Raw genomic sequence first — 72,089 nt, forward strand, 5'->3', positions numbered from 1 at the left:
AAGGTTCCCCACCAGAGATGGGTCACTAACCCCCTCTCCAATCTGACACAGAGACCCAAAATAACTGGAGACGCTATGTCTGATAGTGAAGCGGCGGACCTCGCCTCCTCATATGACAATCCTATTACTGTCACCCTCCAATCCAAAGTCCAGGTGATCACCAGACTAGGAAGAGACCAAGCCCCTCCGAAATCACCCAGACCCGGACCACCCGCACTATCATCCCCACGGCCCCCCGAACGAAGAAACCCAAAACAGAGACGACTCCCACAAGTTGCATGCTCATAAACTGCAGATCAGCCACCAAGCATACCACAAAACTAGCAGAATCCCTCCTCACACACAACATAGACACAGCATCCATCACCTAAACCTGGCTTAATGATTCCTCCTTACCACTCCTGGACACTCTTGTCCCCCCAGGCTTTACAACCACCAACAAAGATAGAAAAGACCAAAGAGGAGGAGGCATAGCCATCATCCACAGAGACAATATTTCTGTGATGGAAACAGACTCCTTCAACGACAATACCTTTGAATGCCGAACCGTGAACATCAGCACTAGCGACAACAAAACACTAACCTGCCACCTTATCTACCACCCCCAGGCAACTCCACCACTTTCACTGAACACCTGTCTGACCTGATTGCCCACTGCTCACTACGAGATGTGAATAACCTAATTCTGGGTGACCTCAACCTACACTGGAATGAAGATAAGAACCCGCTAATCCAAAACCTGAATGAGCTGCTACACAACAACAACCTTACCCAACACTCCACAGTGGAAACTCACAACAAAGGAGCAATCCTTGATGCCATTATAGCCAAATGCAACACAGTTACGAAAAACCACACTGTGCCCGTGGATTGGTCAGACCACCACTTAATCCTTTTCCACCTTACTCAACCAATCACTTTACAACCCCCACCCAAGAACAGCCCAAATGGACCAGAAACCTCACTCAGATCACCATGACTGACCTGAAGGAAAAGGTCAACTCCATCCTCACTTCCTCTACGGATGATCTATCCATGACAGGACTCACTGCCTTTTACAACACATAGTACTAGGACACTGACCATACATGTTTTGTTTATGTTTCAGGGCAATGCAATATCAAGGCACTTGCCCACTATGTTTTTTCGACATGAGAATCTTATCTTTTATTTGTATTTACTAATGCAATATACAGAGCTGTAGTAGTTGTATTAGAATTACCATTTATTGAACTCTGGCATCTTAACATTAGGGCACTTGCCCAGTATGTTCTCCAGGTATGAGTATTCTATCCTGTTTTTCAATTTACCAATATTATACACAGAGTTGTATTAGATTGGACGTAAATTGGATGTTCAATGAATGTAATTGAATATGTGTAAAACATTAAAGTATGGCTACAATCATGATATGAATATTAGCCTGTTTTCAGTGTCAAAATTTAGAATGTGTATCCAGTTGGCAGAATATTAGGGCATCAGCAATGCATGCATGTTTTGTTTATGTTTTATGGCATTTCAATATTAGTACAATTTCCCAATTTTCACATTTTAATATATGCCGTAAATTGGATGTTCAATAAACAAAACTGAATATGTGAAACGCATGTAATCATGACATGAGCATTAGCCTGTATTCAGTGTTGACTATGTATTCCCTGAACAAAATTGCAATAAAGTAATTTTATAGTTACAAAATAAAACATTGAAATCATTGAAAGATTTTACCTGCTAACTACCTCACATATGAGCATCAAAAATTACATCATCAATGACATCACTGTTGGCATCACATATTATTGGTATTGTTAGTGCTATTATATCACCTTGCAATTAATATCATTATTGACACAATTATAAATACACAATTAAATGTCTGTGTATATTTTTTGTTTACTCACGTTGTGTTATCATGTCCTGGTATTTATTTTTATGAAAGTACAACCAAGATGATGTAGAACAAATGAAACAACATATAGCCAGAGAGAAAATCTAGATGAAAAAAGAAGGGATGCAATGAGTCTGAAAGAAATTAAATTCCCAAGAAAGAAATTCCTCGAGCAGAATGTTTTATCGAAGAAGAATATTTTATTTCCCAAACAGGTTATCATATTACATTTTTCCAGGTAGTACAAGATTGCTTTGTCAATGACTAGCCTGAAGACAGAGATGGCTTTTCAAAAAGCATCATGGCTGGAGATTCCAATGTAATTCTAGAATGAATGCAGTCCTTGGAACGTTTGAGCTACGCGTTGATCAGGTTATATTATCAGTGAAATTCATCCCATCTGTATGTTTTAACTTAGGTCCTGATTTAGAGTTTTACATAGAGGGTACTGCTAAAGTGACAGACTACCCAGCCACCAAACTGAAGTTCTGACTGCCTGCCTTATTTGGAGTTGGGCGGAACTTAAGTATGTAAGAAATTGGAACTACCCCATCTCTGCAGCTGATATACCCCTCCGACGATCCAACAGAGAAAGGGCCATTAGATGTTTTCCCATTTGTCTGCCCTCCCTATTTTGAGTGGGTGAACAATTGGCCAGATTTTAGTTTCACACAACACCATCCAAAGTGTGGCAGTAAGTGAAAGTATAAACATTTTAATGACCCCCATGCCATGTAATGCTTATACCCTCACCTGGCACAACAATCATAACATGTTCTATGACATGATTTATAACATCACTGCTGACATCTGAAATAACATTATTCATGATAACAATGTGCATGGTGAAGGCATGAGTTAAATTTACTTCACTGTTGTCATCAGTGATGTCATCAGTGATGTCACTGACCATGTCATGAATGATGTAATATGTGACATCATCAGCAGTGCATTGTGGGCGCGCGAGTTATAGTAGCTCAACTAACTAAAACAGGCAAATTTATCCGGTTTTATAAGAGTCAAATGTACAACTAACTATAACGTCCCTGAAACCTATGTTTTTTGTGTGAATTTTAAAGGTTTTTTAAAATGCTAATTCCTAACTATAACATCTCTAAAACCTATGTTTTTTTCTGTGAATTTTAATGTTTTTTTTATTTGTTAATTTCATATTTTAATGTTTATAAAACCTATATTATTACTATTTTAAAAAAAATATTTTGGAACTCTATTATCCTTTTTCTTTTTAACTTTAAAAATTATGTAATGTTTTATATCTTCCCATAAAAATATTTATATATTTTTTTGTGTGGAGAAAACTGTAGTCCCATACCGGTAGTGTACCAAGCTCCATCACCACGTGAATCCTATCCATCATATTGCTAAACTCGTAAATGATGCGCATTTCGTATCCGAGAGCTTCGTGGCACCACGTCCCGCATAACATCATATACGTATGAGGTCGCGCCAGCTGCTACTTTGGTATCCAACGAGAACGCAATACCAAGCCACGTATTACGTCATGTACGTATGGGGTCGCGCCCGCTGCACATTACGTATGCAACAAGTGCACGCTGCCAGGCCCTGTGTCAAGTCACAGATGTATGGTTTCACGCCAGGTACGCCAGTCCCTCATTTTTATTTTATGTCTCAAAACCATATCTAAATAAGTTTAAAGTGTATATGAGAGCAAGTGACAATCTAAAATAGTTTAAACATTTATATGTTTCTAACTGTAATAAACGTATATTATGGTAAATATATATTTTCAAAATCGGGTGCAGCCTCATTGTGCGCTCGGTGCGTGATTAGCCATGTGACCTTAAAAAAAAAGCATTTGATTACTTCAAAACATTTCCCATTGTAAAAGTTGGAGGACCCCACCCATTTTAGTCATTCTCTCTACAGCGTTTGATGAGACACACCCCTTCTGCTTAGAGAGCTTTTTTCAAAAGTTTTTTTGCTGTGTACACATATCTTATACTACGCACAACATGCAACGATCATCGTGATCAATATTCATGGTCTGTACATTAGCCTTCCACGTGTGATGGCCATGCATCCGAAATGTTACATAAAAAAAAATGTGTGTTAGATGATGCCCCAAGTGTGTATGTGTGCACATTATTGTGCTGCCTTTCGGCCTGGGTATTAGTGACTCGAACTGGTATCATCAGCCATGGGCAGAGTGCACATCCTAGATCACAAGTGACAAATAGTAAAGAGTAATGTGTACATTTGTGTTGCTGTAAGCTCTGTTGTCATGCTTTACCAGTATAGTAGTGTGTCATATGTGAGACTTTCAGATTCACGTTTGACATGCGTTGCTTGACTGTAATGAGCGTTATCACTATGTATGACGTAGCCTCACTGCTGATCCTCACTCCATCCAAGCACATTCACATGTGTGCGCTTCGCGATAGCAACACTTTCAATAATGCCGCACACCATTTACATGCGTGTCTGTGCATTTCCACAAGCTTGACAACGACATGTGATGTTGTCCATTCAATGTTTTCTAACAGCATATCATTAGCGATAGTTGCCGCCCTCCCGGTACATGCTACATTAATGTAAATTGCGCATTCTGCGACATCAAAACTGCAACAGAAACACATGTAACTACACTTCCTGGCCAGGCAGGAACTGAACAACGCCCAGGTCCCCAGAACAATTATTCACACCCCTATACTGGCCTGGAGTACACAAGCCCAGCCCACTTTGGGTGTGTATAAATAGGATAACGATGACGCCACATGTCCCAGTTTTTCCACACAGCTTCGGATGATATGGCTGCATCCACCTCGCATATCACAATGCGCAATAAAAAAAGGGATCCATGAGGTGTACACCATCCTCACAAACAACACTGGACATAAATTGTGAACTCTACTGGAGGTCGTGTTTCTAGAGGGATCCATGAGGTGTACACCATCCTGCAATCAATACTGCACATGAATTGTGAACACTGCTGCCCGTTGTGTTTTGACACACAACAATGACAGCAGATGAGCAGTGGGGCCTGGGTGCACAGGGGCTGCAATTGAGCGCGGTGCTGCGGGAGAGGTGGGGTGCATCAGCCTGGGTGCGCAGGTGGGAACAAACGATGTTGCAGTGCGTAATGTTGTGATCTCTGACCTCATTCAGTCACATCTCTGTCTCATTTTAAGGACCTGCTGGGCCGTACTGTAGGCCTGAGCCAGCAGGCAGTGCTGCCCTACAGACACATGGCGTTGGCTTTTGGGGCACTGTAGTGAGCTGATTACTAAGTGTACATGCACACAGGCTTGTGCCACTGCATTACACACGCACATTATGCTTCTAGCATGCGCTCAGTTCCTTTGTATGTGAACGTTGGAATAACATAATATTAGTTAACCTAGTGTATTCTTGTGCACTCCAACTCCTCTTTGAACCACGATTACCACCAACTGTGGGTATATCGTACTTCAAGATGTAAGGATGCACTCAACTGGTATTCTCTATTAATCTTGAAATAAACCTTCATTTACCTCCAGACATTTCTACCATATATTATTTCTTCCTTTTCAGACACTGAATTGGTTACGCCAAAATGGGCAGATCGCCTGCTCACCCCGTGATGATGCGCTGGACATTCTGACGCCTTCCATTGTGGTATCAAGACACCGTCACTGACCGGAGACCTGCTGTGCCACCCTAGAGAGGCACCCCGGACTCGGAGCTTGCACCGGAACGTCGTTGGATACACCGGAGGTGGCAGGTGAGCAGTGAAGCCTCGGTGCGCAGCAGCTGCAATTGAGCACAGTGCGGGGGAAGGGGCTGGGGTGCACAGGTACATGCAAGCGATGTTGCCGTAGATAATAATGTAATCTCTGGTCTCATTCATATCTGTTTCATTTTAAGGACTTGCTGCACCGCACTCTTTCTCGCGGACCCCAGCGTCCTAGACACATGGGTGATGGGAGGTACACAGTGAGGGCTGGGTGCAGTAGGCACGCTCTGTCTCCTCCTCCCTCTGTTCTTTTGACTTTCCCTCCCCTTCTCCCTCCCACCCACTCCCTCTATGTCCCATTCTCACTATCTTCCTTTCATTCTCACTACCTTTCTTTTTCTCTTAGACATGGCACACATACTTATGTTACTTTTTTGTCTTGCAGGTTTTGTACGCTGCATCCGGAGGAGTCCCACCCACTTATTTCATGTTATACTGTTGTTTCTTCTAATAAAAATGCACTTCCATTTATTTGTGTTGTTTTAATAAAGTTTTTTTTTTTTACCAATAAATAAGTGAGTGTATAGTTCTTCTTGTCTGTAGTTTATTGGGAAAATCTGCTGTTTATAGGAGGTTATGAAGGAAAACATTTGTAATTTTGCAGTGCACCTATCAAATATAAAGCAACAGACTATTACATGAATGAAGCCTCCGTAATTCTCCAACTGCAAGGGTTCTATGCGTGTATCACTTTATAACACCATGAGTACTGCCCGTGTGATTACAGAACCAATAAGGTGCTGCCTAGGACAACTGAGGCTTCAAGAACTGGTGAGGCCCACCCTGCATATTTAAGTAAGGCCCCGGAGGGTGGCGATCCCCGGACTTTAGTTGGCCTTGAAGCCCCCCGAACAATTAGTAAACAATACCCGGGGACGTGGCGATCCCCTAGGCTGCAAAACGTCTCTATGCCCTCCCGCGCCTAATTTACATGTGAGATTAAGGTCCCCAGTGCTACAGAGACCCCACAATATAATAATAGGATAGGTCCTGGAACATTAACCACCAGGGAGCTCATTTAAATGAACGGGTGAGACCCTGCTTCATTTTTTTTCTCCATTTTTACCATCCGGATCTGCTCTATTAAAGCGATACAAGGTTTTCCTTCTCTCACTTCAACGAGGCAAACAATGATTTGCTATCACAAGGTGGAAGCCATGCACCCGCCCTGTAATAGCAAACACAAATGTCTCGTGGATGCACACCCTGGGACATTGTATGAGCTGCGCCTGGGAGGCGGTGCTCCCTAGGACCATGATGCATTGGTTACTGCATAACTACAGAATTAGTATAAACACATACTAACACTACTTGCACACGTGTAGTACAGCGACCAGAGTGTACTGAAAAGGCAGAGGAAGCCCAAAATCTAAAAATATAAACCCTGCCAGAGTTCGAATGACGTAGTTCAATGAGCAGACGACCCGGGGATGAGTAGAAACAGCTTCACAAAGAAAACGGCTCTTCAGCACAACATAAGCAAACTCAAAAGATTGGCGAGTGCTGCCTTCTTTTTACCTTCTCCCGCTCGTCGCCAAATTTATGTACTGATGAGGCAGACAGCAGTGGATCCTATAAATAGATGTATTGCAGGAAAACACGACAGCTTAAACAGCCCCCAACAGGAGCAGACAGCAAGGCAACCGTCTTCTCCTGCACCGTCTACAAACTCCCCAAGGTTCCCCTCATAACAGCCCTACATTCTAACATTAGATACATACATTCTACTAGCATTACATACTAACATTCTACTATGACTTACATTAGAATACTACACAGAGCACATGACTTTACAGCAATGAGATCATGGTTTTATTCACGAGTCTTGAGACTGGTAGGGGTGAGTAGTTCACTTCCCACTCCCTGTACTGTATAAAAGCAAATTTACACAACATCCACCAATATGCTGGCAGCGCCCATAGCACATCACTTTACAGCAAGGAGGTCACGATTTTGGCTCACCGTTTAATCCCAGAGTCGTCAGATCAGTAGGGGTGAGTAGTTTGCTTCCCACTCCCTGTATAGTATAAATGCATACTAACACTACTTAACAGTTATACTACTGCTGCCAGTATGCTATAGCACCCAGAGCCCATCACTTTACAGCAATCAGCTCGGTTTGATCCCCTAGTCTTCACAACGGGAAGCCTAAGTACTTCTCTTCTGGTATAGTATATATGCACAGTAGCTGTCAGTAGTTCGCTTCCCACTCCCTGTATGGTATAAACGCCTACTAACACCACTTGCACACGTATGCAACAAAGACTAGAGCACATCACTTTACAGATATGAGCTCACGGTTTAGGCTCTCTGTTTCATACCCGAGTGTAGCAGCATCTCATCACCATTTCACTCTGAGCAACACCGCACTTTCAGACCAGTAGGAGTGACTACTTCGCTTTGCACTCCCTCAAAGAGTTACAAAATGGCGCCCCAGCCAATTAGATGGCAGAGTTCCCAAATATCGATATCTGTAAATTTCGATATTTCTCCAAAACTTCTGAACGGATTTACACCAAATAAACAAAAGCATGCATTTTAGACCAAGACCCTTCTCGCTGCCAAATTTGGGGTAATTCCGTTCACCCGTTCGACCTGTAGCCTTGTCTACAGTTTCCTATGGAAATTGCATGGAGCAAACACATTTGGGACCCCCTTTTTTCCTCGGCCCACCCCTTGATGAATTACCCCCAAACTTTCAACATAGGAGCTGATATGCACAAAGAATTCGTTTGGAAAATTTCATGAAGATTCATCAAACGACGCAAAACAAAACAATGTCTTCCTATGAAAACTTGGTACTAACTATATCTACCTACTGGCGACCGCCAGTGCTGTGGTGCCATGACTTCTGTACATAAGGTGGGAACCAGAAGATTCAAAGTAATATATATATATATAACCAACTTTGGGACCAACTTTTCCCATAGATGAAGCAATTTTTGTTTTGCTAATAACTTTTGCCCAAACCACTGAACAGATTCTCACCAAATTTGACAGAAAGCTGAATCTCATCTAAACTGATCTTCTCATAATGGTGTGAATTAATTGACAAATATCTTTCTAGACTCATGGCTGGTAAAACCTTTGTACCATGAAAGATTTGCTAACTTAAGGAAGGAAGCTGTAACATCTGGGAAAGACAGGCCACCGGAGGTGGGGTCTCACTATACGGGTTAAAAAAATTCTAGCCTGTAGAGTCAAGGAAATCAAGTTGAGCTCCCCCGATATTTTGTGCATCAGTCTGTCTTTTCAGCACAATATAGTCCACATAATGCATATAATGTGTACTGTAGACTAGTGGGAAATAAAACGGAATCCTTGTTAATAGAGCTCCTGTCTTGGCATCTAGCAGCCTTACCTTTCAGGGTTGTAAAAATCATGGGGGGCTATTTTAATTGCCAATATGAACTCCTTTATGGCAACACTGAGACCCACACAAATGAGGAAGACAATCTATGATCCGTACCGGGACTATTGAGTCCACCAATAAAGAAATGGTCCCCATCGGAAGTCCAACTCAATGCACTTACTCTGAACTAGGGCTTTCAAGTCTGTAATGGCAGAAAAACTTTGAATACAGAGGGCAACCATACGTTCAACTATCCAGAGAGTACCAGTTTTATTGACTATATATTGCTGGATGTAAGGCTCTGGCCCAATTTAATTGATATGGTTGTAATATCCCACAAAGACAGCAACCATAATGCCCTAGTTCTTGTCCTCATGATTTTAGCCCGTACTTGCACCACTAATTGTGTTGAGCCCTTTGATGGAAGATTGAGAATGACCAAGAATGACCATTGAGAATTGACGTAGAGTCAAATGGAGTGTAATGTCTCAGTCATAGGAGTCAGTCAGGGAGGTTTATAAATTAGTAGCCAACGGCATGGGGAGGGCTGGTATTGTTAGACTTCTCTCTGGAAGAATGGGATATCTTGGGAAATATTAGTACTTTGTATATCCAAATGTTCTTAAAATTAACACATCATTTTTTGTGCAGACTAAGCAGGCAATAGGGAGGCAAAGGCCCCTCACTTGGCATAACAAGCAGTGTAGAGGAGCTAAGGCAGCACTTGTTGGCTCCATAAAACAGCAAAACAGACTGCTGATCCAAGCGACTAGGCAGCTGTATAAAAATACAGTTATGGAAGCAAAAAGAGAGTGGGAGATGAGGTTGCAGCTAGAAGAGAAGATCATTGTTCCTTCTGGAATATTGTGTCCACAGGAAGTGGTGATATCTTTTGTCCAATTGAAAATCATATCCTGGAGTCAGACTGGGTCTCCCACTTCTCTGGTTTGTACTCTACTCTAGAGAAAACTGAAGATCCCTTAATTGCCCCCAAGCGACCCACATACATTATGCCAGCCCTCCAATGTTAGACCTGTAGGGATTGAATCTTGCATAAGTACACTTGCAGTGTCAAGTGAACATCTAGAGGCTACCTGCATTACATCTCAGGAAATAAGTAAAACCATCAAGAAAATTGTCCCTAATAAAGTACAAGGGTTAGATAAGGTTTCAGGGGATCTCTTTTTATATGCAATAAATATCTGTAACTCCTATTGTCAGTAATTTGCTAGTGCTATCTAAAAGGGGCCCTCATTCCCCCACCTGGGCTGGGCAAAAACTATACCCATTTTCAAAAAGGGATGTCAAACCCTCCCATCAAATTACAGGCCTAAAAGCCGTATAGCTAGCCCCTAAAAGCTGTATGCTACAATATTGGACAGACTACAACAATGTTTGACCATGAAAGAGATTTTAAATCCCCTGCAAGCTAGTTTCAGAGAACACACTAGAACAATAGATCAAGTGTTCTTACTACAGCTTTCGTATTGGAATTTTTTTTCCTAAGGAGTGGATGTCTCTTCGTGGTATTCGTAGACTTAAGAGCTGAATTTGACCTTGGACCTAGATCTTCTCTTTAGCAGGTACGTCCCAGCAAGAGGTTCAGTATCTCCTGGACATGATTATGAGACAACATGATATTAATTATGCACAAGTAAGATGCAGCCAATTGGGTGATTTGAATAGCCTATTCCTAGTCAATAGAAGGATTAGACAGGAGTGTGTCCTCACCTCTATTTTATTTACATTGCTCATCAATCATTTGGTAGCCTACCTGGAACAATGTGAGACTGACGCACCAAATTTGGCAAATATCATGGTTCCTGCTTCAATGTTTGCAGATGGCATGCTACTGCTTTAAAAAACACCAATGAGACAGTAAAAATTATTGTTCAATTTGAAGGCTTTTGCAGAGAAAGGGGTCTGGAGATCAATGTAGGAAAAACTAAATACATGGTTCTTAACCCATGCCATTCAATCCAATCTAATGCTACATTATGAGGCTTCCCCTGGGGTGTGTACATAGCTTTGATTATTTTGGTGTTACTTTAACAGAGCAAATTGAATGGCAAACCCACATTACACAGCGCAGGCTCAAATTAGAACAAACAACAAGGGGGATAGTAACAACGCACGAGGCATTCAATTTTTCCCAATCTCTCCGGCACTCCAAACTTATAATCATCTGGACCTAGATGCAACACTTTATGGTGCAGAGCTGTGGGGCCATAGGGATGTGACTGCCTTGGTTGCAGTCAAAAGTCAATTCAATGCCACAATTGTAGGTATCCCTATTAGTACTCCATTGCGCCCTTAAGGTAGATCTGAGGCTTATATTAATCTCGGACAGAATAGCAGTAAGGCCATTATGTATTAGAGCATGGGTACTCATAAACTTTCTCTTGGGGGCCAAATTTACAGTGTGGTTTGTGTCCGAGGGCCGCAACAGTGGGGGCAGGGTTAATGGGGTAGGGGGTGGGGCTTGAGAAACAAAAACAACTGACCATGAAGTTGATCACTGGTCCCTGCAGCGGACGCCTTCGTCCACTGAGCCACCAGACCCAGCATAAACACATCTCTCTCTCTCCCTCCCTCTGTCTCCCTCACTCTATCTCCCTCACTCTGTCTCCCTCTCCCTCCCTCACTCTGTCTCCCTTTCCCTTCCTTTCCCTCCCTCACTCTGTCTCCCTTTCCCTCCCTCACTCTCCCTCTGTCTCCCTCTCCCGCCGTTTCCCTCCCTCACTCTGCCTCCCTTTCCCTCCCTCCCTCTCTCTGCCTCACTTTCCCTCCCTCACTCCCCCTCACTCTGTCTCTTTCCCTCCCTCACTCTCTCTCACTCTGTCTCCCTTTCCCTCCCTCACTATCCCTCTGTCTCCCTTTCCCTCCCTCACACTGCTTACCTTTCCCTCCCTCCCTCTCTCTACCTCCCTTTCCCTCCCTCACTCTCCCTCTGTCTCCCTCCATTTTCCTCGCTCCCTCCCCGTCATCTCACCCTGCCTGTGTGTGCCCGAGCTGAGACAGCTTCCCGGGCATACACAGAGCCACACCCGAGCACTTCACACGTATTTAAAAGACATTCGCGTGTTAATGAGGCTGTGTTGTATTTCACCCTTCAGCGCCGCAGCTCCACTCTGACTATGGCTGGCCCCCACAGAGCAGCAGAGTCTCCGAGTCACACTGGTAGAACTCTGAAAGGTCCGCGGGCCGCCAGGGAAGGCTTGCCGGGCTGCTGGCGGCCCGCGGGCCGTACTATGAGTAACCGTGTATTAGAGGAAGCTCTGGCCTACACCAGAGCTACCATCCTGCCAACAAGGCTTTGAAAAAGGGCAACTTATCCCAGGTTCAGACAACATACCCTGGATTAGGCATTTAAAAACAAACTTTTTAAAGATTGGACATGAGAAACTATGGGCCGCACCTAGGGAGGCCTGTATGATTTCCAAACAATCTATTATGAGTGACTACTGGCAACACAAATAGTTAAACTGCCCTTGCATAATGCAGTCTAACTTGGACTCCCTGACTTCCTCCTTCTTTGTGTTGAAGGATGGGTTTGTGGAAGAACGGCTCCTGGATGAATTATAACCTGTAGTGACCAGGAAGCTCTATCTGTAATTTTGGAATGGGTACTTGCTCCTCAATTCTTTTACAGCTCAATGGGTGCAAGATCCTAGGGCAATTGACAGGCAGTGCCCTACGTGCAGTGATTCCAAAGTAACAATTGAACGCACCCTGTTTTTGTGCAGCCTATCAGAGCAATAGGAAGAAGTGGATTTTAACACATTGTCACTAAGTGGGGGTTAGGGAATTCAAACAAGCACTGAGAATTCTGAAAACAGATACAAGACAATGTATAGTTTTCATAGTCTCCCAGCTTTTGATGCTGATGTGGAGGACAAGACAGAGTAGCTCAATAGCATCATCGGGTAGTAATGTCTATTTAGTACTGTACTATATGTCCTGTATTACGATTGAATAAATCACTTTATCGAGTGACATCACTCCTTGGACTTCCACATCTCTATTAAGACTTATGCTCATTTTAAAAATTGTATACATTAATGAAATATAATTGTTTTTGGCTGTTTTTATGGGTTTTATATAGCCATTATATCTATCATATTTTATTACTGATTTTGTCTTATGTTGTGTTGTGGTGTTTATATGCACTTTTATGACAATGCCGATTAAAGTTTCCCAGGATCGATCTTCGCCAAGAAAGAGTGTTTTTTGTAATTTGGACTAATGTGTTCAGTAATTTGGGAGATATTGGGAGACATTAAAACCATGGCAGAGTGGAATGAAATGTAAATGTAAATGCCTGCATTTGTAAAGCACACCGCTACCTCCAGAGAGGTGTCCCGGCGCTGGGGGCCGTCAGGAAGATATTAAGCAAGCTATTGCCCAGAGTCACATGGTGCTGAGCTAACCTGCAGCCAGAGCCGGAGATCGGACCGTGATCCCTGTGGTCTGGGGTCAGGCACCCTGGCCGCTGCACCAAGCCTCTTCTAAGGGGGGCTCTCGTGCCTCATGCCATATTGATGCACACAGAGGGGCACAGCATGTGCCCCCATGTTTGCATGCAGCCCGGTTCCTGGGCGGCATTGACTTAACAGTCCATCCATGTAGGAACTGTTTTTGGTGTTCCCATTGCAGTGCCCCTTTTTTAGAAGCACCGCCTTGGGAACACCCAACAAAAGCCTGCCAGACAGGAAGAAACTCCTAATCTGGTTGGCGGCCTGACCATGGTTTTGGTGTAGCTGGAGTGTTGCGGTGGCATACCGCGTGCTCCCACTGCATCAAAAGTCGTATTCGGGCCTTATATAACCAAGATCCTGTAGTGTAGTTCCTACATCGCTGATAGGCTCTGCGCATTGGAATAATACACACTATAGATTTGACAAAGGACTGAGGTCAGTATGTCTCTATCATGTACATTAAACTTAAATACTTGTGTGTGTCAGCTAACTCAGAGGTCACCACAAACGGATGAACAAGAAGAGATTAGTTTCTGACAACCGCATAAACATGGCAACTTTGTTTCCATTAGAGTCAAAACAATCTCAGAATCGTGGAAACAATAGATAACAGTTTCACTCAGTCAATCGTGCATGCTTTGTTTCTACAGAGTTGCACAGAAATAGATTGACGGGCGTTTCATTAAAATGGGTTTATTGAACAGTCTTATTTCTCATGCAAGAGACATGAACTTCTACAATCGTAAGACAGAATGTGAAGTATAATACGTACAGCGTTAGCAGTAGGATTTTTTTTTGTCCTCATTTCTCCTTAAACATCTGCAATTTTCGCATAAAGACCCCCTTCCAAGCTGGGCGCCCTGGGTCCATGCTCTTGCAATCGCTTTTAGGCTGACCAGGCCAGCTTCTTTTGTGCGAGGCTTGGTGTAATCATTGGACCGCAAGAACTTAAACCAACCTCATTTCTGTACCCCAGGTAATTAATGGGGCCCAGATATTCCCCTCCCTTTGGTCCAGTCTCGCCATACTCAATCCTGCTCTCAGCCAGATCTCATAGTGCGGTGGCTCAGGGTCTTTCCACAACCTGCAGATCTCTCTATGGGCCGCTAATATCAGGCAAAGGAGTAGACCAATCGATTTATTAGATAGTTGATTTGTAAGATTATTTTCAATACCTAAAACAACTAAAGACAAATTAAGGTAAATTTTAACTTTAAAAATTCCCTCCAATGCCCTCCCAACATTCTCCCAAAAGACCCTTAGATGTACACATTAAAAAAACATATGTAAATCATCAGCCTCCACTAAACCACACCTCGGGCACTTCGGGGCTGAGTTTAAAGCAAACTTAGCAATCTTTTTTTAAAGTGTAGTATAGTCTATTCACCACAAAAAAATGATTCCTCTTTAAAGAGGCTGACTTGACATACTTATATCAATTATGAAGGGGGAAAAAAAACAAATCAATGAAGGCATCTTCCAGGGTTGGTGAATTCCATACTATGTAGGGAGGAGGAAGATCTGTATCCTCTGCATCAATTAAAGCCCTGTACCATAGCCCTACCTCCTTTTTTTTAGAGTTACATTTTGGAGTATGTTTTCAATCTCCCAGTTTCCACCAATAAGGTCACTCTCGGCAGCAAACCAAGAACATATTCGCAAATATTTGAAGCGGGAGAAGGAATCGCGTATTTTTGCCCTTAATACATCCCATGGATGATCTCCATCCGAAGATATTAAATCGGACCAGATAACAATTCCTGCCCTCCTAATCGGAATAGCCAAGATATCATTTAGGCAAGTAGGAATCCCTGGTTAGTCCCAAATAGGGGCAAAGTCAGAATAATATCTTATTCCTCACTTCATTTTCAAATGCCATACCCTGGGAGCTGACCTTAATACTTATAGTCGTACCTTTTTGAAAAATCTGGGAGCACCAAATTTATATAAAAACCCAATACTACCTCCCTCGAAGTAAACCATAGCGTTCAAGATCTTCCACCAATTGGAACCAGGAGGGCTAGAGAGTAGGCAGCAAATATTTTTTAACAAAAAGGTAAGGGAGTACAAAAAGACATCGGGGAGAGCAAGTCCACCCTTAACTAGCCTCCGTTTTAACTTCTTCCAAGATAGCCTGGAATTTTTGTTGGCCCATATAAAGCTCCCTTTCTTACTTTGGATTTTGCCCAAAAGTTTCCCAGGAAAGTCAAGTGGAACAGCCTCAAACAGATAGATCAACTTCATTTGAACCAGGTTTACCCTGCCGAAAATAGTAGGGGAAAGATTCTGCCATTTCAAGAAGAGATGATCGATTTCTTTAGACACTTTCTTCAAGTTCGTCGTGGGGATGTCCTCTATATCATGGGTTATAGTAATCCCCAAATACCTGAACTCCCCACAGTGCCTCCCGGTATAGCCCTCAACTCCCCAGCACATAACCTCAGTTTTGGAGGAATTGACCGAGTATCCAGAGTGCAGGCCAAACTCAACAAAGGTGTCCTCCACCCTGGGAAGCACCTCTGCTGGATTGTTGGTATACACCAGCAGGTCATCCGCATAGAGGGCCAACTTACACTTATAATCTGACACTTGAAATGGAGTGATCTTCTCGTCAAGTCTCAAGGCTTGGGCCAGGGGCTCAATATAGAGATCAAACAACAGGGGTGAAATGGGACACCCCTGTCATGTTCCACTTTGAATACTAAAACTCGGTGTCTATAATCAATTGAGAAGAATAACGGCGGGGCCCCCTCATAACACCTAGTTAGTGTATCGATAAAACGATGGACCAAAACCCATTACTTTTAGGGTCTCCCAAAGATACAACCAACTGACACGATCAAACGCCTTGGCGGCGTCGTAAGTGGCTACCGCCAAGGGTTCCGACTGCGCCACCGCCAGGTCAATACATCCAATTAGTTGTAAAATTTGCTCCTGAATGTACCTTCCCGGCAGGAAGTCATTTTGGTCCTCATTAATCTATTGGGGAGCGACCCTCACCAACCTCCCTGCCAGAATGCTAGTAAAGATCTTATATTCTGCATTCAGCAGGGAGATTTGTCTATACGAGTCAGCTCTAAGCGGATCTTTATCGGGCTTCAGGATCAGTACTATTATTGCCTCCTTCCATGACGGGGGATCCTGCCTTCAGGGCTATAGATAAAATTAAACAGCTCTCCGGGTCTAGGCACTATAAAATCTACCAAGATTTTACACACCTCCCCTGGAAGTGCATCTGTCCCTGCTGCCTTATTATTTTTAATCTTTTTAGACAATTCTTTATTTCTTCATCAGAGATTTAGCCTTCGAGCAGGTCCCGGCCCTCCCTTGACAGACTAGGTAAAGCTTTACTTTTAAGCTCATCATGGATTGATGCGGTAGAGGGAGCACTTTCTTCTTTATAGAGCTTTGAGAATAAAGACAGAATACACCTCTGCATATCCTCCCGATGACAGGATGTCAAACCACTCTCATCCACTATTAACTTATTGATGTTGTTCCTCACTCTATCAGCTTTGATCTTCCGTGCAGGGGTGGCTCCTGCCTTTTCACTGTATTAATAATTTTCCATTTTATGAACTGCTCATTGCGCTCTAAGTTTTTGATCTAATTTATCCCTATAGGCCAAACGATGGCGCTCCAAGTCCTTAAGGACTTGTGGCAAGTGATCTGATGTGCAACTGGATCTGGCCTTTTCCAGCCTGGATATCTCCTTCTCCACCTTTTTATATTCTGACACCTCTTCCCTATTTTTGGAGCATATCCAACTGTGAAGCACTCCGCGAATATGGGCCTTAAATGCGTCCCAAACGTACTCCAGGGATGTTGAACCCACATTATTGGTGAAGTACTCCACAGTCGATGTTTTGATGATACTTATTAACTCCTCATTTGACAACAATGTCCACCTAGTAGCAGATGTCGGTTTCCCACTTCGATATAGAAAAGTTATTGGGGCATGATCGGATAAAATAGATGGCAGAATAGAAATATCCACTAATTGCTCTAGACATGACTTATCTATAAGAATATAATCTAATCTAGAAGAGTGGCCATACTTTTTACTAAAAAAAGTAAAACCTGGTTCACCCTCCTTCTTCGAGCTCCATAGATCTACTAACCCGAGCTCGTGCATTATGTTAATCATCATCCGGCGCGTGCGCTGAGCTGCCACATAGTGGCTAAGGTTAGACCTGTCTTTGGAGGGGTTGAGGAGGACATTAAAGTCCCCACCAATTATTATTGGAGTGGTGACTTCTGCAAGTTTGGCCTGCACTCTAAGGAGACAGGTCGGGTCGTCGACGTTCGGGCCATAGTAAGACACTATGGCGAGGTCCACCCCCTATCACTACCTGCACCAAGATCCACCTCCCAGATTGGTCAGTTAACGTAACCTTAATGGAGCTGCCTAAATTAGATCTAAACAAAACCGCTACTCCCTTACTATGATTTGTTTGCTCAGAGCAACAAAAGCTTTCCTCCCATTTATTTATTTACTGAAAATAACTCTTGATTCCTGATAACACAAGTGGGTTTCTTGTAAGAGGATAACCTGTGCAGAGGATTGCTCCAGATATTTTATAATTAACCTCTGTCTACGTGGGCATCGCAGTCCATTGACGTTCCATGACAGGATCTTTATTTTATTAGATATCATTCTATACCAGGTTTCCCTCTAATGTTAGACAGGCTAGAAAGGTGCTTACACTTACATCTACAGTTAAAAAGAGGACATTTTTTTATAAATTTTCTCCCACTGCAACCACACCTGTGCTCCCCCTCAACCCTCTACACCCATGGGGAACCCTCCCTTTTTCTCTGGGCATATGCCCTTGGACAAACCCCCCTCCCCAGATGTGTGGCTGTAAACAAATACTACTTGATTTAGTAGACTGACTTCTCAACTGCACAGCTTAATCATACTTCAATTTCAACAGAGCGTCTTGCCCTGATTTTAATTTTGCCTACATTTTTTTCGATATTCTTTGTCATGCAACCCTTTTACTAGTTATGCTCACTAATTACGCCTTACTAACGCGTCCGCTTCCATCACAGCTTCCACCCCCGCATTTCTCTCTGAATTTCTCTATTAGGGAATCAACTTCATCAAGATGGCGCATGTTATATATGTGATTATTCCACATAATACACAATGACGCGGGGAATCTCAATTGGGTCTGAGCTCCCAGTGCATTCAATATCGTCATTCTTTTCCCCAGTTCTCACTGCTTTGTGGCAGTGATATGGGAAACATCTGAACGGATAAAAAAAGAAAAGACAGTAGAAAAGGAACAGCACTTTAGCTGACCAGCTTTCAGAGCGAGAGACAAGATCCTCTCCTTAACGGTGTATGTAAGGAAGTTCACCAAGATTTTCCTAGGGCGCTCCCTCTCTTCCTTGAACCCTCCTGAATGGATTGCGGTGCACCCTCTGAATATCCATACTCAAGTCCATGCCTACATCCTCAGAGTCTTTGAGAATAGTATCCTTCAGGAGGGAAACAACAAATTTCTTGATATCGTTCCCTTCCAGATCTTCCGGGACATTAGGGATTTTCAGGTTATTCTTCCTGGAATGGTTTTCCAACCGCTCCATGTCATCTTTCAAATCCTGATTCTGCTTAACCATTTTACTCATTTAAGCAGAAGACGCACTCAGAGCTTCCTTTATTTTTGGTAACTCTACCTCGAGAGCGTCTGTTCTTTGTGAAACCTCCTCTACTTTCTGAGCAAGAGCCTTGCAGGAGGCCTGAATAGCTGCCTGATTGGCCTCTGTGGTGGTAAACCTCCTACTGATGTCATCTCTCAAACTTAACAGAATATCGGCCAACATCCCAGGGGACCCAGATATACCTGCAAGACCGAGTGCAGGCTGGGCAGATGATGAGGATGGCAAAGAAAACTGGTGAAGTGGCTCAGGGGTTCAATGCATCTGAAGTTCAGATTGAGACCCCCCCTTTCACTAAGATTGTAAGGGCATCTTCCTGATCAGTGGACGGAATCTCCAAAGCAGAAAAACTGTTTGACAGTTCCACTGATGGGTGAATAGGTACTATGCGGTCCTGCATGGACAGAGTATTCACAGTAGCAGAAGGATCAATGGAGGACTGGGGGCTCAATTCACTAACCACTAGGCTTGCTGTAGTAATGGTGGCTAAAGTTGTTGTGGCTGAAGCCACAATATCAGCGGGGGTACAAACGGTCACCATATTTAAAGCCACCACCTTATCCTTATCCTTTGTGCTATTATTCTGCCCACACACCACAGAACTAGTGAAAAAACCTTATAAAAAGATTTCAAAGAAGGCGTAATTTTAACTTTTGTGCCTCCCCTGGTTTTTTTCCGGCCTTTCCCCTTACCTGGGGCGTTCCCTCTGTTGCAGGGGCGCCTGTCACCTGCCTAGTGGTAGCCTTTACGGCCACTATTAGGGGTGAGACAACCTGTGATTTAGGGATTACAGCAAGGCTACTCGGGGGCCTATTATGCAGCGTATAGCGACAAACCGTGGGCTCATGGGGGGGATATTTCTTCAACCAAACACAAGTTGCTATCAGGTTTGCTAGCCACACTCTCCTCTATACGATGAATAAATTGATGTGCAAGATTTTTTGACGTGTGCAATGCAATATCCTCCTTACGAGCCCCCGATACTGGGTGAAATCATGTGTTACTTGAGGTCACCTTACCTGACTTACTCATGCACCCTACAGTCTTGCTCCAAACTCCTACCTCATTTTGCGCTGATTTGAAGTCCTGTGAATCCTGTGAGTTCACTACAGCTTGCCGAAATGGAAGCAAAAAAGAAGTCGGCACCGTGCCCAAGGGCAGCCGGGGTTATATCAAAAGAGCTCACCGCCTCCACACTCCAGCTGCACTGAGGACATGGCTACTCGGAAGCTCTGGAGCCACACCACCCCCTAGCCCTGCACCATCCACACACACCACACCTGAATTGCCTCGGGGGTGTAGCAAGCACAAGTTCAGTCCCAGAGGTGTTGTGAAACTAGGGACAAAGAACAGAAGGAGTTGTCAATCCGCGCACACTGTCCCTGGATAGCAGCAGGTGCAGGGGGCAAGCGGGCAAATTTGGCACGAGTGAGCCAAACACAGAGAGCAGGAGAGCTGCCCTCCACACACACCCCACCCGAACTACAGCAGACGCAGGAAACAAGTGCAGAAAACAAACAGGTGTCCGAGCAGGCGCGAGCACGCCCAAACCCAGATCCAAAGGCGCCGCAAAACCAAGGCCGAAGAGCAGAGAGAGCCACCCGCCACACACACCGCACCCGAGCTGCAGCAAGTGCAGGGAGCAGCAGGTAACCGGGCGAGCAGCAGGAGCAGTCAGGGGGCGGGGATGTGAGCCGGCGAGCCGGCGTAGGTTCAATACAGGTGAGCCAGGAAAAAGATGATACTAAACCGAAGGAGGTGTTTTCCCAAAAAGGGTTACACTGGAGTTATGCCGAAGGCCTCATAAAAGCAGCATCTCAGGGCAGAGTCAACAGAAACCGGCCGCCGCAGTAATCAGTCAGCCTCCTCACGCCGCACATCTCAGGAGCTCTCTGTCACGGCCGTTAGCTTCCGGCCACCATGTTCCCCCCTGCATTAGGAGTAGGATTAAATAATACTGCAATAGCATGGTCTGTAGCTATGGCATATATTCATAAAAATACATACATAAATAACACAGGCTAAAATACTCATCTGGTGCTTCTAAAATAATCCTACCCCAGTGTACCTAACCTAAGTGCAGTACGAGGGAAGAAGTAGGTGCTGTTTAGCTATACTCTAGTTTAGCTATAGTTGCCAAGAGTCCCTCTAGGTTCTAGTCTGCTCCATACCTTAGAATAAGAGACGTTGGAATCTCTTTCCTGGTTATCGATCTCTTAACACCCCGTAAGGGGAGTCAGAAACACTGGAGCTGGATTCTCGGCGAGAAGGATTGGAGCGTCTAGTCAGTGTTTCTGTTGGGGATTTGACTTCCTTCTCAACTTGCAGTGGCGAGCCTCGTCGTGCAAGTAGGCAGTCGAATCGTGGACCAATCTAGAACACTATATGTAAACCCTCATACATTCTAGTCATATTAAATGCCAGGGCTTAAGTATTAGAATAAACATGTGGATGGAAAAATGGCATGCAAACACTATCTCAGATCCAGGCGTATTAACTTACTTCAAAACACACATTTTAGTACAAATGATTTACCTTTGTTTAAAGGAGAGCATTTTCCTTTTTGACAAACTAATGACAAAGGACTGCCAGGGGCACCTAATTCGCTACCACCTACACCAATGTGAGGATGAGCTGGTGGGATGAGCAGATGCTTTGAGAACCAGAAATGGAAGAACACACAACAAGATTGTTTTTCTCTTGAGGTACTTTGAAGAAATCTTCTGTATTCGGAAAGGTATTGAGGATGAATGCATTTTCCATGCTGTCAATCAAAATAACATAAATTTTAACTTTACACATAATTACAGCAAAGACACTATTGAATTCCTTGACCTCAAGCTAACAATGTCAGACTCCTGCATTTTTTAGGGCAAAACTCAACAATAGCACAGTTGAAGGATAAATCCAAACATGCAATAGGATGGAAAGGAGGTTTAGACAGCAAGGATACACCACTAAAATGCTCAAACATGCCTCTGACCTAGCAGACAAGGCTAATAGGGAAACACTATTGTATAGAGAAACAAGAAAATATGTTAAAAAGACAGAAAACAGTGGCCTAGCCTGCTTCATCACCGCTTACAGTACCCAGTTCAATAAACCTAGGGGGATTCTCCAAAAACATTGGGTCATCATTAGCAATGACAAAGTGTTGAAAGACAAAGTTGGCCCTAGACAAGTTATCACCTGCAAAAGATGCCCTTAAATTTGAGACAAACTGGAGTGCAGTTATCTCTGTCCCTTAAAACCAACATGGCTCAATCTGTTCAAAGGCTTCTTTCCTTGTGGTAGCTGCAAGGCTTGCAAATATAGCACTTGCAATAAAGAATGTGTTCCACCATTAATTAGAAAGAGCTATTACATCATGAAACATATCAACTGGAAAAATACATTCACAGTATATGTGATAATATGCTCCTGCTCAAACTGGTACATTGGCAGAACTGTCTTTCCTGTAAAGAAACATATCCTAAAACATATGAGGGTGATAAGCAACAAAGACACAACATACAGCACTGCAAAACATTTTGCTGAATCACACAAAAGTAATTGGAAATCTATACTATCCAAATAAAATCCTAGGGTAGGAGACAGAATCAGTGCATTACCAAACTGGGAGTCGAAGTACATAACCAAAGCAGGTTGCACCACACCTGTCGGTATGAATACCAGTGAGGAACTCCAAATATATCTTTATAAAATAATGGATGCTGTCCTGTCTGGACCCTGTTAGTCTAAAGTCATTTGATATTTTTAAGGATTTGTATTTTTCATTAGCACTTTACTTGCATTATAAATATGTAATTATTTTCCTTTCTTTTCGTTACAGGACCTTAGAGTGGAGTACATTTTGGACTCAACATATGACTTTAGTTTTCTGGCTACTTGTTGAGTAATTGATGTAGAGTGTCATAGAAAAGCAGAAAAGCATGGCAACTCCAACCACCCAGAATAGGGCCACTAGTGTTTTCACGTTTTCAGATATAATGTGGAAAAGTAAATTTTGCCATGTTGTATGTGCCTACGTGTTCCCCATCTTATGTTATATGTGCATGATCGATATGCATGTATTCCCCTCTGATCGATTAAAGACGCAATTACAGTTGTGTCCATCTCTAGTATGCCAGTTTCCAGTCCTCGTGAAAACAACGAATATTAGGCGTATGTAAACCTACGTTGCCACATTTCACAGTGTGCACGTTAATTCATTGAATTGTCCCCGTTTCTAGGCCTCAAAAAGGCCCGGACTCAGATTCAGCTCCTGTCTCCTGAACCCTCTCCGAGGAGCGATACAGCCCCCACCTGTATCCCTGACCCTTCGCTTACTTCATGCCTCGCAGTGCCCGGCCCGGCCTGGCTCTGCCTCCCAGTCTGCCAAGAGTATGTTATGTTTCTAGTTATCAGTCCAGCCCTCCTTCTCTGCATTCCTAAGCTACTGCATCGCATCAATAGTTTCCGTCATGGTCTAGCCTTTATGTCTCCATGTAAGAGAAATACTGTATTAATATTCATAGAATATTCCTCGCACACGCAATACATGTAGAATTATGCACGCAACAGTCTTAGTGTCTAGTAGCCTTTGCCCTGATAACTTTTGGATTCTATCAATATGTACTCCAAACACCAGATACCAGATATGCCTTGGGTACATGTCGCTCTGACACTCCAGACTTTAGTCTCCTCTTCTAGCGCAGAAGTCATAGCCCCCAGTTCTCCCTGGTAACACGTCATTGCCCGTTTGCGCGCACCACTAGGTTAGAGGTCCCAGCTGCTCAGGTAGCCCCCTCCATGTTTCCGCCCCGTTTATGACATTTCTGTTACGTTTACATCACATGTCTATGTATACGCCCTGTACACGCCTTCTTGTTACATCATTTTGGCCTTATCTTTCGCGACTGCTACGAGTCACGCCTACTGCTACGCCTACTGTATTGAATGTAATGCAATTGTTTTGATATATATACTGTGAACTGTTACAAAAAGTCCCCCCCCCCTTATGCTCCCATTACTCCCAGATCCTGCCCCCGGCAGCTGCCTTCATTCTATTCCCGTACAGGCTGTCCTGTTCCTGTCCTTTATGCCTGATTAAAGCCTGTAGACTCAAGATACCTCGAATCCTGACTCTTATTTATTGAGCTATCTGTTTTTTTGATTGTATTAAAAAATAGTACCGGTAATTAATTATTTATTTACCACATAATGGCGCCCGAATAGGGACTTGCCCTTTCCCCACGCGCCGGAGAAGCCACGCAGGCCCCCTGATCCTCTGCAGCCGTGACGGAACCATACCGTGCACGTGCAGATATTTCTGCTTCAAGTATCCCTCAGGCCCACGGAGGAGACGGAGGTTGCGGTCCAGCATCCAGACGAGGCGGTGAGGAACGCGGCGAGTCCCGACCAGAGCCCAAGCCGAGAGTCCAAGGTCCGAGGTATCCGGAGGCCCACCTGTAACTGAAGTCCGAAGTTCGTAGTCCGTCGTCGTAGCAGTCCAGTCCAGTCCGAGGCCTTCCGTTCTTGCTGCCCGGTGAGTACCGTTGCTGGGGTAGTATCTAGACAGGGTCAATTTAATTTGTCTCTGGTCCGTGGGTTTGGGTACGCAGATCCAACACGAAGTGTTCACCTAGGTGGACGCGGGTCCTGACGTGTCTCTTTATGGGACCGGTAAGTTTCGTGCTGTTTTAGCAGTGCATCTAGTCATTCTAGTAAAGTTCTGTTCTCGAAAAGTTCATGTGTTCTGTTCTCAGTATTCCAGGTAGTATTTTGTCCGAACTGTTATTTTAAATGTTATTCCATGTGTTTTCAATGTCGTGGTATGAGTGATTTGTTTTTCCAGTTATTATTGTGTTTATCGTGTATTGTATTGTGTCCAGATTCCAGCCTAGACAATGCCTCTATTCTCGAAGTTACGTCAGTTAAAAACCAGAAAAGGATTGCTCGAGGAAGCAGTTCCTGTCCCGCCTAGGGACAGTCCAGGTCATTTTATGTATCATAAGCATGGCTTAAGTGCCATATTATATCTAGACTTATGGGTGGATTACACCAAGGAATTAGAAGAGAAATATAGATGGCCCGTATCAGGTACGTGGGATGCCGAGTGCATCATGCGAGTAGAAGAAGCATTATGGAAAAAGAAATCCAGACAGTCCCAGAAAGATGCCATCGAGTTATGGCGCAAAGAATCTCATAGAAGAACCGAAAAAGAAATCAGAAAAACAGAATTAAGTAGGGAATCCTCAGAAAGAGCCCAAGAAAGGGAATTAATCGAAGTAGGTGAACGAGTTAAAGCAGAACAGTCAGACAGACAGAGAAATGCCCTTATTAAGGGTATGTATCCTCTTCTTGCCGAGGGCTTGCCAAAAGCAACCCCGGAAGCACCATGTAATTTTCCGCCGCCATTAGTTCCGATTAAGCTACGTCACAAACCGACCGCAGCTGATATTTTTCTCTCGTCCTATTTGGACGACACAGTCCCAGCATATGCAAATCCTGTTCCGCCAGCTTCCGTAAATAATGTAATACCTGTTCCTCCAGCCACCGGGGCACCCGTTACAGCACCTGTTACGGTACCCCCGGTCCAGCCTACAGTACATGTACCCGCTACATCAGTCACTCTCCCAGCACGTACAATACCCGTCGACGATTCTAGTCTAGGGGCCACGGGGGGAAGTCCTCCTGGAACCCCGCCTCAACCCAGACGTATAACGCTACTCGAGCTACATGAACGAGCGTTACAGCGTTCGCCCAAACTTCAGTCAGTTGCAGATATCAAGCGAGCCCTTACCGAATGCCGTTATGATCCAGTCCCAGGCGATGATGATATGGTCCTGTATTCATTGCGTGTAAGGCGGGTGACAGAATATTTGGACACCCTGCCGAATATGAAAGGATATCTAGACAGAATATATCGTTTCATCCGTACAGGAGTAGATCCAGAAAGTATTGGCGACGCCATGGTACAAAGAAAAGTCGAGATTCAGCTCATGCTTTTAAAGTTTCTAATTAATTGTTTAATAAGAGAACAAGATTATCCGGATAAAGATCCGGAAGAAATGAAAGTCCTGACCAGGTGGAGTGTCCATATAGCCGAGGGAAGACACAAGACACAGAACTGTATAGAGAGTATGTACAAGAAAATCCGTAGGGAAATAATAAAGTTACACGAGAAACGAGAAGCAGCACAAGTAACCGAGAAAGAAGACGTCTCTGATACTGAAGAGGTAGACGACGAGAATCCCTCCAGAATAGCGTATGTAGGTAGAACTAGACTTCCCGACCGACATTCACGCCTAGATCATAAGAAAGTTTTCCCTTCTCCAGCACCAGAACAAGGTTCTCTTGAGCAAGTATTTCAAGGTACAGATCACATTCTGAAATCACGAATCGGTTATAGTGAACTTAGTACCATGCATGAACAAGAACTAGCCCGATCAGCAGTCCGATGGACTACTGATTCTACCACTTTTCCAGACGAAATAGTGGCACAAATGTTTCTGAAACTGCCCCCAGCCGAGCAGCGACTGGTGGGTATGTATATGATCCAGCACCTCATTACACTTTATGAGGGACAGCATTCTGATCCAGGTCCGTTACATGATGTTCTGAACGAGTTACTCCAGTATAGATGGAGAGGTCTAGGTACTGATTTAATTAGTATCATTCTAGAACAGCGCCACAAATATCGAACGTTTCTGAATCCGCATTTTGTTCGTGTCCCGCCTCCAGAAAGTAAATCATTCTACATAGATAGACAGCATCCGTTACGAGAAGTACACCCCGTTAGGACAGCGGGTGGTGAGCTAGAACGAGTATTTGTTTACACCCCTATCACAAAGATGGAACTCTTAGAGATGAAAAAGTTAATTCCCTGTCACGACAAAGATCCAGCAGGGTTCCATCGAGAATTAAAAGACATGCTCCGTATGGGAGAATACACGTATCCTGATATCATTAAAATGTTAAAGGTCCTGTTGCCCGCAGGGGTATATGAAAAACTCAAGGAAAAAGAATGGGAGGTGGGAGAGAAAAAGATAGATCGGACAGCTCTAGAAGCTGAAGATAATTCACGAGTACCAGGTACCGGTCTTGGGGGTAAAATTAAAGAATTGCCCGAGTTATTGATACAGGTTTTGCCAAGATTACTAGCCACGAAAAAGGAAGATTGGGATGCAATCTCAGCTTGTAAACAGAAACAGGATGAAGACACTAGTGATTTTTATTCTAGATTTGAAAAATGTTTTATTATTAACAGTGGTCTGAAAACAAGTAGTGAATCGTACCCTCATCTTTTTGTTACCAAACTAGTCGAGAATTCAAGTCCACAAGTTAAAAATCGAGTATTGAAAGTCGAAAGTAGTTGGCAAGCTAATACTCCGTCACAGATGTTACAAATGCTCCAGTATCACCAGAACAGAATCAGGGAAGAGCAAGAACACGAAAGGAGACGTATGAAAGACACGAAAATGAAAGTATTAGTTGCACAATCTGTTCCACAAGACAGTCAGAAGAGGGGTCTGAATCAAGCCAGTCATCCTGCAGCTCCCGTTAAAGGGACTTGCAATTACTGTAAACAGCCAGGTAATTTTATAAACGAGTGTGCAGTTCTGAAACACAACATAGCTACTGGTAAGACTAAAGAGAGACCACGTCCGCCTAGACAAGAACAAGTTTCACAGACTTCTCAGCCACCACAGAATGCACAACAGACAGTTCCAGCACCGCAGCCTATTGCTGCAACACAGCATGTTACACAGCAAATGTACCAGTATGCCCAGACAGAGTATCCAGAGTATCAACAGTATTCATGAAACAGCCTAGAGAGGGAGGTAGGCTTGCCTCTCATCGAGATACCTGTAGATCAAGAGGGTCCCTATGTACACAGTCAAGTATTAGGGAAAGACAGAAAGTTTTTGATTGATACAGGGGCAAGTAGGACTACTATCAGTCATGACGAGGTTCCAGGGGCTCCGCTCTCAGGCTCTAAAAATATTTCCCTTGGATTTTCAGGAAAGCCGATTGTTAATGAAATTTCGAAACCAGTTACTCTAGAAGTTGGTCCATTGTCCCGAACTACTGATTTGTTACTCACGAAATCATGTCCAGAAAATTTGTTAGGCATTAAGACATTAAAAGAATTAGGTGCAGTAATTTGCTGCTCCCCAGAAGGGGTCCGATTGTTTCTGAGAGACTTTAAAGGTCACTATGTATGACGTGATTTTGATCCGAGATTATTGAATGTACCACAGCATTTATGGGCGCAAGGTCCAACTGATGTAGGTTGTATGCATATCACACCCCATCGTGTGACTCTCAAGCAATGTATAGTTTTGCCACGAATCAGACAGTACAGATTGCCACCTGAGGCTGTAGCAGCCTTATCCAAAATTATTGACGAACTTATTGCTCAAGGAGTGGTTGTAGAAACTGACTCCAATGTATGTAATTCTCCTATCATTCCAGTCCTGAAACGTACTGATCCAAATGCACCTCCAGTATATCGATTAGTGATTGACCTTCGAGAGCTTAATAAATGTATCATACCCCAGTATCCAGTAGTCCCAGATATTTCTTCCCTATTGACAGCCATTGATTCCGAAGCTACGTTCTTCACTGTTATTGATCTCAAGAACGCATTTTTCAGTGTCCCCATTCATCCAGACAGCCAGTACCTTTTCGGTTTTTGTTTAAATGGAAGGAGCTATAAATTCACACGAGCTCCTCAAGGTTTCACAGAAAGTCCTAGTATTTACAGTCAAGCACTTAAGAGACAACTAGACAATATTCACATGCCAACTGACACTTCCCTGCTCCAGTATGTCGATGATCTACTGATCACAACTGAACTTGACTGGGAGCGTGCGTCACTCACGGTTCTGTATTTTCTGGCCGAGCAGGGGCACAAGGTGTCCCCTTCCAAATTACAATTCTGTGTCCAGCAAGTGGTCTACTTAGGACACTTACTGTCCAAGTGGGGTAGGCAGTTGACACCTGACCGTATCCAGTTAATAGCGAGTCTTCCACAGCCCAAGACACAGAAGGAGGTACGAGCTTTTATTGGCCTCACTTCTTATTGCAGACAATGGATTCCTCAGTATGCATTTCTAGCCAAGCCACTGATACAGTTAACGACACAGGAGGCAGCCGTATCGACTGTCCTCCCTTGGACCCAGGAACATACACTTGTTTTCAATGAATTAAAGAAAGCCTTATGTCAAGCACCTGTTCTAGCAACACCGAACTACAGTAAGCCTTTTACACTTTTTGTCACAGAACTTGATGGTACTGCATTATCTGTTCTCACACAAGATCAAGCAGGACAATACAAGCCCTGTGCTTATTTTTCGAGCACATTAGATCCAGTAGCCCAGGCTCTGCCTGCGTGCCTCAAGTCAGTTGCAGCCACAGCTCTAGCTATCAGACAAAGTGATTCCATAGTGTTAGGACACTCCCTGACAGTATAAGTTCCACACTCCGTGGAAGTTCTTTTAAATCGAACACAGACTCAACACTTGACAATTGCACGTTTAACAGGTTATGAACTGACACTGTTTCAGCCACACATAGAAATCAGACGCTGCAACATTCTAAATCCTGCTACACTGTTACCGTCAGTTACTTCGAATTCTGCCACACATGACTGTGTGGAAGTTGTTAACACTATGACAAAGCCAAGACATGACCTGACAGATATTGCATTACCTAATCCCGACCTGACACTTTATGTGGATGGTTCATGTATGAGAACAAATACAGGAGAACTAGTAGCCGCGTATGCAGTGACTACTGAAACTGAAGTTATAGAAACACATCGTATTGACACCCTGTCTGCTCAAGCAGCAGAGCTAGTTGCTCTGACCCAAGCCTGCATACGTGCCAAGAACCTGAAAGTAAACATATATACAGATTCACGTTACGCATTCGGAGTCGTACACGACTTTGGAGTGCTCTGGCAGGAGAGAGGTTTCATGACTTCTCATGGAACCAAGATTCAGCATGGTCTCCTCATTCAAGCTCTGTTAGATGCAATACATTTACCGACAGCTATCGCTATCATGAAGTGCAAGGCACATACGAAAGTTACTGACATCATTTCCCAAGGTAACGATCTAGCAGATCGAACAGCCAAGCTTACAGCTCAGACCCCAGACATTCCAGTTAACACGACACAGACACTCACTCCAGATCCGACTACTTGTATGACAGTCAAGGACCCTACACAAGATGTCATAGACATACAGTTACACGCTACTCCCGAAGAAATCAAGAAATGGTCCGAACAAGGAGGGGTCCAGACAGATCAGGGATGGTTGACGAAGGGAAAAGCCACATGGTTTCTCCCCGACTCTATGGTTCAAGTCATTATTAATACCGCACATAGTCCAGCACATCTAGGAGAAAAAGCTATTTTAGACAGTATTCAGAACCTTTGGTTCAACAAGCACTTACGAGCTGCAGCCAAGCAGAAAATCCGTACCTGTATGATATGTTGTCAGTTCAATCCAGGTAAAAGTGTCCCGGTGTAACAAGGTGGATTCCAACCTCCTGACCACCCTTTTGAAGTCCTCCAGATGGATTATATTCAGATGGAGCGATGTCGAGGTTTCAAGTATGTCCTCGTAGTTGTATGCGCTTTGTCCAGGTGGACCGAAGCATATCCAGTTCCAGATTACACAGCCGCGACCACTGCCAGGCAGTTGGTTCGTGAGTTCTTTCCCCGCTATGGACTCCCTAGGGTCGTGTATTCAGATAACGGCCAGCCATTCTCATCTGAGCTCATGAAACATGTTTCCCTTCTGTTAGGGTACCAGTGGAAGTTCCATTGTGTGCGCCATCCTGAAGCAGCCGGTCTCGTAGAGAGACATAATCAGACTTTGAAAATCCGCATTGCAAAAGTATGTAGAGAAAAAGGTGTAGACTGGCTAGTTGCCCTGCCAGTTGCTTTATTTTATATGAGGATGGTTGCACATTCCAGATCAGGTCTGTCCCCGTATGAGGTCGTATTCGGCCGCCCCCCAAACATGTGGGGTACACCTAGACCCCGCAGTATTACAGATGTTTCCAGTAATATGCTGACAGATTACCTAGCTTCCTTGATGTCTGCCCTACACTCTTGTCGTTCACAGGTTGCCGCCGCATTCCCAGACAACACCGAGGTGAAACCGCATGAAGTCGTTCCCGGTGAACACGTATTGGTCCGAAATTTTGATCGTTCAAGTCCGCTGGAGCCCCGTTGGAAGAAGCCTCGCATGGTGTTGCTAACAACAAGGACCGCCGTCAAACTTGAAGGCAGGAAAGGGTGGGTCCACCTGAGCCATATCAAAAAATTCCATGGATTACGAGAAAAGACTTTTGCTACGGACTGCCTTATTCCTAAAGACTGCCTAAAAACAGACTCTGAACTCAAAGTTCCCCTGTTAGAGAAAACTCCGCAACAGGAGTATAAAGAGAAACTCCGGTCTAGTAAAATAAGTCAGCCAGTTTAATTGTCTAAGTCCCTCTCGGGTGAAACGGTTAGACAGGTTCCTGACATGTATGAGATAGACCCCCATAGTGAGAGAGTTAGTCAAAACTCTAAAAGATGTATTATTGTTCTATTTTTCTTGTTATTTTTGAGTCTTATGGTTACCTGCACAAGTTATGCTTTACATTTATGTTTTCCAATTTCACATGTACATATGTTTTCTAATGCTACAGTAGAGCACACATTTAGTGATCTGCCTCCTCACGAGCTATCCTATCGTCTTGCCATGCGAAATAATACATTCATCAGAATGTTGCACTATTCACACCAGACTAGCAATGCCACTAATTGTTGGGTGTGTGGTCGACTCCCCCCTTTCCAGACACCGAAGGGAGTTCTGCCACTTTTTCCTTATCCGTTTTCACATAATGGTTCGTGTGGAGCATGGTCCACTTTAACGTCATCCTCCAATGATATGTCCCTTCTGAATAGAACATGTTTTCCAGACAAGCAAGGTCTCTCCCATAGAACAGGGTTGGATCTAGAAAATGAAGTATATGATTTAGGTAATTATTCTTCGAATTTCATGGTCCTGAATGTTCAGTCTGATACTACTCCAGATTTACCTGCTATTTCAGTACTACCAGTCAAAGGCGAATTATGTGTCGGAAAGAATGGTTCCGCACATGTAGGACATAGTGATTGTACTACTACTGTCGAGTATAGTGACAGTGGGAAATCTATTTTCAAAGCCTCACGTCATTCTTATTTTGTTTGTGGTCAGACCGCATATGTTCGTCTGCCCCTCGATTGGGATGGAACATGTTACATTGCCTTCCTACTGCCACCAGTTTTTCTAGCCCCATCTGATTATCACAGAAACACACATCTAGTACACGTCAGACATAGAAGGGAGATCGAGTCCCCAATTGTCGATCAAACTGAAACTACTCTAGAACAGTATCAAGACTTCAATAAAGGTTTCTTCTTCTTTATAGGACCTGTCCAGAATAGTAAGTTAAACTACTTCTGCTCTAGGTAACTTAACTGAAGAGCAATCTGCTATGAGATTTGTCGTGCTCCAAAATCGTCTCGTTCTTGACGTCATACTGGCCGATAGAGGAGGAGCATGTAGAGTCATCGGATCTAGTTGCTGCATTTTCATTCCTAATAACGCGCCGTCTGTTTATTCAGCTATAACCAGACTTCATAAAATTGCCCATCAGTTACACCAGAATCCAGGCACCTGGACATGGTCCGGTTGGCTCTGGAGTATTATATCTGCCTGGGGATGGAAAGTATTGTCATTCCGTGGTATAGCAGTAATGATTATATTCAGTTGCTGCCTCTGTATACAATGTGGCCCTGCGATTTGCGGCATGTGCGCTACCTCTTGTATTCCTAGTCCTAAATCCCGTTCCAAGACAATTCGAGACGAGCAGATGATGCTATATGAAATGATAGATGGTATCACGAATATAGATGTTTCCTGATGGAAACGTAGGGCACAAGGAGGGAATGTGGAAAAGTAAATTTTGCCATGTTGTATGTGCCTACGTGTTCCCCATCTTATGTTATATGTGCATGATCGATATGCATGTATTCCCCTCTGATCGATTAAAGACGCAATTACAGTTGTGTCCATCTCTAGAATGCCAGTTTCCAGTCCTCGTGAAAACAACGAATATTAGGCTTATGTAAACCTACGTTGCCACATTTCACAGTGTGCACGTTAATTCATTGAATTGTCCCCGTTTCTAGGCCTCAAAAAGGCCCGGACTCAGATTCAGCTCCTGTCTCCTGAACCCTCTCCGAGGAGCGATACAGCCCCCACCTGTATCCCTGACCCTTCGCTTATTTCATGCCTCGCAGTGCCCGGCCCGGCCTGGCTCTGCCTCCCAGTCTGCCAAGAGTATGTTATGTTTCTAGTTATCAGTCCAGCCCTCCTTCTCTGCATTCCTAAGCTACTGCATCGCATCAATAGTTTCCGTCATGGTCTAGCCTTTATGTCTCCATGTAAGAGAAATACTGTATTAATATTCATAGAATATTCCTCGCACACGCAATACATGTAGAATTATGCACGCATCAGTCTTAGTGTCTAGTAGCCTTTGCCCTGATAACTTTTGGATTCTATCAATATGTACTCCAAACACCAGATACCAGATATGCCTTGGGTACATGTCGCTCTGACACTCCAGACTTTAGTCTCCTCTTCTAGCGCAGAAGTCATGGCCCCCAGTTCTCCCTGGTAACACGTCATTGCCCGTTTGCGCGCACCACTAGGTTAGAGGTCCCAGCTGCTCAGGTAGCCCCCTCCATGTTTCCGCCCAGTTTATGACATTTCTGTTACGTTTACATCACATGTCTATGTATACGCCCTGTACACGCCTTCTTGTTACATCATTTTGGCCTTATCTTTCGCGACTGCTACGAGTCACGCCTACTGCTACGCCTACTGTATTGAATGTAATGCAATTGTTTTGATATATATACTGTGAACTGTTACAAAAAGTCCCCCCCCCCTTATGCTCCCATTATTCCCAGATCCTGCCCCCGGCAGCTGCCTTCATTCTATTCCCGTACAGGCTGTCCTGTTCCTGTCCTTTATGCCTGATTAAAGCCTGTAGACTCAAGATACCTCGAATCCTGACTCTTATTTATTGAGCTATCTGTTTTTTTGATTGTATTAAAAAATAGTACCGGTAATTAATTATTTATTTACCACAATACAGTTAGACTATATTTCCTGGTGTGGAGTTGCTTGCCATATGAGTACAGTGTATTTATGGTTACAATATAAGTTGTTTTAACCTATCTTTACCATGATATGAATCTGTGTGAACACCCATAAGGACAAAATGTCCGACACATAGACACAGACACATAGAATTTGAAAGAACTGAATTGTTAAATTGTATTGAGGAAATTCAGAGAGATCAAGCACGTTAGTCTTATTTCCATCTTCATGATTGGCACGATGCAAGGTTCATGTGGCCAATTACAGTTATTTAAAAGCAGTGCTTCTGTATGTTGTAAAAAGTTATCATGGGAATTTTTTTCTAAATTGTAATACATTGATGAGAAGTGAATGAATGTGTTTTACTATGTGGTCAGCACAGGTATTGGGGAACTATGTACGCACTTTTTTGAGAAACATACATTATCTGAACAAGACCCTTGAGTGTTGAAACACATCATCTCTTTTTGCCTACAACAAACAGTTTTGGAAACAGACTGCTCTAGTGTGGCCCGCTCCTTCCAGGTTCAAGAGGAAGGAATTTCGATTATTGCGGTCACGAATAGCCTGTGAGTGGACCCCTGGTATGTAGGCAGGGAGTCTTATTGGCCTCAGAGTGTATGTATATATATATATATATATATATATATATATATATATATATATATCTCTTCGTTCTCGACTCAAACTGCTGGAATTTTCTCCAAAGAGACGAGGCACACCCAGCTTCGTGCTGAATATTTTTATTTAATTTTCTTGCCGAGCACCGCCGCCATGGCGCGTTTCTGTCCCCCTTGGACCTTGATCACATGACATATTACATGGGGCAGGCCATACATTTAAAGTGACAGTGCAACTGATTGTGAATAAACATGGACAAAAGACTTTTGAACCTGCCATGTGCAAAGTAAATGCAAAATACTTTTTCAACATTATGCAAAAAAGTAGCTGTAAAATACATTTTCAATTAGGTGCAAAATAGTGCAAGTCCTCTGTGCAAATCATCAATAAATATTTAAATATATAAATATATAATAAAATATTCATGATAAAAGCAATTTGATCAATTTGGCCCACAGAAACAGAAATCATTTTCATCAAACATGATTAATTAAAATCTATGTAATTTGTTTCAAAAGGCAATATTAGGATCACATCTCAAACTGAATACATTTGAGGAAAGCAGTTTTGGATACAGAGGATAACCGCCACTACCAATGTGCTCATGGCAAAATGCTTGATTATACAGCCCAAGTGGGCATTATTAGTTGTTTGTCCAAGATAAAGTGCAATGTGTATCTTAAAATATGTGCATACCCTAAAAACCAAATAAGTGTAAAACAGTCATTAAAATGCTGTAATTCTTGATAGGCGGTCAGCGAGGACAGTTCATTGATATATATACAATACAGTAACTTTTCAAATGGATAAAAAGAAGACCTTCAATCATGTTTATAAATGAGTATAAAAATCTTCACTGGCATTCATTCCATTCGGTGTAATTGTATCTAATTCGAGTATATATTTTGTTTCCAACATTCTCAGTTTACTGTTACAGTCACCACCACGTCTCAATGGGAGTACACAGTCCACTACAAAATATTTGAGCTCATCAGGGTTTTTGGCATGCATGACCTCAAAATGATGGGCTACAGGGTAAGATTCATCCCCATTTTTAATCGCCCGCATGTGCTGGAGTATCCTCTTGTGGCATTCAAGTTTGGTACTCCCCACATACCGTAGGCCACAAGGGCACTCCAGCACATACACTGCAAACTCCGTCATACAGGTTATTTTCTTGTTATTTTGATAAGTCTATTCCTGAAGGGACTATGATATTCTGTCTTGTTGATACCTTGTTTGCACGCCTTACAAGTGGCACACTTGATAAAGCCCGTGCTCCCTGTAATCCCTATAGGATTAACCCTTGCCACAGGACTACTGGAGACCAACTTATTTCTCATGGCATTGGCCTTCCTAAAGGTTAGGTTGGGAGAGCGTGTGAGTTTTTCACCCAGTGTGGGGTCATTTTTAATGAGGGGCCAATTCTTATTGATGATTTTCCTTATACCAGGATGTTGGTTACTATATGGTAGAATTAGCCTCAATTGTTGTTCCTCACTAGGGATTTCATTAGTCTCGTTTTTAGTTATTAGTGCCTGAGTTCTACCCTGTGCATTGGCTCTGTTCATAGCTTTATCAATTATTTTTGGACTGTATCCTCTCTTGATGAATCTGGCGTGACACTCCAACTGAGCTTTAAAACAGTCAGTGTCAAGGCTGCATATTCTTCTGATCCGCAGCATCTCCCCATAGGGGATGCTGCGGATCAGGTGCGCCGGGTGACTACTCTCAGCATGTAATACTGAGTTCCCGGACGTATTTTTTCTATGCAGCCTGGTATTCAAAACACTTTCTGAGACAAAGATCTCCACATCCAGAAAGTACACAGAGGTTTTGCTAATGTAGCTCGTAAATTTCGAATTCATGTTGTTAACATTCAGTGAATCCACAAATGTCTGTGCCTCAATTTCTGTACCCTTCCATATGAATAGCAAATCATCGATATACCTATAAATATGTGCTATTTGATTGTTAACAAATCCATTGTCCTCCGACAATAGGACCTGCTCCTCCCACAGCCCCATATGTAGACAGGTGTAGCTGGGGGAGAAGCAGGCCCCCATTGCCACGCCCCTGATTTGCTGGTACACTTGTTTGGCAAACATGAAATAGTTGTTCTCTAGGCACACAGTTATTATTGCCGTCAACATTTTGTTATGCTCCAGATATCATATTGGACGTTTCCTCAAAAAATGATTTATTGCTTTCAATCCATCCCTGTGATGGATACTTGTATATAATGAGGAAACGTCCATTGATATGAGCACATAGTCATTGTTCCAAACCACATCTTTTAATTTACATAGCAAGTCTCCTGTGTCCAGAATAAAAGATGGCAGTGATCGCACATGTTCCTGAAGGAAAAAATCAACATATTTGCTTGCTTTTTCCAACAAACGGCCACAAGCCGATATAATGGGCCTACCAGGTGGATTTTCTTTACTTTTATGGATTTTGGGTATAAAGTATACCACTGGCATCACAGGGAAATCGTTCTTGAGAAAGCGAAACTCTTCAGATGACAGAAGCCCGGTGCTTTTCCATGCTACTAGGCTAGAATAAAATGTCTGCCAGGATGCCTTTACACTTCCCATATCGCAGCGCCTGTAGCAATCTTTATCGCCAAGTTGTTTGATTGCTTCAGCCATGTACATGTCACGCGGCCAAAGGACTATTATGTTGATATTAGATTTTAATTTAGTCATCAACTTGAAATACGCTTCATCCTTGGCTGTATATCTTTTTTTGGATTCATTCTGTCTTTTCTACAAGAGTTTCAGTTCCTGTGTCACCTTCTCATGAAAGATATCAATGTTATCCCGTATCATCACCGGGCAGAATTTTGATTTTACCTTTAAAGCAGTTAGTGATCCTTGAACTTGTTCTGTGGACATTTGGCTGAGAGGCTCAGACGTGATGTTACCTTCGTCTCGCAACTCATACAAATCTTGCATTAGTCCAGCATCCATTGTTGTTATATCAGTTGATGTTGTAATTGCACTACTCAACGCCAGTACTTTTTTTTGTTTTCCTGTTCCTTGTAGGAGATGGAATTTTTTTAATTGAATTTTGCGCACAAACTTGTAAATGTCAATTCTGCAATCCGCGTATTTAAAATCACTTTTAGGGCAGAATGATCAACCCAAAGATAAAGTAGAGATCTCGCTTGCAGTTAATTGAACATTTGTTAGATTTATTACTGTTTGTGTGTCTTCTGTGTGCGCTAGTGCATCATCCATTAATTCCATTGCTTTTTCGCCTTCCTGGTGTATTGTCTTTTCGGTTTTGTGCCGCTGTTTTTGGCATTGCCTCCGCTCCCATCTTTTGCGGTTCCTTGTATGTTTTGCTGAACATTGACCGCAGTGTCTGACGTCGATCTTGTCGTAGGCAGTCTAGCTCTTGATGTCACTGACCATGTGATGAGTGATGTAATATGTGACGTCATCAGCAGTGCATTGCGGACGCGCAAGTTATAGTTAGCTGAACTAACTATAACGGGGGAATTTCAATGATTTTGTATAAGAGAAATATCCAGCTAACTATAACATGGGTGAAACCTATGTTTTTTTCAGTGAATTTCTAAGGTTTTTTAAATGTTAATTCCTAACTATAACTGTGCCTGAAACCTATGGTTTTTTCAGTGAATATATATATGCACTGGAAAACTAAACACTCACTTCCTTTACAAAGAAATGGAAAGTTTGCATCTCTGCAACCTCTCTAATTTTTCACCTTAGTCATCTTCCACTCAATGAACACAACAACCACACAAATACACACATCTACTTGCTACCATTCTTGCCTAAGCTTATCAATTCTTCTTCTTTAATTGAAATTCGAAGTGCAGGCCCTTTATTCAGCCTTCTTGGTAACTACTACCTGTGAATAGCAGCAGGTAATTTGCAGACTTCTGTCTTTCTTGCGTCTTTTCTACCACACACTGCGACAGGTTTATAAGCCCCTTGCGCCACTTTTGCATAATTTTTTCCACAACCTAGTAAATCTGCCCAACTGTGTGTACTTTATGCACTAGCTTTCTTCCTTAGTTGTTGTACTAGTTTCTCTTGCTCCCACTGCGGAATCCAACACCCTATCTGTGTAATGACCTGGAAATCCAAAGATCCACTTCACTGACAATGCAGTGGGTAGTTTGCGTCTCTTCAACCTTTCTTATTTTTCACGTTTTTCATCTTCCACGCAATCTACACATCATCCACACATACACACATCTAATTGCTGCATTCCTTAGCTGTGATTATCAACTATTGTTCTATTTTATATCCATATTAAAAGTGCAAGCCCTTTATCGATCCTTTTTGCTGTAACTACTATTCCAGGAATTCTGCTCATACACAGAACTGTGCATAAAGACTTAGAACCTCTGTGAATTACGGTGTTCCAAAACCCACCGTACTACACACACTCCCTACCAAACTAGCAATCAGTGACTCATTGGTTCTTCGCCCTAGAGCAAAAACACCAATGACTAGTCAACCCAGAACATGCCACTTAGATTACATGAAGTGAAGTGGATAACAAAAACACTCTTTCAATATAGTCTTACACCAGTCCAAAACAAGATGTAAATAAAGACACGTGCAACTTTGAAAAGTTTATTTCTAACGCCATAATCTCATGCACAGTACCTTAGAAAATACAACCAAATATATTATCAGAAACAAGGTTGTCAGCATTGTTACTATTCTATGAAATACAAACGGAAAAAGCTTCCTATAATGCTAAAGGTAAACAAATTTAAAATATACCTACATTTCACCCGCCCTACCTAGCAGATTAGTTTATAACTACAGAAAGTCTCATAGGATTACATGGTCAGACCCATACCTCTGCTACTCAGCAGTAATAGATCACATTCAGTACTCCACAAAGTATCAAGTTATGAATGTTCTCCAACTGTGTGTCTCATAGGATTACATGGGCAGACCCATACCTCTGGTACTCAGCAGTAGTGGATCACATTCAGTGCTCACAAACTGTCAAGATACAAATGTTCTCCAACTCTGTGTAAGTTTGCCTCAACAATGGATTATGAAATGCGCAAGTATCAGAGGTGGCCACAGCTCCATATGTATTATGGTTCGAACGTGCAAGGATCATTCTGAATAACAGACACAGTATTCAAGATAACCTTGATGTTCCATGCTCTCACTATACACACAAAACTAGCGAGGCAGTTTACAAATCTAGCATACCAAATTATTCTCATATAAAGCAAAATAGTCAGCCTTCTCTAAACAATATCACAAGTACGTGTCGTGTGCAAAGCAGAGCAGGAAAGCAAAAATAGCGAATAAGCTTCTAATAAACCCATGCTAACTTAACAGGGTGTGAGTGCAACGCTCAGGCCCACGGCACCCTTTCTTGATCAAAGCACGTGATATAAACGTGGGCGAATTAGAAACGCAGAGTCCAAGCCTAAAAAGCAGAGTCAAGTTCACATTTCCCAAAAAAAGTTATTCGCTCTTTGAAAGAAAGCAGTACATAAATAATAAAGAATACGTAGAAAAATCAAAGAGTCTTAATCCAACAGCGTGTAAGCACAGTATCTAGCAACAGCCTCCAACAGGAAGTCATTGTTCTCATCTGAAAACATTTCAGCCATCCAATTCAATAATGGGAATGAACATACATGTTCCTCAATGACCGGAGCCTCTATCACCATCGGAGGAAAACTCGGGTAATCTTCAATGTAACTGTGTGCCAAGAACTCAAGCGCCGCTGCAAAAACATTCCAACGTCCCATTATTCCATGTGTCGCTGCTAAGGCCATAATCCCGCCGCCAGAACAGAGCACGTCATGAACCAGTAAGGGGCTCATCAGCTGGTCATAATCCACGTTGGGAGACACCGTACTGCAGAGACACAAATCCAGGGCCCAGTCGAAATCACAGCTCAGAAGGAAGATAGGTTGAACGCATGTGAAAAAGGCGAATCGAAACGATAATCCATAAGTTGCACTCAACGTTGCAAGGGGCAGCGCTCCATAGTAACTAATCATTCGGTTGCGAAGCAGCAACAGCCAAGACATTTTATCGTCTGCTGCAGGATGTGCATCCATATTTATGTAAACAAATTAATAAAAGCACACCGGCAACTAATGCGAGTATTAAGCGCAAACCACCAAAGATGCTGGAAAAAATCGAATGACAAAATCCCAAAATCCCAAAAAGACACCAAATATACTTTCTACAAGAGTCACAAGGCCACTGCTTCTAACTTTTAAAAAGTAAGGTAACCCCGTAGTCAAGGACACATTAAAGATACTCTAAATTAACTCCCCAAAATTCAAGAGCACGTCTGTATTTAATAAATCATGCACTTCTGTGCGGGTGTTTGGTACATGAAGGACAAATGTTTCTGTACCAGATATAAGAGCGACCTCTTTTTGAGACAATAGCGCTCTTATACGACTCGTTTGGTTGACTCTGCTTTCAAGGTCGAAATCGACAGCCGGATGGAAACATCCAGCTTCCCATGCAGAGGAGTTAACACAACTTTTTTTAATCAAACCACAAGCTCAGTTTCCGTAATCATGTAAACGATGCCTGCTAACATTGCACAACAATCGCCATTATTTCAAAGTAAATAACTCCCGTTTCCAGTAAACTGAACGTTGTTATGATAGCAGGTGTCGGACTACCTTTCAAAACTCAGTCCAACTTAGGCACATCTTGTCTACAAGAGCCATGCAATTGTATGTGTCTACAAATTAAGTAGTGATCTGGTACTATTTTGCAATCCTCGCCATTCACATAGACTTCTTTTCCCTCCCTCAGGCACCTATATGTAAATGGTAATAACCAAGCTTCATGCAGATAAGCGCTCCCTAAACATCCATATCTGGCTATAGCATAGTATTTCATGCAAACCTCAAACTTAACCAGGTTAAAAAATAACATTATGATACTGTGGATAAGCCACACACCTGAATTGGATCTCCAATGAGTCAGCACTTCTAACCATTCTACAGGTCGCATCAAAGCTTCTGTGTGACGTCATGTACGGCGCCCTGTACAAAAAAGACACAAATGTTTTTAATTGTTTAAAAACATATATTCATGTATTTAATGAACATACTAACAAAAGACTCAATCTAGGATAATTATGGAATAATTTTTTTTAAGTTTTAAAAATCCTATATTACTTCTATATTGTATGAGTCCAGCGGCGTGCCCCTCCGCCTGGTACCCTAGACTCCACCACGCCCAGACCCGGTTCATAAGCACGCGTGATCGTCCCCACAAAACCATTTGCACGCATATCACTTTTCCACACATGCCTTTACAACTAGTATGCATTTACCACACATGATAAATGCATAATCTTAATAATGTTTTTTTGTTGACCAACACATGTTGTAATGTCTGTTATGTTATGTTATGTTAGGGTTTTTTTGTAAAGCGCACGTACGCCCGTGGGCTTCATGGCGCTGTTGAAGTAGGAACCTAACACAACAACTTACTGAAAATAAGCCTGTCTGAACAGCCAAGTTTTATAAGAACGTCTAAAAGTTAGAAAGTCTGGGCTGAGCCGAAGGGAAAGTGGTAGGGAGTTCCATAGGACAGCAGCTAAGTAATGGAAACAGCTGCCGCCCTGACGCTTTCTCCTGTAAGAGGGAACAACCAGCAAGTCTTTATTGATGGATCTAAGATTGCGAGTGGGCTTGTATTTGGAGACCAACTGATTGATGAACTGAGGCCCTATGTTTTGTAGACTCTTGTATATGATACAGCCGGACTTAAACATGATTCTTTGCGATACAGGCAGCCAGTGTAATTGTTCTAGGCCAGGCCTGATGGAACACCGCCTAGGTTGTTTAAGAACAAGTCTGGCTGCCTGGTTCTGCACTAGTTGGAGTCTTTTTAAAAGGCCAGATGGAAGGCCCAGGTACAGACTATTAGAAAAGTCCAGCCTGGAGAGTACTAGTGCGATGGTGACCTGGATAAGGGCTGAGTATGTCAGAAATTGTGCAATCTTTTTTATTTTCCTAATCTGGTAAAAACTAGCAGAAACAACTGCTCCGACTTGAGCTTTTAATGAAAGATCCGATGCAAGTGTAACACCCAAGCTCTTCACTGAAGAAGCAGGGACTGGGGCAGGACCAAGGCTCAAAGGCCAATAATGAGGGCCCCAGCTGATACTGCTGTCCCCAGGAAGAATTAACTCGGTTTTACCCGGGTTGAGCTTGAGGTGGTTTAAGCTCATCCAGCGTTGTATCATAAGCATAGTTTGGTGAAAGTGGGCGACTGAATCAGGAGTATTCAGAGGGACAATTAGCTGTAAATCGTCAGCATAATTCAAGATTGTGACATTGAATTGTTTTAGGAGGTGAAGGAGGGGGCGCAGATACAAATTGAAAAGCAAAGGGGAAAGTGAGGATCCCTGTGGGACCCCACAAGTGGAGGTGGTTCTTGAAGCAGTGAAAGGCCCTAAGCGAACCGCTTGAGTGCGGTTCGAGATAAAGGAAGTGATCCACTCAAGGGCAGCGCCCCTGAGGCCGGCCTGCTCGACACGGCTAATTAGAATAGAAAAATCAACCGTGTCGAACGCGGCCGACAAATCAAGGAGAACCAGTGCCTGGTGGATGCCTTTATCCGCATTTGATCTTAATGTGTTTTGAACGGCCAAAATGACAGATTCCGTCGAGTGACAGGAACGGAAACCTGCTTGGTTAGTTTCAAGATAGTCACTATCCTCTATAAATTTGGAAAAGGATGTGGAGATGTGCGCTTCCAATATCTTCGACAAATATGGAAGTAAAGAGATTGGTCTATAGTTGACCAAGGCTTGAGGATCAGCCCCAGGTTTTTTTAATAAAGGAATAAGGAGGGCCTGTTTGAATCGGGGGGGGGACCAGGCCACTCACCAGTGAGGAATTCAGTACAGATAGAATAGTTTGAGGCAAGGTTTGTCCTATTTCTCTATATATATGTGGAGGACAAACATCCTCAGGGGAGCCTGATTTAACTCGGGTAAGCAGTTGGGACAGCAATTTGTTGTCAATTGATGGGAAAAATTCAAGTGTGTGAGGATTGAAAAAAGCGTCCTCCAATGAAGGAGGGACCGGGGAGTTGATAATGCCTTGTTTTATATCCAGAATTTTATTGATGAAGAATGTGTTTAAAGAATTGCACATATCTTGAGTGGGGACAACAGGAGGAACAGTTCTATCGCTGTCACACAACTCGTTGACCATCTTAAAGATATCTTTGCTTTTGTTTTGCGAATTTGCGATAAGCTCAGAGAAATAAGTGGTTTTCTGTGACGAGATGGATTTTTGATACTCTTTGCGAGCAGCGCGGTAATTCTCCCTATCCTGCTTAGAATAGTGCCTTATGTCCTTCAAATTAGTTTCTAGCTTTACGTGTGACCAAGTCTGATAAGATCGGAGACCAAGGACAAACACCGTGGTATCTGTGGCACGAAATCTCATCGATCACAGAGAAAATATGCGCAGGGTAATATGAAAGTAACAGGTATAATAAAAATAACGGAGAAAAACTACTAAAATGGCGGTTGGACGGAGTATGTAATCAACGTTTGGTACCTCGACACTACATTTCAAATAAATATACATACAATATGTTTATTAATATATTACAAAAGTATAGCACCGGATGACACACATGACCCGGGAAAAGAAAACAGCAAATTTAATACCTAAAATCAGGAGAGGTTTGATTGCCGAACTTCAAGAAAAAGAAAAAAAGGTGCACTTGCAAACAAGGCTGCTCATGCGTAGAGAGTACAATTGATGCAGGAAAAAAACCCGGAAAGTTTTACATACTGTCATAGTTGATCATTCCATCTTACTCTCCCGTGTCAGGGCGGCCGGGATTGGAGGGTCAGCCTTGGTCTGGCTATCCTCCTTCCTCAAGGACCGCACCCAAGCAGTGCGCCTGGGTAACTTCTCGGCGGATCCACGGATGGTACAATGTGGTGTCCCTCAGGGCTCCTCCCTTTCCCCACTCCTTTTTAATCTGTACATTGCCCCCCTTATTTTTGCCCTTCAGCAAATGGAGGTCTCCGTTTATAATTATGCGGACGACCTCCAGCCTTTTTTTTCACTGTCATCATCCCCTAAGTCCATGGCCAACTTCCAATCTATTACGATCTTCATCCGGGACTGGATGAACCACAACCACCTGAAATTAAACCCTGACAAAACCGAGCTGGTTTTGACAGGTGGTTGCTCCAGTCCCTGGACCCCCCTTTTTTGGCCCCCCTCCCTAGGTCCCCCTCCTTCTTCATCTTCCTCTGTGAAAACCCTTAGGATTAAGCTTAATGATCAACTCACCCTGCACTCCCAGGTAAGCTCAGTGGTGTCCTCTTCTTTTCTCTCACTTCGCACAATCCGCAGGGTCTCCCGCTTATTTTCTTTCTCTGCCCTCAAACTTATTGTCCTGGCAATGGTTATTTCTCGCCTAGACTATGGCAATGCCCTCTACTGTGGCCTCCCCGCATACAGTATGTGGTGACTTCAGCTGGTCCAAAACCAGGCTGCCCGCCTAGTCTATAACCTGGCCAAATTCCATCACGTCACTCCGCTCCTCAAGTCCTTGCACTGGCTCCTCTTCCGTGAACGATCCCAGTTTAAGATGGGATGTATCACTTTTCAGGCTCGGGTCGGATCCGCCCCTGCCTTCATCTCCTCGGAAATACAAAACTATGTCCCCGCCAGGGAACTGCGCTCATCCTCCCAACATCTACTGACAGTTCCCCGTTTCAGACGCAAAAAATGGGGAGGCTCTAAATTCTCCACACTCGCCCCTACCTTCTGGAACTCTCTACCGACCCACCTCAGATCTTCCACCCCTTACTCCCACTTCCGCAAGGCGCTTAAAACCTTTCTTTTTCTTCAAGCTTTTCCACAATAAACCACTCCTTTCCTCCGACCTCCCTGTCCTCTGAGGTTCAGCACACCATAGCGCCATGAAACCGCCAGGTGAACGTGCGCTTTATAAATATTTTAAACTCAAACGCAACTCAACTCAAACTCAAGTATAGCTCTAAAAATAGCCCCCGTAATTTGCCCCCCTGGGACCTAAGAAACAAAACGGACTTCTAGTTTTTTTCACCGTTTCCACCGCATACAAGTACTGCACTAGTACCCCGCCATTTTTTATTTTCTTTAAAATAGAAATTGAGCCTAAAGATCCAGGTACCATCCCCCTGACCAACACTATAGGGTCAGAATGTGTCTACCCTGCCCCCTTTCCTTATTTCTCAATTTTTTTTTACTGTTTTCTTGTGACTCGGCTCTCGCGACAAACAAGATGGCTGCCAACATTTCCTGTTTTGGAGTATTGACAACCAATCAGCATGCAGCTCTTGCTCATAATTGTACGTATTTCCATACACGTACGCCACGATTTTCCTTTAAAAAAATAAAAATAAAAAATAGAGCCTAAACATCCATGTACGACCCCTTGAGCAAGCCTAGAGGGTCAGAATGTTTGTAGCCTACCCCCTTCCCTTATTTCTCAACTTTGCTTTACTGTTTTCTTGTGACTCCGTTCTAGCGAGGCACAAGATGGCTGCCAACACTTCCTGGTTTCGAGTGTTGACAGACAGTTCACAGCCAATCAGCATGCAGCTCGCGCTCGTAATTGAACAGATTTCCGTGTGCGTGCTGAACTCCGTCTCTAGATATCGCTATGAATTTACTTGCAATTTCCTCGGAAACTACTGAACGTATTTACACCATTTAACAAGAAGCACAATCTGCGAACAGAACTCTACCTCTCTGTCAAATTTCGTGTAATTCCATTCAGCCGTTCGGGTGAGTGATGTCACTGACCATGTCATGAGTGATGTAATATGTGACGTCATCAGCAATGCATTGCGGGCGTGCGACTTATAGTTAGCTGAACAAACTATAACGGGGGAATTTCAATGGTTTTGTATGAGTGAAATGTCCAGCTAACTATAACATGTGTGAAACCTATAGTTTTTGCAGTGAATTTCTAAGGTTTTTTAAAATGCTAATTCCTAAGTATAACGTGGCTGAATCCTATGGTTTTTTCAGTAAATTTCTAAGGTTTTTTAAATCCTAATTCCTAACTATAACGTGGCTGAAACCTATGGTTTTTTTCAGTGAATTTCAAAGGTTTTGTAAATAATCATTTTTAAATGTATTATTTGTTATATTTTTTATACTGATTTACTACATTGTTTTAAAGTATTTATTTTTAGATGTTTTATTTTTTTAATTAGATTACATATTTTTTATGTAAATTGAAAAAACAATGTTTTCAAAAATATTGAAATTGTAATATTATTAATTTATATATATTTTACATAGCAGGCAATGATATCCTGAGCAAGGAAATTCAAGTTACTGGTAAGTACGGTTAAAATTACTATTCAGGATCAGTAGTGGGCTGAAAGATGGAGCACTGAGGTCTCTCCCGATAACAGGTGGGTACATCGGAATTCATAGTTCAGCTGATTTTGAGGAATTTTTTAAACTTCCAAAACTCCACACACAGAAAAAATGTACAAGTGAAACCAGTCAATGTTAGCCTATTGAAGGAAATTCAAGTTACTGTGACTACAATTAGAATTACTTTTCAGGATCAGTAGTGGGCTGAAAGATGCAGCACTGAGGTCTCTCCTGATAACAGGTGAGTAAATTGGAATTCGAAGTTTGGCAGATTTTAAAGGAATTTTTTAATGTTCCAAAACTCCACACTTAGAAAAATTTCCAAGTGAAACCAGTCAATGTTAGCCTATGGAAGGAAATTCAAGTTACTGTAAGTATGGTTAGAATTACTTTTCAGGATCAGTAGTGGCCTGAAAGATGGAGCACTGAGGTCTCTACTGATAACAGGTGAGTAAATGGGAATTCGTAGTTCAGCTGATTTTTGAGGAATTTTTAAAACTTCCAAAACTCCACACTTAGAAACATTTCCAAGTGAAACCAGTCTATGTTAGCATATAGAAGGAAATTCAAATTACTGAAAGTATGGTTAGAATTACTTTTCAGGATCAATAGTGGGCTGAAAGATGGAGCACTGAGTTCTCTCCAGATTACAGGTGAGTAAATCGGAATTCGTAGTTCGGCTCATTTTAGAGGAATTTTTTAATGTTCCAAAACTTCACACTTAGAAAACATTTCCAAGTGAAACCAGTCAATTTTAGCCTATGGAAGGAAATTCAAGTTACTGTAACTACGATTAGAATAACTTTTCAGGATAAGCAGTGGGCTGAAAGATGCAGCACTGAGGTCTCTCCTGATAACAAGTGAGTAAATCGGAATTCATAGTTCGGCTAATTTTAAAGGAATTTTTTAAAGTTCCAAAACTCCACACACAGAAGAATTTCCAAGTGAAACCAGTCAATGTTAGCATATGGAAGGAAATTCACGTTACTGTAACTACGATTAGAATTACTTTTCAGGATCAGTAGTGGGCTGAAAGATGCAGCACTGAGGTCTTTCCTGATAACAAGTGAGTAAATCGGAATTGATAGTTCGGCTGATTTTAAAATAATTTTTTTAAGTTCCAAAACTCCACACAGAAAAATTTCCAAGTGAAACAAGTCAATGTTAGCCTATGGAAGGACATTCAAGTTACTGTAAGTATGGTTAGAATTACTTTTCAGGATCAGTAGTGGGCTGAAAGATGGAGCACTGAGGTCTCTCTGATTACAGGTGAGTAAATTGGAATTTGTAGTTCGGCTGATTTTAGAGGAATTTTTAAAACTTCCAAAACTCCACACTTGGAAACGTTTCCAAGTGAAACCAGTCAATGTTAGCATATAGAAGGAAATTCAAATTACTGAAAGTATGGCTAGAATTACTTTTCAGGATCCATAGTGGGCTGAAAGATTGAGCACTGAGTTCTCTCCAGATTACAGGTGAGTAAATCGGAATTCGTAGTTCGGCTGATTTTAGAGGAATTTTTTAATGTTGTAAAACTCCACACTTAGAAAACATTTCAAAGTGAAACCAGTCAATGTTAGCCTATGGAAGGAAATTCAAGTTACTGTAACTACGATTAGAATTACTTTTCAGGATCAGTAGTGGGCTGAAAGATGCAGCACTGGGCCTGTTCAAATACAAGGAGATCATATAAACTACTCTCTTTACCCAAGTAAAGAGGAGGTTGGGCTCTGCCAGATTTAAAATTATACTACTAGGCAGCTGTCCTATAGTATAGCCCGTTTATTCTGCAACAATTCACTGATTAAGCACCCACCGGACTTCCATCTCCATATATAGTCTATTGGGGGAAAGCACTAAGGGGTGTCTATGGCGGCAGCTCGAATTCGGATACTATAAACGAGTCCGGTTTAAGACCCTAATAAACGCATATCGGGTTTTTTCGAATATCCGAAGAACTTTTGGTCTGGGCAGATTAAATCACTATACCCCTATTAAAAATAACTCAAATCTGCCATTAATATTTGGAAACTTATACTTACAGAAATGGTACACAGCAGGAATAATTAAATTGGGGGATCTGATTAATGCAGATAGGATACGACCTTTTGACGAGCTTAAGAGACAGTTTGACCTAAGGGAGAATCAGACCTTCTTATATCAGGCTGTCAAAAACATTTTAGAAGACAAAACAGGTGGCCCAGGAGGCTTTGATAGACTAGAATTCATAGATAGAATGCAGGAAGGTAAAACAACCCGGATTGGAGGAATATACGCTGTATTAAATTCCAAATTGCCAGATGATCGGGAGAGAATTAACGCAAAGTGGCAATTGAAGCTGATTACCTGTCAAGATACCTTTCATATAGCCCTGAATTTAGCTCACAAATATCTGTTGTCAACTAAACTACAGGCCCAATTTTATAAATCAGGATTTTTCCTCTATATTGCACCTAGCGAAATAGCAAAATGGGGAACTGGAAGGGGAACCTTATGCCCCAGATGCACTGAATTTTCTGCCGATCAGATCCATATGTTCGCTACTTGTCCAAATCTAAAACCATTACTTGAACACATTCAGCAATTTTTAGTAGTAGTATTGGGTCAAGACATACAACTAACCCCTTCAGTTATTATGCTTGGCCTAGATGAAACTAGTCTGAACAGAGCAGGTGGCGCTGTGATATTTGTTGCCATGACTATATACAGGATTTGTTTGGCCGCTTATTGGAAAGATCCGAACCCCCCTTCATTCGCTCATTGACAGGCCAGGTTACTGACCACGTGCAAGCTAGAGAGTGCTATATACGCTAAAAAGGGTAGACATGCACGAAAAAGAGGGTTGGAAATCTGGGACCTGTTAGTGAAGTGGATAGATGGGGTTAAAGCTTAACTGGTTGTTTGATCGCCCAGCTCTAGTTAGACTGCTTAATTATTTAAGAACATCTTTATGCTTTCCTAAGACTTCTTTCTCTTCTTCCCTAATTGTTTCTTCTTTTTTTTCTTCTCTTTCTCTTTCTTTTTTCTCTTTGCCTTTTTTCTTCTTGGTAATAATTGCTTATCTGCAGTGGTTAATTTAATGCTTAATGAAATTGTAACCGGAATCTATTGAGCGGTGTCAGGGTGGGGGGAGGGAGGGAGGGCGCCGTAAGGAATTGCTGGATGCTATGTATTGTATTTTTCTTTATGGTGAAGAAAAAAAAAAGAAACTCATTGAAAAAACCCATAGGTTTCAGGACTGTTATAGTTAGCTGGATATTTCACTCATACAAAACCATTGAAATTCCTCCGTTATAGTTAGTTCTGCTAACTATAACTCACGCGTCCTCAATGCACTGCTGATGATGTCACATAATACATCATTCATGACATGGTCAGTGACATCACTGATGACATCTCAAATGACATCACTGATGACATCACTCACTGTAAAATACAAAGTACCATTTTTGAAACTATTGACACACCAATACCAGTTTCCAAAAATCCAGTCACTGATTCCTAGGTCTACACACACATCTACTCACTCACCTATAGAATCACTCATACATGTTGTCACTGATCAATAGAATACTATCAAATGCACTTAGACACCTATATCGACATTGACACACCAGTAGACATTCTAGTCAATTATGCAGTCATCCTACTCACTTATGCAAACAATCAATCACACTTACATTTACTCAGCTACACACTTATACAAACACCACCTCATGTATTCATACAAATAGTAACTCATACTTAGTGTCTTATAAAATCATTATTACAAGTATACACTCACCCATACAGTCACTCACACAATCACTGTTGCTTATGTATAGTTATTTATATACAACTGTCAATACACTGCCTTTTATTTTTCTACTTCGTTAGAGATATACCACTGAGAGATATATTTGTTCATCAACACACCCATAAACACTCTCACTCCCCCAAACAACTGTATCCACATGCACTCTTAACCTCATAACCTAGTGAATAAACTGCTCAAACATCTTTGCACAGTCACACCCCCCACCCAACTACACACACATTCAGTCTCCTATACAAATACTCAGCCAACTAATAAATAACTAAGATAGACTTTCATGTGGCTAGTGACCAACTGATGCATCAACTTACACAACAAGCATTGCGGGCACGCGAGTTATAGTTAGCAGAACTAACTATAACAAGGGAATTTCTATGGTTTTGTACGAGTGAAATGTCCAACTAAATATAACACCGCTGAAACCTATGTTTTTTTCAGTGAATTTCTAAGGTTTTTTAAATTCTAATTCCTAACTATATTGTGCCTGAAACCTATGTTTTTTTCAGTAAATATATATATTATATATATATATATATATATATATATATATATGCTTTCACAAAGTGTCCAAAAAAGAAACCGCCATTCCGTTTGTTTCAGCAGAGCCTGTGAACAAGAGCCAGGAGGCTCGAAATGCATTAGGCGAATTGAACTCAGAACAAGTTTGCACAGTATCCTCCTGCAATTGATAAAGCTGTGCCTTAACCTTCTGTGGAGTGGCGCTTTCTTTTTTGGACACTTTGTGAAAGCATAACTAACGGCTGTCCCGCCGTGAGAGCGCACCGCCTTGAAAAAAATGTGCAAGGTGCTGCTGGGGCAATGAACTGTTCGAGCCTCGGCGTGGCCACAGGAGGTTTCTTAATAGACTGTGCAGCGTGTTTTGAGGCCCACTGGAGGGTTGCAATATCAAAGATTGAATCCTGGCAAATGGAACAACCTACTGGAAGGTTTTTAGAATGAAAGCACTCCAATACCCAAAGTGCACGGCGTAAAAGGAAGTCACCTGTTAAAATGCCGAGAATTCACTGTTTCCGTTTGTTTCAGAAGAGCCTGTGAACAAGAGCCAGGAGGCTCGAAATGCATTAGGCGAATTGAACTCAGAACAAGTTTGCACAGTATCCTCCTGCAATTGATAAAGCTGTGCCTTAACCTTCTGTGGAGTGGCGCTTTCTTTTTCGGACACTTTGTGAAAGCATAACTAACGGCTGTCCCGACGTGAGAGCGCACCGCCTTGAAAAAAATGTGCAAGGTGCTGCTGGGGCGATGAACTGTTCGAGCCTCTGCGTGGCCACAGGAGGTTTCTTAATAGACTGTGCAGCGTGTTTTGAGGCCCACTGGAGGGTTGCAATATCAAAGATTGAATCCTGGCAAACGGAACGACCTACTGGAAGGTTTTTAGAATGAAAGCACTCCAATAACCAGAGTGCACGGCGTAAAAGGAAGTCACCTGTTAAAATGCCGAGAATTCACTGTTTCCGTTTGTTTCAGCAGAGCCTGTGAACAAGAGCCAGGAGGCTCGAAATGCATTAGGCGAATTGAACTCAGAACAAGTTTGCACCGTATCCTCCTGCAATTGATAAAGCTGTGCCTTAACCTTCTGTGGAGTGGCGCTTTCTTTTTTGGACACTTTGTGAAAGCATAACTAACGGCTGTCCCGCCGTGAGAGCGCACCGCCTTGAAAAAAATGTGCAAGGTGCTGCTGGGGCGATGAACTGTTCGAGCCACGGCGTGGCCACAGGAGGTTTCTTAATAGACTGTGCAGCGTGTTTTGAGGCCCACTGGAGGGTTGCAATATCAAAGATTGAATCCTGGCAAACGGAACGACCTACTGGAAGGTTTTTAGAATGAAAGCACTCCAATAACCAGAGTGCACGGCGTAAAAGGAAGTCACCTGTTAAAATGCCGAGAATTCACTGTTTCCGTTTGTTTCAGCAGAGCCTGTGAACAAGAGCCAGGAGGCTCGAAATGCATTAGGCGAATTGAACTCAGAAGAAGTTTGCACAGTATACTCCTGCAACTGATAAAGCTGTGCCTTAACCTTCTGTGGAGTGGCGCTTTCTTTTTTGGACACTTTGTGAAAGCATAACTAACGGCTGTCCCGCCGTGAGAGCCCACCGCCTTGAAAAAAATGTGCAAGGTGCTGCTGGGGCGATGAACTGTTCGAGCCTCGGCGTGGCCACAGGAGGTTTCTTAATAGACTGTGCAGCGTGTTTTGAGGCCCACTGGAGGGTTGCAATATCAAAGATTGAATCCTGGCAAACGGAACGACCTACTGGAAGGTTTTTAGAATGAAAGCACTCCAATAACCAGAGTGCACAGCGTAAAAGGAAGTCACCTGTTAAAATGCCGAGAATTCACTGTTTCCGTTTGTTTCAGCAGAGCCTGTGAACAAGAGCCAGGAGGCTTGAAATGAATTTCTAAGGTTTTTTAAATTCTAATTCCTAACTATATTGTGCCTGAAACCTATGTTTTTTTCAGTAAATATATATTATATATATATATATATATATATATATATATATATATATATATATTACCTACTGGCGATAGCCAGTAGGTATATATAGTTAGGATTTTTTTCCTATGGGATTTTTGAAAATTCTATGTCGAATAACTTTGGCGTTTGAGGACAGAATTGGCTGAAATTTTCAGGAAAATGGAACATTTTGTTTCTGAGCAGCCCCTGACAATTTGGGGGGGTTTCGTCAAGGGGGGGCCGAGAAAAAAGGGGGGTCCCAAAACGTGCTTTTCCCATGTAATTTTCCATAGGGTGGTTGGCCTCACTTTTAGCCCGAACGGCTGAATGGATTTACACCAAACTTGGCAAAATTGTAGGGACTGGTAGCCCGATGTGCCTTTGCTATGTCTCAAGATATATGCTCCAGTGGTTTTTACGAAAATTAACTTTGAAAAATATATATTGGGCTACATTGGGCTATATATATGTTGGAGCCCAAATGTAGCCCAATGTAGCCCAATGTAGCCCAATGTAGCCCAAAGATGGCCACCAGAGACAAAAAAAAACAAATGTAGCCCAAATATCAGCCAGATGTAGCCCAACTATAGCCCAATGACAGAATGTCCCAGACTGTTCTAAAGAACAACTAGAGTGCTAACAGTCCTACTTATTACAAAGGTATGGCACACCTGAAGCCATCTTGATTGGAATAAAGTGGTAACACTTAAAACATTTAATTTAAAAAGGAGCAAAATGAGGGGGTTCATTTTGCCATAGAAAGTATGATTAGCGAATATATGACGAAATCCCGCATACCATCAGTCCGCATACCATCAGTCCGCAAAAAAAATCCTGCATGTACTATTAGGCCGCAAATTAAAATAACGAAAACTTTTAGAACGAATATGCCTTTAGCATACACTAAACAACTAAACTACCCTAAACCCTAAAACACTACCCCCAGCATGACCCTACACTACACAAACACTACAACACTACCCTAAACCCTAAAACACTACCCCCAGCATGACCCTACACTACGCAAACACTACAACACTACCCTAAACCCTAAAACACTACCCTCAGCATGACCCTACACTACGCAAACACTACAACACTACCCAAAACCCTAAAACACTACACCCCAGCATGACCCTACACTACGCAAACACTACAACACTACCCTAAACCCTAAAACACTACACCCAGCATGACCCTACACTACGCAAACACTACAACACAACCCTAAACCCTAAAACACTACCCCCAGCATGACCCTACACTACGCAAACACTACAACACTACCCTAAACCCTAAAACACTACCCCCAGCATGACCCTACACTACGCAAACACTACAACACTACCCTAAACCCTAAAACACTACACCCCAGCATGACCCTACACTACGCAAACACTACAACACTACCCTAAACCCTAAAACACTACCCCCAGCATGACCCTACACTACGTAAACACTACAACACTACCCTAAACCATAAAACACTACACCCCAGCATGACCCTACACTACGCAAACACTACAACACTACCCAAAACCCTAAAACACTACACCCCAGCATGATCCTACACTACGCAAACACTACAACACTACCCTAAACCCTAAAACACTACCCCCAGCATGACCCTACACTACGCAAACACTACAACACAACCCTAAACCCTAAAACACTACCCCCAGCATGACCCTACACTGCGCAAACACTACAACACTACCCTAAACCCTAAAACACTACCCCCAGCATGACCCTACACTGCGCAAACACTACAACACTACCCAAAACCCTAAAACACTACACCCCAGCATGACCCTACACTGCGCAAACACTACAACACTACCCTAAACCCTAAAACACTACCACCAGCATGACCCTACACTACGCAAACAGTACAACACTACCCTAAACCCTAAAACACTACCCCCAGCATGACCCTACACTACGCAAACACTACAACACAACCCTAAACCCTAAAACCCTACACCCCAGCATGACCCTACACTACGCAAACACTACAACACTACCCTTAACCCTAAAACACTACCCCCAGCATGACCCTACACTACGCAAACACTGCAACACAACCCAAAACCCTAAAACACTAGCCCCAGCATGACCCTACACTACGCAAACACTACAACACAACCCTAAACCCTAAAACACTAACCCCAGCATGACCCTACACTACGCAAACACTACAACACAACCCTAAACCCTAAACACTACCCCCAGCATGACCCTACACTAAACAACCACCACAACTCTACACTACACTAACACAACACTACACTACACAACACTACACTACACAATAACTAACCCACGAAAAAATTAACACAAACCCACTTACCTCTCTCGTCATCGTGGTTTTCACAACGCAAATGCATTTACCATACATGCCTTTAAAACGTAATTCTTTGTAAAGGCATGCGTGATAAATGCACATGCGTTTTGAAAAAATGCGGGATAATGGTATGCGAGGTCAATGACCTTGCGGGATAATGGTATGCGGACTGAAAGTCCCCGGGATAAAAAATGCGGGAAAATGGCTGCAAACCATGATTAGCAGCAGACTTCCCTGGTGAGCACTAGCTTTACTACAGTGATCTAATGAGCAACTAGAGTGCTAACATTCAGAATTTATGGCAAATGTGTGACACATCTGAATGCCTTCTTGATAGAACCAAAGTAAACAAGCATTGAAAATGCAATAGATCTCGCCCTCGTTTAAGTTAAAGCCATTCTGTTTGTAATGAGGTGGCTTTTTAGCTTTGCTTTTATTAGTGTTTTTTAAAACTTTCAAGTAAATAACATGCATATGTATGCATATATGTATATGTATGCATGCATTTATATTTATAGATATGCAGATTATATATGTTTATATATGTATATTACCCACTGGCGATAGCCAGTGGGTATATATAGTTAGGATTTTTTCTCTATGGGATTTCTGAAAATTCTATGTCTAATAACTTTGGCGTTTGTGGACGGAATTGGCTGAAATTTTCAGGAAAATGGCACAATTTGTTTATGAGCAGCCCCTGAAAATTTGGGGGGTTTCGTCAAGGGGGGGCCAAGAAAAAAGGGGGGTCCTAAAACGCGTTTTTCCCATTCATTTTTCCATAGGGCGGTTGGACTCACTTTTAGCTCGAATGGCTGAATGGATTTACATGAAACTTGGCAAAATTGTAGATATGGTTTGCCCTACGTGCCTTTGCTATGTCTCAATATATGTGCTCCAGTGGATTTTGAGAAATTAACCTTTAAAAAAATATATATATCTGTGACAGCGCTCCGGTTAGCGCCCCGGTTCGCGTACCTGACGCGTAACGGAACTTCGCGAAGCGAAGCTGATTGGCTCTCCGGTGTCTGTCAACATTCTAAACAGTCCGGAGCGGCCGCCATCTTGTCTCTTGGTAGGATCGAGAGACAAGATGTGGTGAAAAACGAAGGGGGAAATGAAGGAAAGGGGGCAAGGTAGACCCCTCCTGACCCCCTAGGATTGATGAGGGGGATATTAAAGTGCCCCGCGGGGCAAAAAAAGAATATATATATTTTTTTGCGATTTTACGCCGTAGAGGCGCGTCCCGGTACGCGAACCGGGCAGCTAACCGGGCAGCTAACCGGCAGCGTAGCTGTCCACATTGTAAACAGTCCGGAGCGGCCGCCATCTTGTCTCTCGGTAGGTTCGAGAGACAAGATGTGGTGAAAAAAGAAGGGGGAAATGAAGGAAAGGGGGCAAGGTAAGCCCCTCCTGACCCCCTAGGATTGATGAGGGGGATATTAAAGTGCCCCGCGGGGCAAAAAAAAAAATATTTTTTTTTTTGCGATTTTACGCCGTAGAGGCGCGTCCCGGTACGCGAACCAGGCAGCTAACCGGGCAGCTAACCGGCAGCGTAGCTGTCCACATTGTAAACAGTCCGGAGCGGCTGCCATCTTGTCTCTCGGTAGGTTCGAGAGACAAGATGTGGTGAAAAAAGAAGGGGGAAATGAAGGAAAGGGGGCAAGGTAAGCCCCTCCTGACCCCCTAGGATTGATGAGGGGGATATTAAAGTTCCCTGCGGGGCAAAAAAAATAAAAAAATTGTTGCGATTTTTCGCGGTAGAGGCGCTTCCCGGTACGCGAACCGGGCAGCTAACCGGCAGCGTAACGGGAGTCCGCCATCTTGTGTTTTTGGAGCGTCCGGTTCGCGTACCGGGTAGCGTCCCGGTAAGCGTAACAAGGGGAAAACCAAGAGAAACAGTAAAAAAAAAATTAAGGGAAGAGATTTCCAGCAAACTTGGCAAAATTGTAGGGACTGTTTGTTTGATGTGCCTTTGCAAGGCCTCAAGATATGTGCACGTGTGGATTTTGTCTAATTAAGGTTAAAAAAAATATATATATCTGTAAGCGTGCTCCGGCACGCTTACGTTACGGGTTTTGTTTGCGCTGCAGAGCCGATACGTCGCGGTTATGCAACGCGTCATGAGGCGTATCACGTGGCTACGTGATACGTCACGTAATAAAGAATATATTTTACAGCTATAGATATTAGCTTTTAAAAAACCAATGAAATTCACTGAAAAAACCATAGGTTATAGACCATATATAGTTAGGAATTTGCATTTACAAAACCTTGAAAATTCACTGAAAAAACCATAGGTTAGAGACCATATATAGTTAGCTGGACATTTTATTGACATAAAACCAATGAAATTCCATATATAGTTAGTTGCACTAACTATATATCGCGCACCCGCAATCCACTGCTGATGATGTCACATATTACATCATTCATGACATGGTCAGTGACATCACTGATGACATCACTGATGGCATCTCAAATGACATCACTGATGACATCACTGATGACATCTCAAATGACATCACTGATCACATCATGACACACCAATACCAGTTACTACATACTCACTGATTCCTACGTCTACACACACATTCACTCATTCACCCATACAATCACTCAGACATACAGTCACTCATTATTACAACACTATCATATGCACTCATACACCTATGCAGACACTCACACACTGCCACTCATCCATGGAGTTACTCACACACCTAGTCAGTCCTGTAAAGAATCAATCACACTTCCATTTCCTCATCTATACAGTTAAACACAGAACACCATACTTCAGTGACATCACTGATGACATCACTGATGACATCTCAAATGACATCACTGATGACATCTCAAATGACATCACTGATGACATCATGACACACCAATACCAGTTACTACATACGCACTCACCGATTCCTACGTCTACACACACATTCACTCATTCACCCATACAATCACTCATACATACAGTCACTCATTATTACAACACTATCATATGCACTCATACACCTAGTCAGTCCTGTGAAGAATCAATCACACTTCGATTTCCTCTCTTATACAATCACTGATACAAGTACACATTGATATGCACAGAGTCACACACCTCCCAGCCAGCCACACACACACTCAGTCTTCCATACATCCACTCATTCTTCAATATGTAAAACATATTTAAACTTTACAAAAACACACAGACACTAGATGATGTCATCAGTGATGTCATCAGTGATGTCATTTGAGATGTCATCAGTGATGTCATCAGTGATGTCATTTGAGATGTCATCAGTGATGTCACTGACCATGTCATGAATGATGTAATATGTGACATCATCAGCAGTGGATTGCGGGTGCGCGATATATAGTTAGTGCAACTAACTATATATGGAATTTCATTGGTTTTATGTCAATAAAATGTCCAGCTAACTATATATGGTCTCTAACCTATGGTTTTTTCAGTGAATTTTCAAGGTTTTGTAAATGCAAATTCCTAACTATATATGGTCTATAACCTATGGTTTTTTCAGTGAATATATATATATATATATATATATATATATCAAACACACACGTTCACGTTTTCAAAGAACGAAGTCCAGGCCAGCATAAGTGTTCAAAACCGGATTTATTCCAGAGCCTTCACTCGACGCGTTTCGGGAATAGCCTTCCCTTTCTCACGAGTACAAGAGTTTGTTTGCATCCGTTTTTTAAATAAATCACGTGACTGTGTTGGAACAAAATTATAATAGACATAGTTAACAGACTACCCGATCATCTTATGTCTGGAGCTATGTTGTACATAATTCTTCACAAAATGTGCGGCAGTGCTAATATAAGAAGCATAAAATTATACTTTATACATTTGTTATTTTCTCATGCATATTTTGCGTCATAGCGGGCATTTAGAAGCATTTGCTATTCATTGCGCTAAATTGCTACATATGCATGCCCCGTTATTTCACTACGGCCAACTTAGACAACACTCATTGTTTAGGACTCTTGGCTGCTCGTATTTACATTGTTCAATGTTTTGCTGTGGTCAATAACGTTTCAGCATGCACATTCAAGGCTACTTGTAAAATGGCTTGTCAGCTTAACGTTGTTCGTCACAATGCGGCAGGCAATAAAGTTTTAAATGATGATACCACTTTAACAGTATAACAAAAATGGAAATGGAAAAAATATATAAATAAACCCATACATCGTTCACGGTATTTTTCGGGGCTCGAACTCACCACCTCGGTGTTCGCGTCTTAGATCAAACTGTTAGATCCATCCCGCAACCTGAACTTAAGCCGCATAATTTCTGCTTAGTGGCCTTGTTGGGCCAGATTCACCCATTCTCTTGGTGCCATCACTTTCGCTCCATCACGCCCCAGTGGGCAAATTACTATATTTGCCAAGTCTCCGCATTGCTGGATATATCAATCATTTCAATTTGGATATTGCCCATTCATCAGATATCGCCCCAGTGGGCTACATGAATCGTATCAGTGTCATTGACCATGCCATGCCATGCAAGTCATGCTAGTGAACACAGTCTCATGTGCCAATTCTCTCGTGTTTGACTGCCCGTTGATACATACTGCCATGCACGTTCTGATAGTGTTGTACTTTCATACTCTCCCACATTCACTGGTACCTGTAATAAATGATAAAAACAGTGATTTAGTGACCTTAAATTATTGTGCCTACATTTCATTCGTGCACTATTAAAACAAGGTTGGAAAACAGCCAAACAGATAAAATTACATCTTTGTACACAGCATATATTTATATTTATCCAAGGTGCACTCCTAGGGCTTCATCACAGTTATGCCCTTGGGGCTGAAGGGTATGGTATTTGATTATAAATCTTGACTCCAATCGTCTAAGCTCCTGAAGTCTATTCCCACCTCTTTCTCTAATGGGCACTTGGTCTAGTACCACATACGATAGGAGACTGTTGTTACTTTTGTGGTGGGATGCAAAGTGTCTTGCCATCGGGTACTGTTTATCCTGATTTTTTATAGCTCTAAGATGCTGTAGGATTCTTTCTTTAGCCGGTTTAATCGTACTCCCCACATAGAATTTGTCGCAAGGACATTTCAGTGCATATACCACAAACTCTGTGTGGCAGTTCAGATGTTTAGTGATTCTGAAAGGGGGACATGCTTGTGATAGTTTCACCTCTTTAGTATTGTAGCTAAATTTACATGCCTTGCACCTGCCACAGACGTAAAATCCTTGGATAGGATTTGCTCTTTTTTTGGTGGCTATCAATGTTTGGCATACTTTGTCTTTCAGGCATGGAGGTTTTCTGTAGGTGATTTGGGGATGATCCCTGAGGCTTGGGAGGATATCTTTATCAGTTTTGAGGGCATTCCAATGTTTGTTGATTGCCTCTCTCACTTTTTTGGTTTGGCAGTGATAGTCAGTGATGAATCTTATTCCTTCCTTTTCACTCTCTGTTTCACGCCCTGTGGATTGGATTTTGTCTTTATCCACTACTTTCCTCACTGCCTGTGCGATACATTTTTTGCTGTATCCCCTTGCTTCAAACCTGTTACACATGATGTCCCTTTCTTTCTCGTAATCTTTTTGCTTAGTACAGTTCCTTCTGGCTCTTAATAATTCCCCATAGGGGATTGAGCTAATCAGGTTGTGGGGGTGACAACTGCGTGCGTGGAGGAGACTATTTCCAGCAGTCTCCTTCCTGTACAGAACTGTCACTAGACTTGAATCTTCAATAGTGATTTTCAAGTCTAGGAAATCCACTGATTTCATGTCAATATGACTCGTAAATGATAGATTGAAATCATTGACGTTCAAGATGGCCACAAAATCTTCAGCATCCTCCCTAGTGCCTTCCCAGATTACAAAAATATCATCTATGTACCGGAGCCAGGTCCGGACTCCGGTACGATATTGGTCTAATTTCCTGACAATGAGTTCCTCCCACCATCCCAGGTAGATTCCAGCAAAGCTTGGAGCAAAGCAAGTGCCCATCGATGTGCCAAGCAGTTGGTGATAGATGGCTCCATTGAACAGGAAGTAATTCTGGGTAAGGCACATCAAGATCATGTCAAGCAGCATTTCAGTGTGCATCGTATATGAGATCGATCTTGTTCTCAAAAAGTATTTACAGGCTTTGACTCCCATTTCATGGGGAATATTGGTGTACAAACTGTTGACGTCCATTGTCATAAGAAGACAGCCTGGGCCAACCCTAGTGTTGGAAATCTTTTTCAGGAAATCTCCTGAGTCTCTCAGATATGATGGGAGACCTTGTACGATCGGCTGTAGAAAGTGGTCTACATATCTTGACGTGTTTTCAAGATTACTATTTCTTGAAGACACTATCGGCCTACCTGGTGGGTTGATGGGGTCTTTGTGCAGTTTTGGGAGTAAGTACAAAGCTGGCAATTTCGGGAACTTACAGTTTAGAAAATTAAATTCCTCTGTCTCTAACAATTTGAGATTCCTCCATTCACATAGTTTGTCATGATATGCCTGATTTTTGCTCTCATATACCTTTCTGTTACTCTTCTCATATTTTGTAGTGTCACTGAGCTGTTTCAGACCTTCCTGTACATACATTTCTTTAGACATTACCACAATGTTTCCCCCTTTGTCCGATTTTTTTATCACAATGGTATGGTCATTACTTAAATCATCAATAGCCTGTCTTTGTTCTGAATTCAGATTATTGTTTACATGGTTACCTGCAATCGCTAGTTTTTTAAATTCAGTGATAACTCCCTTTTCAAACACATCAATCGCTTCATTATTGATCATTGGTAAGAAAATGGATTTTGGTTTAAAACCACTTTTGCTACTTAGATCCAACCTAATGTTATCATTAATAAGGTTGATAGAGGGATTTCCCAATGTGTCTGTGTTTCCCTCCAATTCATGCATTACTTGTAATATATCCGCATCTCCGATTTGTAATGTACTTGGATTCTCAGAGTTTGTGCCTGGATCGCTATTCATTCTAGTGGCGAACCATTTCCTCAGTCTGAGTTTCCTAGTAAATTGGAAGAGATCAATGCGGCTTTGTGTGTAGTTAAAGTTAGAGGTAGGGCAGAAAGATAATCCCAAGGATAATACCTCTTTTTCGGTGGTGGTCAAATTCCTGCTGGAGAGGTTGATTATAGTTTTGGTGTCCTTCATTGTAGCTTTTTCTGGCCCCTTGTTCTCTTTCCCACAGGGCTTGATGTGCTTGCATCCGTCAAGTTTAATCTTTTTCCTCCTCTCCCTCCTCTTCCTCGTCCTCTTGCTCCTCCGGCAAATGCTTTGCTCTGGGATTCTTGTCTCCCTTTGGCCATAAGCGAGAATTCGATTAAAATTTTGTCTTTTGGGCTTAAGAAGCCCGGTCTTGTTTCACTCGCTTGGTTGGTGTCATGACCATTCTCTCCAGTTTGGTCCCCCTCATTAACTGTTGGTTTTTCTAAGGGAATTGATACACCCCCCAGTGCAGTTGCTTTCTGTGATTCGGCTCGCAAATGATCATACTTTTTGGAAAATGTAAGTACTTGTCCTCTTTCATAGTCTAAGTGGTCTCTTAGGAACTTCCTTTGTTTTTTCTCCTTGATTTCTTTCTCAAGGGTTTCCAATTTCTTCTCCATTTTGCCCATTTCAATATCAAATTCATCTTTAGTACAAAATTCCATCAATTCATCAGTGATATTAGCAATTTCCAGCGCACATTTATCACATTCTTTGTTAGCAGATTCTACCAGCAGTTTCAACATGATTATAGAACATTCGTGGCTGTTGTTTGCCCACTTTTCCAAGAGCTCTGGGTCTGGGTCATTGAATGTTGGGGTTGTATAAATTCGCAGTCCCCTTGGGATTCGACCCACTTCTATATACTTAGCCAATGTTGTGGCCTCCCACCACTTGGTTTGTTCTATTTTAAGTAGTTTCCATAACTTTGCCCATAAGTCTTGCTTGGATTTACTTTGCATCCCAGCCCCTAGACTTGGCGGTGTGTTGGTATTTCCTTCCCCTGGTTCGAGGTCAAACATCTGTTTGGCTGCCTCCTTCCTTCTATTGATCCTGGATGCTGCCATGGATAATAGTTTTTAAATCAAAAGCGCATCGAGTAAAGATTAAAGATGCGCCCCGGTTTTGGTACTGTCAGTGCGTGTAATCTATTCTTACACTGCAACTGACTTCCGCTTGCCTCTCTCCTGTCAAAACACCCCCACACAGTTCCACCTTAACGCTCACCTTTCATTGCGGTGAATATTCACGTCTGATAATAGCTCTCACATCAGCCTTTGAACAACGTTACTTCTTCCGCAGTTATTTCTTGAGCGATGTCGGTCTTCTTATTCAAGCAGTTCGACGGGTGGTATAGGAGTTTCCTTGCTCAATCTTCGAGCGGAGATAAGGCGGGCCACAGCTTTTTTGAATCAGTTCCAAGAAAAAGTTTTGGCATTTAAGCTGAGGTGGCCTCTATTAGCGGCGGGCCATGGACGGGGTCGCCACTCCCTACAAACCAAACACACACGTTCACGTTTTCAAAGAACGAAGTCCAGGCCAGCATAAGTGTTCAAAACCGGATTTATTCCAGAGCCTTCACTCGACGCGTTTCGGGAATAGCCTTCCCTTTCTCACGAGTACAAGAGTTTGTTTGCATCCGTTTTTTAAATAAATCACGTGACTGTGTTGGAACAAAATTATAATAGACATAGTTAACAGACTACCCGATCATCTTATGTCTGGAGCTATGTTGTACATAATTCTTCACAAAATGTGCGGCAGTGCTAATATAAGAAGCATAAAATTATACTTTATACATTTGTTATTTTCTTATGCATATTTTGCGTCATAGCGGGCATTTAGAAGCATTTGCTATTCATTGCGCTAAATTGCTACATATGCATGCCCCGTTATTTCACTACGGCCAACTTAGACAACACTCATTGTTTAGGACTCTTGGCTGCTCGTATTTACATTGTTCAATGTTTTGCTGTGGTCAATAACTTGGAACTGATATATATATATATATATATATATATATATATATATATATATATATATATGCTTTCACAAAGTGTCCAAAAAAGAAACCGCCATTCCGTTTGTTTCAGCAGAGCCTGAGAACAAGAACCAGGAGGCTCGAAATGCATTAGGCGAATTGAACTCAGAACAAGTTTGCACAGTATCCTCCTGCAATTGATAAAGCTGTGCCTTAACCTTCTGTGGAGTGGCGCTTTCTTTTTTGGACACTTTGTGAAAGCATAACTAACGGCTGTCCCGCCGTGAGAGCCCACCGCCTTGAAAAAAATGTGCAAGGTGCTGCTGGGGCGATGAACTGTTCGAGCCTCGGCGTGGCCACAGGAGGTTTCTTAATAGACTGTGCAGCGTGTTTTGAGGCCCACTGGAGGGTTGCAATATCAAAGATTGAATCCTGGCAAACGGAACGACCTACTGGAAGGTTTTTAGAATGAAAGCACTCCAATAACCAGAGTGCACGGCGTAAAAGGAAGTCACCTGTTAAAATGCCGAGAATTCACTGTTTCCGTTTGTTTCAGTAGAGCCTGTGAACAAGAGCCAGGAGGCTTGAAATGCATTAGGCGAATTGAACTCAGAACAAGTTTGCACAGTATTCTCCTGCAATTGATAAAGCTGTGCCTTAACCTTCTGTGGAGTGGCGCTTTCTTTTTTTGGACACTTTGTGAAAGCATAACTAACGGCTGTCCCGCAGTGAGAGCGCACCGCCTTGAAAAAAATGTGCAAGGTGCTGCTGGGTCGAAGAACTGTTCGAGCCTCGGCGTGGCCACAGGAGGTTTCTTAATAGACTGTGCAGCGTGTTTTGAGGCCCACTGGAGGGTTGCAATATCAAAGATTGAATCCTGGCAAACGGAACGACCTACTGGAAGGTTTTTCGAATGAAAGCACTCCAATAACCAGAGTGCACGGCGTAAAAGGAAGTCACCTGTTAAAATGCAGAGAATTCACTGTTTCCGTTTGTTTCAGTAGAGCCTGTGAACAAGAGCCAGGAGGCTTGAAATGCATTAGGCGAATTGAACTCAGAACAAGTTTGCACAGTATCCTCCTGCAATTGATAAAGCTGTGCCTTAACCTTCTGTGGAGTGGCGCTTTCTTTTTTTGGACACTTTGTGAAAGCATAACTAACGGCTGTCCCGCAGTGAGAGCGCACCACCTTGAAAAAAATGTGCAAGGTGCTGCTGGGTCGATGAACTGTTCGAGCCTCGGCGTGGCCACAGGAGGTTTCTTAATAGACTGTGCAGCGTGTTTTGAGGCCCACTGGAGGGTTGCAATATCAAAGATTGAATCCTGGCAAATGGAACAACCTACTGGAAGGTTTTTAGAATGAAAGCACTCCAATGACCAGAGTGCAAGGCGTAAAAGGAAGTCACCTGTTAAAATGCTGAGAATTCACTGTTTCCGTTTGTTTCAGCAGAGCCTGTGAACAAGAGCCAGGAGGCTCGAAATGCATTAGGCGAATTGAACTCAGAACAAGTTTGCACAGTATCCTCCTGCAATTGATAAAGCTGTGCCTTAACCTTCTGTGGAGTGGCGCTTTCTTTTTTGGACACTTTGTGAAAGCATAACTAATGGCTGTCCCGCCGTGAGAGCGCACCACCTTGAAAAAAATGTGCAAGGTGCTGCCGGGTCGATGAACTGTTCGAGCCTCGGCGTGGCCACAGGAGGTTTCTTAATAGACTGTGCAGCGTGTTTTGAGGCCCACTGGAGGGTTGCAATATCAAAGATTGAATCCTGGCAAATGGAACAACCTACTGGAAGGTTTTTAGAATGAAAGCACTCCAATGACCAGAGTGCACGGCGTAAAAGGAAGTCACCTGTTAAAATGCCGAGAATTCACTGTTTCCGTTTGTTTCAGCAGAGCCTGTGAACAAGAGCCAGGAGGCTCGAAATGCATTAGGCGAATTGAACTCAGAACAAGTTTGCACAGTATCCTCCTGCAATTGATAAAGCTGTGCCTTAACCTTCTGTGGAGTGGCGCTTTCTTTTTTGGACACTTTGTGAAAGCATAACTAACGGCTGTCCCGCCGTGAGAGCGCACCGCCTTGAAAAAAATGTGCAAGGTGCTGCTGGGGCGATGAACAGTTTGAGCCACGGCGTGGCCACAGGAGGTTTCTTAATAGACTGTGCAGCGTGTTTTGAGGCCCACTGGAGGGTTGCAATATCAAAGATTGAATCCTGGCAAACGGAACGACCTACTGGAAGGTTTTTAGAATGAAAGCACTCCAATAACCAGAGTGCACGGCGTAAAAGGAAGTCACCTGTTAAAATGCAGAGAATTCACTATTTCTGTTTGTTTCAGCAGAGCCTGTGAACAAGAGCCAGGAGGCTCGAAATGCATTAGGCGAATTGAACTCAGAACAAGTTTGCACAGTATCCTCCTGCAATTGATAAAGCTGTGCCTTAACCTTCTGTGGAGTGGCGCTTTCTTTTTTGGACACTTTGTGAAAGCATAACTAACGGCTGTCCCGCCGTGAGAGCGCACCGCCTTGAAAAAAATGTGCAAGGTGCTGCTGGGGCGATGAACAGTTCGAGCCACGGCGTGGCCACAGGAGGTTTCTTAATAGACTGTGCAGCGTGTTTTGAGGCCCACTGGAGGGTTGCAATATCAAAGATTGAATCCTGGCAAACGGAACGACCTACTGGAAGGTTTTTAGAATGAAAGCACTCCAATAACCAGAGTGCACGGCGTAAAAGGAAGTCACCTGTTAAAATGCCGAGAATTCACTGTTTCCGTTTGTTTCAGTAGAGCCTGTGAACAAGAGCCAGGAGGCTTGAAATGCATTAGGCGAATTGAACTCAGAACAAGTTTGCACAGTATCCTCCTGCAATTGATAAAGCTGTGCCTTAACCTTCTGTGGAGTGGCGCTTTCTTTTTTTGGACACTTTGTGAAAGCATAACTAACTGCTGTCCCGCAGTGAGAGCGCACCGCCCTGAAAAAAATGTGCAAGGTGCTGCTGGGTCGATGAACTGTTCGAGCCTCGGCGTGGCCACAGGAGGTTTCTTAATAGACTGTGCAGCGTGTTTTGAGGCCCACTGGAGGGTTGCAATATCAAAGATTGAATCCTGGCAAATGGAACAACCTACTGGAAGGTTTTTAGAATGAAAGCACTCCAATGACCAGAGTGCACGGCGTAAAAGGAAGTCACCTGTTAAAATGCCGAGAATTCACTGTTTCCGTTTGTTTCAGCAGAGCCTGTGAACAAGAGCCAGGAGGCTCGAAATGCATTAGGCGAATTGAACTCAGACCAAGTTTGCACAGTATCCTCCTGCAATTGATAAAGCTGTGCCTTAACCTTCTGTGGAGTGGCGCTTTCTTTTTTGGACACTTTGTGAAAGCATAACTAACGGCTGTCCCGCCGTGAGAGCGCACCGCCTTGAAAAAAATGTGCAAGGTGCTGCCGGGTCGATGAACTGTTCGAGCCTCGGCGTGGCCACAGGAGGTTTCTTAATAGACTGTGCAGCGTGTTTTGAGGCCCACTGGAGGGTTGCAATATCAAAGATTGAATCCTGGCAAATGGAACAACCTACTGGAAGGTTTTTAGAATGAAAGCACTCCTATGACCAGAGTGCACGGCGTAAAAGGAAGTCACCTGTGAAAATGCCGAGAATTCACTGTTTCCGTTTGTTTCAGCAGAGCCTGTGAACAAGAGCCAGGAGGCTTGAAATGCATTAGGCGAATTGAACTCAGAACAAGTTTGCACAGTATCCTCCTGCAATTGATAAAGCTGTGCCTTAACCTTCTGTGGAGTGGCGCTTTCTTTTTTTGGACACTTTGTGAAAGCATAACTAACTGCTGTCCCGCAGTGAGAGCGCACCGCCCTGAAAAAAATGTGCAAGGTGCTGCTGGGTCGATGAACTGTTCGAGCCTCGGCGTGGCCACAGGAGGTTTCTTAATAGACTGTGCAGCGTGTTTTGAGGCCCACTGGAGGGTTGCAATATCAAAGATTGAATCCTGGCAAATGGAACAACCTACTGGAAGGTTTTTAGAATGAAAGCACTCCAATGACCAGAGTGCACGGCGTAAAAGGAAGTCACCTGTTAAAATGCCGAGAATTCACTGTTTCCGTTTGTTTCAGCAGAGCCTGTGAACAAGAGCCAGGAGGCTCGAAATGCATTAGGCGAATTGAACTCAGACCAAGTTTGCACAGTATCCTCCTGCAATTGATAAAGCTGTGCCTTAACCTTCTGTGGAGTGGCGCTTTCTTTTTTGGACACTTTGTGAAAGCATAACTAACGGCTGTCCCGCCGTGAGAGCGCACCGCCTTGAAAAAAATGTGCAAGGTGCTGCCGGGTCGATGAACTGTTCGAGCCTCGGCGTGGCCACAGGAGGTTTCTTAATAGACTGTGCAGCGTGTTTTGAGGCCCACTGGAGGGTTGCAATATCAAAGATTGAATCCTGGCAAATGGAACAACCTACTGGAAGGTTTTTAGAATGAAAGCACTCCTATGACCAGAGTGCACGGCGTAAAAGGAAGTCACCTGTGAAAATGCCGAGAATTCACTGTTTCCGTTTGTTTCAGCAGAGCCTGTGAACAAGAGCCAGGAGGCTCGAAATGCATTAGGCGAATTGAACTCAGAACAAGTTTGCACAGTATCCTCCTGCAATTGATAAAGCTGTGCCTTAACCTTCTGTGGAGTGGCGCTTTCTTTTTTGGACACTTTGTGAAAGCATAACTAACGGCTGTCCCGCCGTGAGAGCGCACCGCCTTGAAAAAAATGTGCAAGGTGCTGCTGGGGCGATGAACTGTTCGAGCCACGGCGTGGCCACAGGAGGTTTCTTAATAGACTGTGCAGCATGTTTTGAGGCCCACTGGAGGGTTGCAATATCAAAGATTGAATCCTGGCAAACGGAACGACCTACTGGAAGGTTTTTAGAATGAAAGCACTCCAATAACCAGAGTGCACGGCGTAAAAGGAAGTCACCTGTTAAAATGCCGAGAATTCACTATTTCTGTTTGTTTCAGCAGAGCCTGTGAACAAGAGCCAGGAGGCTCGAAATGCATTAGGCGAATTGAACTCAGAACAAGTTTGCACAGTATCCTCCTGCAATTGATAAAGCTGTGCCTTAACCTTCTGTGGAGTGGCGCTTTCTTTTTTGGACACTTTGTGAAAGCATAACTAACGGCTGTCCCGCCGTGAGAGCCCACCGCCTTGAAAAAAATGTGCAAGGTGCTGCTGGGGCGATGAACTGTTCGAGCCTCGGCGTGGCCACAGGAGGTTTCTTAATAGACTGTGCAGCATGTTTTGAGGCCCACTGGAGGGTTGCAATATCAAAGATTGAATCCTGGCAAATGGAACAACCTACTGGAAGGTTTTTAGAATGAAAGCACTCCAATGACCAGAGTGCACGGCGTAAAAGGAAGTCACCTGGTAAAATGCTGAGAATTCACTGTTTCCGTTTGTTTCAGCAGAGCCTGTGAACAAGAGCCAGGAGGCTCGAAATGCATTAGGCGAATTGAACTCAGAACAAGTTTGCACAGTATCCTCCTGCAATTGATAAAGCTGTGCCTTAACCTTCTGTGGAGTGGCGCTTTCTTTTTTGGACACTTTGTGAAAGCATATATATATATATATATATATATATATATATATATATATATATATATATATATATATATATATATATTTTCACTGAAAAAACCATAGGTTATAGACCATATATAGTTAGGAATTAGCATTTAAAAAACCTTATTTTACTCACACAAAACCATTGAAAATCCATATATAGTTAGTTGCACTAACTATATATCGCGCACCCGCAATCCACTGCTGATGATGTCACATATTACATCATTCATGACATGGTCAGTGACATCACTGATGACATCACTGATGACATCTCAAATGACATCACTGATTCAGTGAATTTTCAAGGTTTTTTAAATGCTAATTCCTAACTATATATGGTCTCTAACCTATGGTTTTTTCAGTGAATTTCAATGGTTTTTTCATAGCAAATATCATAAGCTGTCGAATGTCAAGTATTTGGTAAGTAAAAACATTTTCGTGTTTATGCACACTGATCTGCTTTGAATGCTGCCCCCCCCCTCATTTCTATTACGAGTACTCTCTCTTTGCAGACAGTGAAGGGTAGTTAACGCAGGCCTTTGCCCCCGTTGTAATCCGTCGTGCCTGCTTCTCTCTCCATTTGATTCATTGTTATCCAAGCATTTACTGTTTTAGAATTGGTTCTCTTTGGTTCATTCTCTATTTACAAACAAGCACAGAGTCGCAATACTCTGTTAAGTCTTTGCAGATAGTGAAAAATCGTGTAAAAAAACAAAAGGAATCAAACAAAATCAGTAGGCCACTAATGGGATCTCTTTTTGACCTCGCTAAAATAGAAACATTAGGAACAACCCCTCATGATTGCTCGTGGAATGGCCACGACGGAGCTACGAGATGGTGGTGCCAGCTTCAGTCTGAAACATCCAGAAACACTGTACACTACCAATTCGATCAGTTCCGGTAGCGCCCCAACATGACCCGGTAGAGAAGAACTTGCCCTCCCCTCTTTGACTGATGGTTCTTGTTGCCTGTCCCTTCTGTTGTCATTTAACAGAACTATTTAGCCTGCTGAAAGGGGTTGTGTTCCGACCGCTGGTTGGTGGAGACATTTTGACTATATTCTGGACCTGCGTTGTCGCGTAATGCGTCATATGACGCGCCGCGTTAGCGCATCCGGAAGTGCTCCGATGCGCGAAGCGCAGCTTCCCGGAAGCGATCCGGGGCGCGACGCGCAGCGCGTAACGTAAGCATAACAGGTCATGTGACTTGTTAATAAAACTTTTCATTGGTTCATTTTACTTTTCTTATTCTAATGATGAAAGGCTTGGTCATATGACCTAAAAATTACACTTTTTATTACTTTCGAACATTATTTTTTCTTAAACATATATGTTATAATGTTCCAGGCTAATGTACTTTCCCGGAAAATTTACAACTGTCCTGCAAGTAAAATATATTCCTTTTTCGAGAAAAAGAGCGTTTCTTCGTCCCATGACGGAGCCGTTGAGCAAAAGAGGCTCCGCCTGCTGTCTTAGTCGCCGATACGCCTGAATATCAGATTCTTATCGATC

Source organism: Lissotriton helveticus, chromosome 9 (genome assembly GCF_964261635.1).
Source record: "Lissotriton helveticus chromosome 9, aLisHel1.1, whole genome shotgun sequence".
Classification (NCBI taxonomy): Eukaryota; Metazoa; Chordata; class Amphibia; order Caudata; family Salamandridae; genus Lissotriton; species Lissotriton helveticus.